The sequence below is a fragment of the Taudactylus pleione genome, unplaced genomic scaffold, assembly GCF_031769625.1.
Source record: "Taudactylus pleione unplaced genomic scaffold, aTauple2 ptg000061l, whole genome shotgun sequence".
NCBI classification, from domain to species: domain Eukaryota; kingdom Metazoa; phylum Chordata; class Amphibia; order Anura; family Myobatrachidae; genus Taudactylus; species Taudactylus pleione.
In genome coordinates this window covers 4,273,234-4,345,322 of record NW_028284463.1, presented here as the reverse complement: position 1 = coordinate 4,345,322, position 72,089 = coordinate 4,273,234, and positions in this window count along the sequence as shown.

The following is a 72,089-nucleotide window of genomic DNA, read 5'->3' as shown; positions in this document are numbered from 1 at the left end:
GCTTGTCTTTCATGATGACAACAATGAGTACACACAACATATTGTAAGCTGGATGCGCTATATTGACGACATCCTAATGAACTGCGATGGCTCACATGAAGAACTTAACAAATTAGTCGAACATCTGAATAATAATATCATCAACCTTAAGCTTACATATAACAGTAGCAGAATGAGTATCGCCTTTTTATATCGTAGGATCTTCAGGGGAACGAACTCCAAAATGTGCTCAGAGATCTACCGAAAAGAGACCTCAACTAACAGCTTACTGCACAACAGCAGCTCACACTTTCCTCCCACTATCAACAATATTGCCAAAGGTGAATTCCTCAGAGTACGACGTAATTGCTAAGACAATGAATCTTTTGAGGCCAAAGGCAAAGAACTCACATCAAGATTACTTGATAGGGGATACAGCAAGAGACTAATTAAAAAAGCCCACAATGATGTGGCCAGAACATCTAGAGAAACCCTGATTTTTGGCAATAAACCTCAGAAACAGAGCAACAATACCATCAGATTTATCTGCAACTTCTGCAATAGCTGGAAAGAGGCTAGAGATGCTTTACAGAATCATTGGCACATTCTGTTATCAGACAGCGACCTAGCTGCCAACCTGGAAGATAAGGTGAGGATGAGTTGGTGGAGAGCACCGAATCTTAAAGACTGTCTGGTCAGGAGCCATTATACCAACAACTCTGCCCATATCTGGGCAGCACAGACGGTGTAATGGTAGCATTACTGCCTCACAGCACTGTGGTTGTTGGTTCGATACCCACTACGGCCCTAACTGTGTGGAGTTTGTATATTCTCCCTGTGCTTGCGTGGGTTTCCCCCGGGTACTCCGGTTTCCTCCCACACTCCAAAAATATACTGGTAGGTTAATTGGCTCCTAACAAAATTACCCATAGTGTGTATGTGTGTGCACATGTAGTAGGGAATATAGAGTGTAAGCTCCACTGGGGCAGGTACTGATGTGAATGGCCAAATATTTTCTGTAAAGCGCTGCGGAATATGTGTGCGCTATATAAATAACTGGTAATAAATAAATAAATAAATAATAAATATCTCCTCTGTTGTGGGTAGCCATCCATGTGGCAATTGCAAAACATGTTCACACATAAAAAATGTTGAAGCCATCACGGATAGGTATGGTCAAACGATTCAAATTCGGGAATTTTTTAACTTTAGAACAATTAATGTGATTTATTGCATTACTTGTCCCTGTGAAATGAAATAAGTAGGCATAACCTCAAGGATGATTAAAATCAGAATCCTCGAACATCTGGGTAATATACGTAATGTAGAATCAGATATCTCTAAAATTAAACAACTCACTAGTGTGGCTAGGCATTTCCACCATAAACACTCAGGACGTATACAAGATCTGAAGATTTTTGTTTGGAACGAATTAAACTTGGTCTGAGAGGGGGTGATCTGAATAAAATTTTGCAACAGAATGAAAGTGAATGGATCTTCCATTTGGGTACTCTGATACCAGGAGACCAAAATGAAAATATCAACTACAGTGTCTTTCTTACAAAATAATAATTTTTCTCATTTATTTTATCATTTTATTCATTTTTTTTTCTTTTCACTGTGTTTCTGTTCACTCAATCCACCATAGTTGTACATCACTTTTATGATTATCATTTGCTTTCATGTCTCATCTCCATATACATTCCTTCACATTTGAACATCAGACTTAATAATAAAATAATTTTTTACACTTCACTTTCTTCACACACACCCTAATCATTTCATCCATTAGCACTCACCCAAACATATACACTTTGGTTACCACTCCTCTATTAATCTCATTTTTCACATTTTTGCACACACCTCTATATTAGGTTCCATTATTATTATTTTTATATCTTTTTTCTTTTCTTTTCACTCTTTTTATTCATATTTATTTTATTTTATTTATTCTTGCACCTTACTGTTTCTACATTTACCAGATTCTGTCCCTCAGTTCTTTGACTGTAACCAACACCCCCGGGGGATTTATTATTTTGAACTTACTAGGTCTTTGTTAGGCCTGACATTGCTCACCTCTATATTCTTATATAATAATCTTTCACCTTACAATTAGTTCTTATTCACCTTCCCTATCTTATTTTCATTACTATTCATTTTTCCATATGGACATGTGTCAATGTATGCGTATTTTCAGGTGTACATATCTGTATGTGTATGAACACATGCACGTATATATGCATATGCACATCTATTCTACATCCTCAAATGGTTTATATTCATGTTCACTCTATTTTCGTATTCTCTTCTAAGTCTATCAGTCAATGATGATTAGCCTTTGTCTAATTTGTTTTAATTAGCTGCTGCTGCAGTTATTCTCTCATCAAGCTCATTCGTTTATACTCTAGTCTATTTATTATTTATTTTCATTATTTTATTTTATTTATATACCTATCCAGTCTTCTTGTCATTGCTATATTTATTTATATATACATATATATTTATTTATGCAAGTTTGCCAATTCGTCTATTTGTAGCATATGCACAGGAATCACTGCATGTAAAGATAACGATGACTCACTCCTGTGTTTACATACTGTATGCTAAATTTTTCAGTCAGAACATGTGTCCGATCACATGGGCAGAGAGTGATTGGCTAACTCACAGCCTGTACATATAGGCTGTATTCACAGTCACTCTCCAACTGTGCTTACTGATTGGGCATTAGCTCTTTATCTATCAGCAGGCAGAAGTACTATCCGGTGATCTGGTGACCAAGCCTTCCCGGTGAAACACACGTCCTTCTCACAGTGCTCACAGTAGCAGGACCACACACGCACCCTACAGCAGCTTTACGGAATACATTCTTCTTCCAGGTACTTTCTGTTGCTCCTATAGAGCTCTCTCATCTGAGTCCCTTAGCGCTTGACTCTCCCTGCAATGCCATTTGGTATCAGGGAAGACACGCAGCTACTTTCTCAGACAGTAGAAGTGCTGTCTGTTGTTTCATCTGGTTTATGCATGATTGTCACTCTCTCATTCCCTATCTGATCTAGATGGGGGACAGCAGAAGTTATATCATGTTTAATTATTCCAGACCTTACTTTTTTCTAGGGATTTGCAGGCTTGGTTCTACTCGGTTCCGTTCGGTTCTTTTTACCGAATCTTATTGGCTATCCAAAACTCGTGACAGCTGAAACCCAATAAGATCCGGTAAAAAGAACCGAACGGAACCGAGTAGAACCGAGCCTGCACATCCCTACTTTTTTCACACTTATTATTAATTCTTTCTCTTGGGTATTTGGTACCTGTTCACATATATTTGGCAGGATTGCCATTTCCTGTTACACATGAAAGAAGATTTAGATTCAATATATTCACTAACAGCCAAGTTATCTACTGGGTTATTATTTGATTTCACTTAACCTCTTTTCCTCATTTAGGTGACTTAGACTCATCCCTGTATGCTGATTTATTAGTTCATTAACACTAAATGATTTCATATGTATTTAACACCTTTAAACTGGAACAAAGGTGTCTGCTTATGGTTTTTTCCGTACAGTTGCTCAGTTATTACATTACATGTGTACTATGATTCTGCTAGATATGGCTGAACAGACGGTACATTTCCAAAAGTATTGAACTTTTATAAATATATTCTATATCTTGAGGTGGTGTGTTTAATCTCTCTGTCTAGTATCAATTATGTACTAGAGATTTGAGGTCCTTCTCATATATTTTGCCTATATCCTTGTTCCAGTTATATGTATCTGGCTGCTACCTTTTTAATACATATTATCAGTGATTATCAGTGATTATAAATATACACGTATAGGTCTATGTGATTATTATACTTTTGCTACGTATTATCAGTGATTATAAATATACACATATAGGTCTATGTACCTGTGAGTGAATACATCGCTGATCATATATATATTTCTCTCTTTATCTCTCGTATATACCCTCATATGCAATAATTTTGTCAAGTATTACCTTTCATGCATTGCAATTTATGGTATAAGAGAGTTTCATTTTAGGTAAAAATAAACGTTAAGTTTTAATATCTCCCATCTCTTTTATGTCATATTATTTTCTGTCTCAAGAGTGCCCCGCCCTAGACTTTTTTGTCTTTTTTGGAACTACGTCTATGCCCTCTTGCTTAGTAATTTTTCCAAATTCCTGTTTGACCCCCCTAAAGATGCTCTGACATGGGCGTTCACTATGGGTACCCCCAAATAGGTCTGCTAAAGGTATTTGGGGTTTTAAAATGGTCTCAATAGGCACTATTTTGCATTTTCCAGCAAGTGGTGAAGAATAACATTTTGCAATTTTTTGGGGGAAATAAGTATTCCCATCAAATTTGTGGTACATGAAAATAGGTGCAAGCATTAAAAAGCACCAAAAACGCACCTTCAGCAAGCACCTGCCATCTAAAATACACCTCCTCCATACTTCCAGACCCCCCCAAAGGCTATTTCACTAGTTTTTGAATTTGTACCCCACTTTGGGGTGTCCTTTGTGGGGTTTTTTTTGTGTTTTTTGATGCAGTTAGCATCAGGGGCATGTCCAAAGGGTGCAGGGTTGTTCCCCCAACATTGCACCCCAAAACCCCAATTCTGCAATTTTTTCCGGTGGGTATTCATAGGCAAAACTTTTTCGCCTATTACATTGAATTGCGTTATCGCACCAGCGAAACGACGCTACAATTGAATACGGGAATAAGTTGAAACTGGCAAAAATTATGTCATCGGTGAAAAAGTATAGCCAAATCTGACTTTTTGCTGCTAATTGAATATGGCCCTATGAATAAGCACACAGAGCTAAGGAGATAAGAGACATGGGGGTAAATTTACTAAAGTCAGAGTTTTTAGAAGTGAGTTTTAAAAGTGATGTTGTCCATAGCAACCAATCAGATTCTACTTAACATTTAACTAGCACCTTCAAGAAGCTAATAGCTAGAATCTGATTGGTTGCTATGGGCAACATCTCCACTTCTAAAACTCATTTCTAAAAACTCTCACTTTAATAATCCAAGGAGTTATATAAGCTTGGATTATGCTAAAGATGCACATGAGGAACAAGGGCCCTGGCCATGAGAGGTTCCAATCAATAGATCCACATGGTAGACAGTCAATAGGTTGACAGGGACAAAAGGTTGACAGGAACAATATGTCAACACACATAAGGTCGACATAGATGAAGATTGACAGGTAAAAAAGATTGACATTTTTTTTTACGTAGATCTTGTATCCTACCCCCCTCCCGTGGGAGTTTCGTGTAGAGCAATAAAAAATAAGTTACAACAAAATACATATTGCAGAGCAGGAGATGGGACAAGCTGGGAGCAGGAGGGATCTAACTGTTTCTACACATCATCGGAAAGCTTTTGTTATTGTCTTCCCTCCCAGAGGCTGCAGTTCTATTGATTGCATGGGCTCTATGTTGATGTGTTACAGTCTGTGCTCCTGACAATTGATGTTTCACTCTGGTCTGCGTGTGTACCAGTAGATGTTTACTCTTCACACACCATCCTTCACATGGCCCCTAGGGGAGTGGCCATATTTCCTCCACTCTGACTATGTGTTTTTTTCTGTATTATATGTATTTCTGTATTTTTCTGTATAATATGTAGGATAAATTAGGCTATCCTATTATAGATCTTTAATGTGCATGCAGGCCACACTTGAACATTATACACCCACTCTAAGTATAAAACTTGGACATAAATAGTTAATTATAGCTGCATACCTCCAAACAGGGATTCAGTAATATATCCCAGCATTTGTTCTGAAGACTTGGATTTAACTCCCTACTCCCTACTGTAGTCTGTATAGAATTCTCCCCATCAATTTTATTGTGCAATAGTTTTGTTGCCCAACTACATGTTCCAGGCTCCATAAGACATGTATAGAAATGTTTTGTCAACCTAGAATGCATCTATGGAGTACTTGCTAGCAGGGGCACTTAGAGGTTGAGGGGGCGGGTACAAATTACCCAGGCCCGGGCCTCCTGAGGGGCCCAAAAGTTGCCCAGCGCCACGCTCCCTCCCTCACAGCAGCCCAGTACACAGCGTGTGCTGAGCTGCAATGGGAGACTGCTCATGGCTGCTAAGCAGCAGCCACAGCAGTCTTCTATGCCTGTGTGGGGGAGCGATCACACTGATAGTGCCCCCCTGACTTTGCGCCGGGCTGAGGGGGCTCAGAGCGCCCCCCTGGCCAGCGAAGCGGTGCTGCAAAACTTATTTTTCCCCTCAAGGGGGTATGGCCACACCTCCTGCAATCAGGCCACACCCCCTGTTACTCGGGCCTGCTTGCTAGTTGTGGACTGTACTTTTGTTTACCTAACTATAGTGATCAAGCTTCCAAAGCTGTCAGTGAGCCCTGTACCTTACAATCTGTATTTCTCCCAACTACGGGAGGATTTGGATATCATGAAGTTGTCTGCTACTTTACAGCATTCTTTATCGTTGTCCACATATGACTGTGCTCTGTGTTTTCCAAACTACAGTACTTGGCCCCTAACCCACAACTCTTATTTGTCACTGTAGAATAAAGACCATTTACTTTACATGAGCGTCGCTCTTATCCCTATAACACACATTAAACGACAGCAAAAGGCAAGAAAGGGGCATAACCAAAATCACTCAGCATTTCCCCACCAAGAGAATGTAACCCCCTTTTACCCTCTAAAGGGAATCTCAGTTATCAATTACCTTGATGTCTAAAATGTATCCACTCTTGACCTCCCATTAAGTGGTGTTCCTTTTTTATATCAGTGTCTCCACCTAAGTATTGGTATGAGATAATGAGTCTGCATGATAAAGCCCATTTATCACCGAAATATTTCTCTTAATGTAACTCTATGATAATTAGGAGACAGTAAAATTGCATATACACCCACTTACACTTAAACTTAGACTTACACATCGGCTCCTGCCAGAACGCCTCTCAGTCACACCACGCGGATTGTCACTAAAGCTAACACTTTTATAAACATTCATACAATTAAGTTCTGGATATAGTTCACAAATGTAATTCCTAAACTCTCTATAGAATCCTCTTACAGTACATGTGGCTATTCACTACACAGTTCATTTATAACCTCTTTCTAGCCTTACAATTAATACTATAACAATACAGGTTATATTACCTCTAAATAAACACAATACATGGTTTTAAGTAGCTTTAAAGCACTCTAAATTATACTAAAGTATAAATATTTAGTCTTTTATCTGGCTAATAATCTTTTGCTGGTGCACATGTTGAGGCCTTTAATAGATCTCCGATATAACTATTGCTGGGCTGTAATTTTATCTCATGTTTTTTTTATCTCAACATCTCAAATTGGCTACTTCTGTAATGATGTGTTATCTTACAAAGTTGACTTGACTGGTGCTGTAAGATTATCACCGCTCCTGCTATGATTCTCAGCACCTTCACTGGCTCTATTCTCCTGTACCCAGCTTTGGGGTATGTTTAATATAATGCTGGATTTTAGAAGTGGAAATGTTGCCCATAGCAACCAAGCAGATTCTCCATAACATTTAACTAGCATGTTCAAGAAGGTAATAGCTAGAAACTGATTGGTTGCTATGGGTAACATCTCCACTTAATAACTCTCACTTTAGTAAATATACCCCACAGATCTTGTTAACAGCTATAGACCAGGTATCAGTGAGGTGAGTGCTGGAAGGGAAAACCATAGCCTGACCTGGGGAAATATTCCAGGGAAAATTAATTGCCTAGTGGCTCAAAGTTTTTCTCTTTTTTACAAAAACATTGTTAAAAAGTACATTTGGTGCATGTTAATCTTGTAGGAAAGACAAGCAGTTGCAGGATTCTGTGTTTATTTTTAACTTTGTATTGTTCAAAAATACATACCCAATGCTTTGATCATGCTGGGAAAAATCATGGATGTCACTCCAGAACACCAGAGACAGCTGCAGGACTTGGGGAATCAGATGAACAAATGATTACTCTGGTTTTTGATTGAACTATCTCTACTAATGGCTAGGAACCCAACACCACCCAGGCATCAAGTGGAAGACCCAGTTTTAGGACTGGTGCAAGGTTTATAGGTGTCCTAGGCCACACTTCAAATTACCAACCCCTAATTTCCACAAAGCCACAAATAGATATTTAAAAGTCAACGTCTATTACAACTGGGTGAGTTATTTTTCATATGCACATACTGTATGTACAAATATAAAATATACTTTTTTGCAGAACGAGATCACCCAGTATGCCCATTTATCTTCAACCCAATCAACCCCATTTACCTATTTACCCCCATTTAGATCCATTATCTTCCCCCATTCAGAACCCATTAATGTTTTCTTCCCTAAGGGCCTCATTTAATAATTACACTTATTACCAGCTGCATATTTTTTTTAGTATAACAATGATACTAGAGTATATTCCACTGGTATTCAACATTACTTACCCCTCTGGTCCAGCAATGTCCCTATCTCGGTGGTATCCTCCACGATATTGGCATGGTCACTGTAATGGGTTGCTGGGTCATGCACATTCATGACACACAGGGCCTCATTCAGAGGTGGTTGGAGGATGCAAGCGATTGCTCAGAAACTGGGCGGCCACTTGCATCCTGACCGCCGCCTCTGTTGCGGTCGTTAACCCACAGCCTAACACCCACAGCTCTAATGACCGCTCGGGTGATGGTCATGATGGTCAGAGACCATCGCGACCATCGGGGCTTACGATGAGACACTAGGGTAGGGTCTCACTTGTCATTAGCCCCGGAGAGCTTCTGGCTCTGTCAGAGCCGGAAGCTCTCCACTGACATCACTAGTGATGTCAGTGGGGCCTCCCCCAAATGGCAGGTATTCCCATGGGAATGCCTCCATTTGGGCTGCCACCCCCTCAGCCCACCTTCCAAATGGGGCGAGCTATCAATCAACATCGACAGCTCGCCCCCTTTGAAAAGAGACCCGCTACGACCGGCACTGTAGGTCGTAGTGGGTCTCACGCATGCGCACGTGGGAGCCGGCTCCCTCGTGCGCATGGGCACTGGCAAAACATCGAGGCGGCCGTGCGGTTGTAGACCGTATGGCCGCCTCTGAATAAGGTCCTCAGTCTGCACATATCCATTACACTTTCACCATGCAGGGATTTGGCAATGCATGGAAAGGCTTTGCTTTGGTCCCCTATGCTGGCAATTAGGACGTATCACTCTCACCATCTATAGGTGGCATACCTGATACACTGTGGGGCAGATGTACTAAGATCTGGAAATGATATCTACCATCCTACAATCTTCATACTGGCTGAACTTTCTGCAATCAATCTAGTCAAAATGTATGCCATTTCTTAAATGTATGCAATAGTCATTACCTGTTTTTGAGATGTTTTCAGTGAGGCATAGTTTATGATGGCATATTGGACTGTTGTTTGTATGAATGACCATCATCTGCAGATAAATCTGTCAGGTGTGTACCCACCTTAACTCTACAATGTATGGTTGATTCAAACACATACAAGAATCATTCCTAATGATGTATGATTCACAATCCAATGCTGTGCATAGCTTAACTAGGAATGTCCTGTCTTTGGGGAACAAGATACTATCTCACATAAAAGAAACACATGGTAGCACATCCATGACTAGCACACCTCACAGGGCATCTCCTGATACCACACCACCCAGGCATAGTGCAAGCACCAGAGGCACTTACTTGCATCGCAGCCTATAATTCCATTCTTCTACTTAGCCCCCTAAAAGGTGATGACAAAAAAAATGAGTTTTCAACTGCAAAAAACATGTTATACCACTGTTACAAATATTTTTTATTCAAAAACAGATACTTTGACCATGTTCTTTGTGTGATGATCCTGATTCAGCAGAGGATGCAGGAGATATTGCAGCTGCTTTCATGGTAGCAGCTGTGATAACTCTAATATGGCAATACAGCAGGAAGTGTCATGTCTCCAGCATGCATTACTGATCTGAGTTGCATTCTAGAATGCAAGATCGGATCATCTGTGAGACCAAGGGAGATCCTGGCCTCATCACTTCCCCACAATTGCAGAGACATGCCTCCATTTTGGGGAATGGAGGCCATTGACATCCCCTCCCCACCCCAAAATGGCAGCAAACTGTCAACAACTGACGAACTGTGAACAACAAAGCAGACCCATACTGTACATGCGTAGTACAGGTCTGGTGCATGTGCAGATACCTGGACAGGGGGGATCTGCATCCAAAAACTAGCTGTGTCCTCTGCTGAATCAGGTCCTATGTACCTTGTGCAGCCTCATTTATAAAAAATATTCAACATTTTTTTTTGTATTTCATAAATACGTGATGTTAGTTTAACTGAGTACATACTTATTACATAATGCTAATCATTTGTATACATTTTATTTACATTTGTTTTGGGTACGCAGGATATGTAACTGTAGAAACAGGCTAAATTTAGAATGAAACAGGGGAAATACTTGGATACCGGTATTTCTCATGTATCATTAACAGCCCTAATACTATAACGGTTGTTAATGAGACATTAGTAAAGTAATGTAGTGACTACTGAACTCTCAGGCTTGCTGCATACAACCACTGCTCCTGATCTCTGTGACAGTATGCTCCAGGACCCTTTCTCCTGTTTACTGCCTAAGATCTAATTTTTCCACTCACCTTTTGTTACCTGTTATGGAGGAGCACCCGCTGTGGGCTGACCTCCTGGATGTAGCCCTGCGTTCCTTTTGGGCTGTGACACCACTCAACTTGGACTCTCCTGACATCTGGATTATTTGTTTATCTGGGATCCCTTCACACTATCACCAACTGCTGCCCTTCTCCACTATCTGATATCCTGCTCTAGACAGAAACTTGTTCTGGACACCTTACCTCCGGATCCGCCATCCTCATCACCTACACTTATGAAACTTGGAACTTGATGAACCACCATCTTCTTTATCTTTAAATAAGGAGGACTTTCTTACTCTGAAATCACTTATCTGAGACTTGAAGCAATCTCTGGAATCAAAATTGGATTAGGCCTTATCTACCTTTAAGGCAGACATCACCTCCTTTGCTATCTGTTGGTCTGAGCTAAAGTTCCATTAGGACTTTTTTCATAGAATCCAACATGATACAAATAGTGATCTGTACCAACTCCATAATGCTTTGGAAGACTCAGAAATAAAAATGAGGATTTGGAGAACAGAGAATGTCACAACATCTGCATAAAGAACTTTCCAGAACCAGTCACGTCAGATCATGTGGAGAATTCCAATAGGGTCTTTCTCAGCAATGGACCTGAATTTTAGCACAGACCAAGTTCCTGTTGAAAGAGCATACAGGGACCTAGACTGTAAACCCCAAAACAATGAGTCTCCATGTAAAGTTATCATACACCTGCTCAATTTCAAGGACAAAGAATGTATAATAAACTCAGTCTGTGGCCACCCTTAATATCTTTTGACAACTTTAAGCTGCAAATCTTCCAAGACCTCTCCCAAGTTACCATTCCTAAAAGGCGCAAACTAAAAGTCTGCACAAAATCCCTTTATGGATTATGTTAAAGATGGGCTTTAAGCTCATCGTGGACCTTGCTTGTAAAAACATTTTTAAATCAAGGATCCTTGTAAAGCTTTGGACTTGCTCTCCAATCTTCAAGAATTGGGGGCATCAGTGAGAATAGTGGACCATACCCAAAATCCCTGAATGTTGCTTGTACTAATCCTACATTTGTCAAGATTATTCTGACAATCCACTCATCATTTGTTGATATGCTGTATTGTGCTCTCTAGCCAACTCTACCCTGGACCATGCAGCTTTCCGCCCCTTCCCCCTCACATTACTAGACTTTAAGAGACCATTTTTGACATTGTTGGAGTTTCTCAATACTTAATTCTACTGTTCCCCACTGTAGTTTATTAATAACTTTTATTACCTGCTTTTGGGGTGTTTCAATCTCTCAGGAATTATTGTTTTTTTATAGTTGCACCTGTTGCTTTGTTTAATCTCATAATTCTCATTGATGTTGCCTGCATTGCACCCATAATCCTAGAACCCTCTTTCTTATTTTAACTTGTTACTCATTAATGTTTACTTTTTTCATATTGACACCTTGTTAATACATCCCCTATGTAGTTCTGTGGGCCCCCTACTACTCATATCACCATTAGCCTGTATCACCTTTAGGCCTGTCTACTTCCTGTAATGCTTGTGTATGTGCATCGGTTCTCCATTCACTCCACCTATTGTGCATGATGTGGGTTGGGCCCCACTCTCAATGTTCTGTGTTAACTCCCCCTCTCCCACTTTTTAAAAATGGTATTTATTTTTCTACTTCTCCCTCTCATTGTTTTTCACAATTGATTACATTGTATTATAAGATAGTTTACAATAATTTTTATGTATGTAAGGGTTGGGGTCTTGATATGCTATAGCTGCAGCTAGAAGTTTTCTGCTTTGGCAGTAGACAATACCACTATTGAATGACCATCTGGTCTACCACCATCTTAGGTCTGTTCCCACCCCTACCTGTCTGATTTAATTAACGTGTGTATCTTTTTGTTCAATATCAGTATAAGTTATATGTTATATTTTCCATTTTTTTATCTTCTGGATCTTTACTTATTTATGTATTAACAGTTTCATATATAACACAACATATTTACTTGCTTTTATTGTAACATTTTGTCATTGTAGCTGTTTATCTTGATATACTGTATGTTCACCCTTTTATACTCTAACCAATCTAGTTTTGTTTCCTTTGTATTGTCTAATCCATGTAACTTATTTGCCACTACAACAACCCTCCTTATTTGCTTTTATGAGATAATTTTCTCATTTTTCTTTACAATGTCTTAGGTAAGGGGTACTCACCCTTCCTCATTTCTGACATATACCTTTCACACACATCTCACATCCCTGAAGAAAACACCGTTCTGTGCTTTCACCTCTGTGGATCTTATAGTCCTATTATCTAGATACCACTGCCCACATTTTAAGAGTACACTGCGTATATATCCATACATTCCTGCAATCACTGTTAATACCCCTCCTTTCTGTCTCTGCCTCATTGTTTCCTATCCCCCTTCCTGTGTTTCTTGCATACTGTATTATGAGCTGTGTTGACATTTTATTAGCATTTCACTAACGAGAATGCTAACACTCATGCCAGTTAAAATTGTTACCCTCAATGCTAAAGGGCTGCACAAATTATGTTGTGACCTTGTCTTCTTTCAGGAAACATACTTGAAAGACACAAACCACTCTTACTTAATATCAAAGCTCTTTCATTAATGCCTTTTAGGTTTCCAGCCATGCCAAGCACAGTGACGTTGCAATTCTGATACAAAGTTACCTGCCATTTAGGGTCTATTCATGGTCTAGGCAATCGGTTGCAGGTTTCTTATTCTAACAGCCAATCTGAGTTATGTTGAATTTACTTTGGCCAATGTTTATGCCCCTAACAAGGTTCAAAAGTCTTTTTTCAGAACATTTATTATTTCTTTAAACAACATGTGCAAAGGTATGCTTTCTTCAGGTGGAGATTTCAACACAGTCTTAGATCAAATGCTGGAAAGATCACAATAGTTCATCTTTGATGGCCAATTCCAAAGAGCTTAAATCGACATCTTCAGGAGCTTAGGCTTTTTGATATGTGATGTGCTCTCCACTTGACCTCATTTGATTGTACTGTTTATTTTTTTCTACATGCTGTTAGAGTTCACTTACAGTTGTGTAAGACCTCTAGGGCCAGGGAGAGGATCTTCTGCCAATAACAGCCACCCTCTGTTCCCTTAGTGATAGATGTTCACACCAGTACTTACTGTAGGTGGCTAGCAGTAGAGGCTTTCACAACTGATGAGAGACTGCAGGACTGTTGGCTTGAGACAAGGAAAAGCTGAGAAGTGGCAGCCCTGCCACTGCAAGAACTAGCTGGAGTGAGGCTGCAAGCAGATAATAACTTGTATTGGAATGATGGAAAAAGTACACTAGCAGCAGCAAGTGGAAATTATCTCAGGCATGTCTAGGGACTATGTTGTGATTAGATTGCGAGGCATGAAGTGGCTAAACACCAGGCGAATAGTCACTAGCTATGGAGCAGGAGCGACTGGGACTGTGGTACTGCAGGGTATCAGACTATGGCTCAACTGAAAATTAATTCTATTGCAGCTGAACCACAGGCTGTGGAGCAGCTGAATCATAGTCTGGAGTGACCAAGCCACAGACTGCAGGATGACTGGACCAAGTACAATAATACAGCTATGCTGTGGCTTGAGTGACTGGTCCACGAAAATTGCACTCCAAGGTGTGGCTATGCCATCAGCTGAGGTATGACAGGTATGCAGTCACTGATTTGGCTAAAACCGCAGGTTGGAGTAACTGGTCCATGGATGGTGATGTGGCCTAGGCTGGTGACTGAGGATGGGAAGGCCGCAGCTGCAGGTGGAATCACAGCAGATTGCACCAAGGTGACATCATGCTAGAAAAACTGGTTCAGGAAACAGGTAACAATAAATTAGATCACAGAAGCTGTAGAACAAGGTGAGACGGGATTAAACTCAGGATTTTGAGCACTGGGAAAAACACATACTCTGGATGTCAGGAAATGTCACCTGTAGAAAGTGTAGGGCTTGTTGTAACTAAAAAGAAGCAGAGACCAATGAGAGCAACAACAGAATATACAGAAAAAAGAAAGTCTTCTTTCAGGTGCAAACATAATTTTTAATTCATCTACAATAAATATATGTAACATAATTTAAATGTTTAATTTAAAACATATTTTTTAATTCATCTACAATAAATATATGTAACAAAGAATAAAGCAGTAAAATATTAAATAGAAACAGAGTGTTTCAGGACTATAAACAAACATATATGGTGTAGACTAGACAATAGAAAGAGTGACAATAAAAAAAGTGTATGTCCCGCTGTGTGATTGATATAGGAATAATAGAGTGATTCTTATTAGATAATATTAGAGACTGCAACTGAAATTCTATGTATTTCTCAGTGATTGTAACATTGTAATTATATATCAACTAAAGTGAATTCTCCAATGTAGTTGTCTGTATTGGCTGTAGCCAAAATATTATGGAAGGAATGATTATATTATTTCTAACCAGTGTAGTTCTATTATACTCAGATCCACTACAAAATCTATAATGTGGATTAGCACAATATACTATAATATTATAAATAATGTTGTGGAGCACGGGAAATAATGGTTTAAATGAAACTTATTCTGATAAGGAGTTTGGAATTATAATCAGTATGAGTATGCTGCTTGCATTATCTCACAAGATACTCCTATAAGTTCATCCTGACACTACACAGTTGTTACATGTAGTATTTAGTTCTAAATTTCATACATTGATCATATGCTGCAGTGAGCTATTCAGAAATAATTATACTTAGTCAGACACTGTCCCTGTCTCAGCGTTTCACAACATGGGTGTGCTGCAATCACGTATTATCCCTATCATGTGGGTCAATATTATGGAAATATCAAGCAGCTATATATATATTCAGTACTGATATTATACTTCTTCATACCACAATGTTCTCAAAATGTAATTAGCAAACGGCCAGTAGTGTGCTTTACATGCACCATAGAATAGATTACATCGGAGTTTTAATCAGTGTGAGTATGCTGCTAGCGTTATCTCATAAGGTGCTCCTATAAGTGCGTCCTAACAATGCACAGTTATTATGTATAGTACATAGTTCTAAATTTCATATATTGGTCATATGCTGCAGTGAGTTATTATATTCAGGATTAGTTTCGCTTAGTGAGATGTTGTCCCTGTCTCAGTGTTTCACATCATGAGAACACTTCACGTGTAGGACATTCATAACATATTGCCACGCTCGTGCATAAATTTATCAAGTTTTTACAATAGTTTCCAGAGTAGGCACCACATAATGTTGCAATAATCGGTTACAAAAAAACCCCAAAACATTAGGTCACACAGCTGGACCTGCCACCAATGCGCGTTTCACTGAGAATAGCTTTTTGCAAGGCTAACCAGATTGTCCTGTTTAGTATCCTAATATACCTTGTTATATCCAATCTGAATCCATGATTTTAGTCACATGTTATTCACAATTAAGTTCATTATACTCCTGCTTATCAATGCAGGTTTCCATTTATGGGAGTACTATAGGTGCAGGGAATTTGAAAGACACCAATCATAGGTGTTGTCACAAAGTGTATCATATATGGTACTATCTAAGTGCCAAACTATAATTAATTTGATAACTGGTATTTATATTTTATGCTTCCCTTTAAAAATATACCTGATAAATATAGATATTTAATCTTAAACTATTTAAAAAAATACTTACTATATATCATTATATATATACATAAAAAATTATACATGCAAAAAATATACATAATACAATAGTGTATTAACCAAAACAGATAAATCCTATACACACAAATAATAAATATACATCAATTAGATAAAGAAAATAAATATAATATTATATAATTGTTATGTGATTTAACTAAGATAATGTATACCCATAATTAAAAAATTATATAAACCTTTAATATCCAGTTGTTAAAAAGAAAAATAACATAATTAAATAACATAAGAAAATACTATTAAATCAGATTATATACACTAAATTAATTTACTGTAAATGATTATATAAATTATCATCACAATAAATGTGTTATATAGTGGTAAAATGTGCAAAATAAAATTGAAAATAATAAGTGAAAAAAGATAAATATATGAGTGAAAAATAACAAAGTGGTGTGAAGTGCCTAAATAAATAGTTGATAATCAATATGTGGCTAAAAGAATAAAAAATAATAAATAAATAGTGAAGCAGTGTGCGGTTATCCTGTGAAACAAAAAAATGTTTAATATATAAATCTAAATGTGCTACCTTAATATGTGTTCATAAAAATAATATTGACCTGTAAATACTCAAATAAGTGGGTGTAACTTAAAATAAGATATTGCACATGTTAACTATATGTGTCCAATATATTCTATCCTCTTCAACATAGGTATAGACAATGTTAAAACAGAGATTGTAAACATACATACATATCATTAAAGAAATGCTACCCTAAAATATATACATCTACAATTAATAATATTAACCTATAAAACACCAATATTCATAAGTGTAAATTCATATAATTTATTGCATATATTGGCTGTTTATATCCAATATACTGTATCATTTCCAACATCAACATAAATAACGTTGGAAAAAATTATTTATTTATATTATAGGTATGTGAAATTAATAAGATTAAATATATATGATGTTACCCATATGATATAATTATATCATACTTTTATTTTTTTTATTATGGGGGCATGATGATATTCTGACCTCTAAAGAAAAGATAAGATTGACACCTATTATCAGAAAAAGGTAAATTGATGAATACTTATAAAAAGGCCAAGTAGCTATTCTCCTCATTCATTGCTCTTGGGGAGGTGGAGTCCATATTAAAAATCATTTTGGTCTCCCATTTGAGGAGCTCACAATCCGTATCTCCTCCTCTGATCCCCAGATTAATTTGTTACATGCCATATACGGTTAATCCTTTCGGATTACCTCCATGATATCTGAGAAATTGTTTAGCTACAGGAGTAAGTGTTCTAAACTTATCTACATCCTGTTTGGCATTCCTGATAGTTCCTACATGTTCCAATACACAAGCTTAAAGTGGTCTTGTGGTTTTTCCTACATAACCTTTTCCACAGGGACACTCTAAGTGATATATTATTTATTTATTATTTATTTATTAACAGTTTCTTATATAGCGCAGCATATTCCATTGCGCTTTACAATTGTAAACATTAATAGAACAAAACTGTGTAATAGCAGACAGATATATAGGTAGGAAGGCCCTGCTCGCAAGTTAAAATCCATAGTCAAATAGGCATTGATACAGAAGGATAGGTGCTATGTATTGCATTTTGGTCCAGCCAGAATGCACAGTTTCTTGGTGGGCTGCATGATCCATTTACACCGGAATGTCGGCCAAATGTCATGAGGATGTAAGAGAAAGACAATGTTTGAGGTTGTGTGTGGACTGTGAAAGGGGATGTAATTACATATGGAGGCTATGAAGGTTATGTGGGTGGTTCTGGGATCTGATAAGCTTGCCTGAAGAGGTGAGTTTTCAGGGATCGCTTGAAGGATTGGAGACTAGAGGAAAGTCATATTGTGCATGGTAAGGCATTCCATAGAGTGGGTGCAGCCCGAAGAAAGTCCTGTAACCGTGAATGGGAGAAAGTAATGTGTGGGGATGAAAGACGCAGATCTTGTGCTGAGCAGAGAGGTCAGGTAGGGAGATATTTTGAAATGAGTGAAGAGATGTATGTTGGTGTGGTTTGGTTAATAGCCTTATGTGCAAGCAAGAGTATTTTGTATTGAATACGATAGAAAACCGGCAACCAATGGAGGGACTGACAGAGCGGGGCAGCAGACTATGAACGTTTGGCAAGGAAGATAAGCCTTGCAGCTGCATTGATAATTTATTGTAATGGAGATAGCCTGTTTTTGGGAAGACCAGTAAGGAGGCTATTGCAATAGTCAATATGGGAAATAATAAGTGCATGGATTAGAGTTTTTGCAGTGCCTTGTGTGAGATATGGGCAAATTTTGAATATGTTTTTTAGATGTATGTAACATGATTTTGAGACATGATGTGGGGAACAAAGTACAGTTCAGAGTCAAGGATGACACCAAGGCAGTGAGCTTGTGGGGCTGGGTGGACTGTCGAGTTATCATCAGTGATAGAGAGATCAGGTTGGTAACTGTTATTGGCTGGTGGAAATATAATTAATTCTGTTTTAGAAATATAAAGTTTCAGGTGGCAAGATAACATCCAAGATGAAATTGCAGAAAGACATTCAGTGACACGGACCAGTACAGATGGTTATAAATCTGGGGAAGATAGGTACATTTGAGTATCATCTGCATACAGATGGTACTGAAATCCAAAAGAGCTGATTAGTTTGCCAAGAGAGGAGGTATAGATTGAGAATAACAGAGGCCCTAAGACAGAGCCTTGCAGTACTCCAACTGATAGAGGTAGTGAAGAGGAGGCAGAATCAGAAAGACAAACCGTAAAAGAGTGATCAGATAGGTAGGAAGAGAACCAAGAAAGAGCTGTGTCCTTAAGACCTAGGGATTGCAGTGTTTGTATGAGAAGAGAGTGGTCAACAGTGTCAAAAGCAGCAGAGAGATCTAGAAAAATTAGGAGTGAGTAATGGCCTTTAGCTTTGGCAGTGACCAGATCATTTACTACCTTAGTCAGTGCTGTCTCTGTGGAGTGTTGGGAACGGAAGCCAGACTGAAGTGGGTCCAATAAGTTATGTGAGTTAAGAAAGTGTGAGAGGCGGGTGAAGACAAGTCTCTCAAGTAGCTTGGAGGGGCATGGGAGCTGGGAGATAGGATGGTAATTTCAGAGTGTATTGGGATCAGAGTTTTGCTTTTTCAGAATAGGAGTAATCACTGCATGCTTGAACAATGATGGAAAGTTGCCAGTAGAGAGAGAGATTACAGATTTTAGTTAGGGTTGGGATAAGCACAGGAGACAGAGCTTTACTGACTTGTGAGGGTAAAGGATCTAGAGTAGAAGTAATAGAGTAGGAGGATGAGAAGAGGGAAGAAACTTAATACCAATGGTCATGCAATCTATGTATTCTGTTTTGGTCCACCTTTTGTTGTACCTATCATAGAATAACTCTTTTGGTGTCATGTATTGACATGCCTTGCAATGCTTACATGGGTAAGATCCTTTCTTGTTATATAAAGGTTTCTTCATTTTATTTGAAAAATTACTATGTACCAGATGGTCCCTTAAGTTGTGTGATCTTCTCCAGCTTAATTGTATCCTCTTTGGTAGACATTTGGCTAGATCCCTATCTGTAAATAGAATCTGCCAATGTCTCTGTACGATTTGGTTGATTTCCTTCTATTGTTTATTGTATGTACTGACAAATCTAATAGATTATTCCATCTGATGTTTGACCTTTGGTACAAGGAGGGATTCTCTAGGGTAGTCTCTAGTTTCATGAATGGCTCTCTTTATCATCCTACCACTGTAGCCTAGTTGTTTTAATCTATCACTGATTTGTGTATTCCTATGTTTATAAGTGGCTTCTTCAGAGCAATTGCATTTGGCCCGAAACAGTTCACCTTTAGGAATAGCTCTGATTGTTGCCAGTAGGTGAGCACTCTGACTATGCAGTACACTGTTTGTAGCTGTATTTTTGTGATAGATATCAGTAGAAATGACACACTCTTCTCCTACACTGATAGTAAGATCTAAAAAATTGATTTTAACTTGATTCATTTCCATAGTGAGCTTGAGGTTCAGATCATTGGTGTTCAAAATTCCTATAAATTCCTATCATAAATCTTGCTGGCCAACCCAAAGTATAAATACATTGTCTATGTATCTTAGATATAATAAGATGTGTTTTGGTATATTGATCATGGGACTCTTTAAATGCAATTTCCTTCTCCCACCACCCCAGGTAGAGGTTGGCATACATCGTAGCACAAGCTGGCCCATTGCCATCCCTCTAACCTGGAGGTAGAACTGCTCGTTACAGATAAAGTAGTTCTTTTTTAACACAAAATCCAGTAGTGTTATTAAGAATTCATTGAACTCACTGTGAATCCCCATATCTAAGAAGTACTTGGCTGCTCTTATGCCATTGTCATGTCCAATGCTAGTATATAAACTTTTGATATCACAGGATATTAACCATGTTCCTGGATTAACTACTAGGTTCTGTAATTTAATTAATACATCCTTTGTATCTTTGGTATAATATGGCAATGTTAAAACATGTTTGCAGAGATGTTGGTCAATGCATATGCTCACATTCTCTGTTAAACTGTTCATACCATATGGGGTATATGGTATAATTTGTGAATTACTTACTAGTGCAGCAATCTTTCTTTTCCTTTTTTTAACCAATGAGAGCAATCCTTTCAGAGAGCCTTCCTAATGAATGAATGGTTTGCAGCTGTGAGCTGCACACAGACAAAGAAAGAAATGCAGCTATTAGCTGCACACACTCAGTTAGAATTCTGCTGCCTGCAAAAGTCAGAACTGGAATCAAGGCATGATGCAGCATCCCAGTCGCCTAAAAAAGTCAGGACCTGCCACCAAGCTGATCCGCTGCCACAGATTATATCACATGCAACCTACTTGAAGATAGATATTCAAGTGCAATGTTCTCTTGCAACAACTACTACTGTCACAATCTATATCACTTCTACGGTAGCTTCTATTTTCAAATTTCTTGAAGGGCCCCTTGGCAGATCCTCTTGGTAGTTCAAAGAATCCCTCCTAAACAGCCCCCATTTTCAGAATACTGTGAAAGAAGGTATTGCTGATATTTTTCCAGATTACCTCTAAAATAACGTCTGCTCTCCTTTAATTTAGGAGAACAGTAAAGTCATTATAAGAAGCATCACCATTAATATACAATAAAGAAAATCATAACAAAATAGACTACTTGATGGACAAGGTTGAACTCATTGATAGAACACATAAGGAAAACAGCTTTTTGGTAAATTATCGTAAGTTAGTCACAACTAGAAAAGAGCTTACCCATCTCCTTGCTGAAAAAATGAGGAAATTCTTTGCTGAATTTTATTAAAAGGATAATAAAGTTGACTCCATTTTGGCAAATATGCCTAAGAACCAGACAGTGTCCCAAGTCATGCAATCAAATACAGGCTCCTTTGAGATTTCCCAATATGACACAGTTAAAGTGAATGCTATATTTCACATCTACTATGAATCTCTACATAACATTTACAAACTAGTCCTACAAGGAGATGACCCTCTCCCACCATCAGACAATATATATCTTTGAGTTGGATTACATGAATTGACTCTACTGCTGCAACCGCATTGAGCCGAGACGTCACATAGGCAGATATTGAAGATGCAATTAATTCCCAAAAACCTAATGCTCTGGACCCTGATGGCTACTCCATTGACTTCTGTAAAACATTTTCTCACCTTTAGTTCCCCATTTGCCATTCTTAAGTAATCATATCCTTGATAGAGATACTTTTAATCATGAGATGACTAAATTTAAACTAATAGTGATTCCAAAACATAGTAACGGTCTCTCAATGTGTTCTACTTATCATCCTATATCTCTTTGCTTTTAAGCATTAGAAGTTTTCTTATGTTTCTGTGTAATTATGAGTTCCAGTTATGTTTTGTATTATTATTATTATTATTATTATTATTATTATTATTATTATTATTATTATTATTATTATTATTATTATTATTATTATTATTATTATTATTATTAATATGCTTTACTTATATGGCACCACAAGGGTTCTGCAGTGCCTTACAAAGTACATAAATAAATGAGCAAACAAACAGCAACAAAACAGTGCAGTACAAGGCAAAACAGTGCAGTACAAGGACATAGTTTATAAATATCACAGCAAAAGTGATCATAACACTCAAATAAACAGCAGGGTACCAGCAGCCAAGTGTTAGGTGCCATTGTCGGGAGTTAGGAGTAGACAATTGTATTAATAAGAGAAAGAGAAGCACATGAGGGAAGAGGAGGGTGGTGAACTGTCAATAGTGTGACTAAAGCATTGTTAAATATTATTTCTGAGCTCATACAACCTCCTCAGAGCCACTTTTACATCAGAGTTCTGTAGACTGTATATGATAGGGTTTAGTATAGGTGTAACGGTTGTATAGAATGCAGTGAACACAAAATCCATAATTTCAGAGTACATTGGTAACAGATAAGCTAATAGACATGATACATAGTACAAAGTGATGATGGAAAGGTGGGATGAGCAGGTGGAGAAGGCTTTTCTTCTCCCATCGCTGGACTTAATATGCAATACAATTAAGAAAATGTTTATATATGACACCAAAGTACATAAAAATGGGCAAAGTCCATATAAAAATATTTCTAAAGTAATTGCTATATAAAGCAGCCCTGAGCTTGTGCAGGAGGTCATAGTAAGAGATTTGACATCACAGAAAAACTGGTGGATTGTATTAGAATGACAGGAGGACACATATAAAACTGAGACTGTAAATAGTAATGAATTAGAATGTGCAGTGACCCATATTCCCATAGTAATCAGGGTACAGTTTCTCCTACTCATGATGCGATTATAGTGTAAGGGGAGACATATAGCAACATATCGGTCATAGGCCATGAAAAATAACAGAATATCCTCTGCAGAGGCCACTGCTAAAAAAAAATAAAACTGTGTGAAGCATTGTGCAAAAGATATAATATTATTTCCTGTTAGTAATACATCAAGAAACTTAGGGACAGTGACTGTTGGATATAATATGTCTACAATGGACAAATTGCAGATAAATAGAAACATTGGTTTATGTAACTGTGGTTCCAGGGATATTACTGTGATTATAGAAGAATTCACCAGAACTCCAAAAAAATGTATTAAGAAAAATAGACAGGATATTAGCATCTTATACCCCATGTTATCAGTATATGTCAGAATGCAAAAATATTCCACTGATGTCCGATTCTTCATTGTAATTTTCTTTGATATTCTTGGAAAAAAATGTTGGAAGTTTACATTTATTTGCACGTTGCTTGTTCTCTCTTTCCTGTTTTGACCGGTATTTACATTATATATCTAAAATTGTATAAACTATACTAGTGGTTATTTTATACAATGGATTTTTCAACAAAATAACATACTGTAACTATAACACACATTCTATGTGCCCTTATATTAAGGCTGAATACAAAAAAAACAGAAATCTCCATGAGAATTCTGAAGGCAGGGGCAGGGTGTTTAAAGTGCTACACCTCACAAAGATATTGGAGGTACCGGGGCTGAAATTTAGCACGGGCAGGCAGAACTGTTGTTCAATGCTGCATGCCAAGTTTCAGGCCAAAAAAAATGAGGATTTTAGAGTAATCTAAAGCTCCAACTGTCACTTTTTTCTGACACTCTGAGTTAGGACCACTTTTCTGCTGTTCTCTGTCGGGGATTTTTGGGAAGGCATTACTCAGGGTAGGGGGAGAATTTAGACTTGGGGTTTGTTTTATTAGATAGCTATTGTTCCAGAATAGGGCCTTTTGGGGTTCAGGTATTTGAGGAAATTACAGTTTTTAAACTATTACCTAACAAATCCACCATTATACAGATAGAAAATTTAAATTCCTTGCACAGTCTCAGTAGGAGCCTCCAGTGGGTGTACTCACTGTGGCTTCACTTGGCTACACCAAGATGGCTGCCTTTTGTGGGCAGTAGCGGGGGCCGAGACCTGGAGGAAGAAAGTGGTCAGTAACTGTGGCCGGGACATGGGGGGGAAGCAGCAGGGGTGTAGCAAGGGTGGTTCCAGTGGAGCATGAGCTCCGGGCACCAAAATGGACAGAGGGCGCCATCCTGAGTTACAGAATTCATGGGGCACTGCGCAGTATGACAGCCACCTGTTAGTTTTATCTCGGTTTGTTTGCTCTATATCCTAAATAAGTTATGGATCTGAGATCCCTTTCTACATTTCATGCTTCCTCAAGCTGCCCAGATTGTCTCCCCTCTGACCCTCCCTCCTCTGTGATCATCTTATCACCTCCCCTTTCCTGTCAGATTGATTACATTTACTTCTTGCCTCTTTAATTCCCTCCCCTCTCTACTCTGTGATCGGCTCTTTGCCCCTGTCCACTCCTTTTTTTTTGCTTCTGTCACTACCCCTCTTTGATCGACATTGTCCCTCCCCTCCTCTTTCTTATTGGCTTCTGTCACCGCCCCTCTCCTATCCTTTTCTTATTGGCTTCTGTGACCACCCCTCTCCTCTCCTTTTCTTATTGGCTTCTGTCACCACTGCTCTCCTCTCCTTTTTTTTTTTGGCTTCTGTCACTGGCCCTATCTGAATGGCTTTGTCCCTCTCTTCTACTTTTCTTATTGGCTTCTGTCACTGTCCCTCTCTGATTGGCTTTGCCCTTCCCTTTTCCTGTCATATTGGTCTCTGACACCTCCCCTCTCTTATCAGCACTTTCCTCTCCCCTCTCCTCTTTGATTCCCTCCCACCTTCTCTTCTCATTAATTAATAAATTAATTCATTCATTGTGCTTCAATGGACTTAATAGTTACACATCTGAGGTAAAATCCTAAACTTAAATTATAAGGTATGAGTTTAAAAAGAATCACTGCTTTGTTATTTAATGTAATGAGATTTCCCCAGGCATGACCACACAGTGTTATTTGAAACGTCTTTTAAAAAAATTAGGAGACCTGAAATAATAATAATCGTGGAAGACAGAACATGATTAGTAGTACTCACATTAATATAGGTGCAATGTAAATTTGCAAATTGGGAGCATAGCTAAGTAGGGAGCATCCTATAGATGTTCCCACTACTGCCGTAATTGCAGTAATAAGCTGTGAACCCTGTGGCATTACACTCTATCATTGTGGCATTGTTTTCTATCAGTTTAAGTTAAATTATCAGAAAATATAATAATAAAATATCCTCTATTGACCAATAACAATGACTCAGTGCCAAAGGAGCTACCCCTTAATGTCAGATAACCTAAGCATTCTATTCCTCCAATGGGTCTCCATACCCCAGCATGATACTGTCACTGTTTGCTGCTTATCTCTTCACTTCAGTATTCCCCTACAGGCTGGCTATATCCCACTGGCACAGTTCAGTACAGAGTGGGGGCATTATGACATGCACTTTCTCCGGGCGCCATGGTTCCATGCTACTCCTCTGGGTTGGCCATGCAAAAGAGCTTGAAGGCTGCCGTCCTCCAGGTGAAGATGCCGTGGAAGTCCAGGGGGAACCAGCAGCCATGTAAAAGAGCTTAAAGGCTGCCACCTCCCCAGGTGAAGGTACGGACAAATAAAATATTTAAAAAAGAAACTGTCTCTTTGTTTTAGTTTAATATTTATTTTGCAGGGGTACTATAGGTACCAGCATGCCCTTAATGCCCCATCTGCTGTTACTTGTGATTCTCCAAGTATCAGCGTGTGGGGATGCCAGCTGGGATCTGTATTACTAATACAAAAGACAATATTTAGATTTTCATATACACCACACTTTACACAATCATCCTGGGACCCACCGCCAAGGGGTACAGGGGATAGCCGCGGGCTATCAGCTTGGGACATGGGTGCCCTGAGAAGGGGGACACCTTTATTGGGGGGGTCCCAGCTCCCCAGGTATCCCTGGCCTGGGCTGACTAGTGGTCAGGGGTGATGCTTTGGCTGGAGGGCCCAGTGAAATGGTTCCCTTGGCTGTGGCATCACCCCCCTTACAGAAAGGGCTGGTTCTGGTAAATACAGGAGGACCCTACACAATTTTTACCCCTGTATTTCTAGAACCAGGACAGGCTCAGAGCCCAGTGCTGGTTGCAATAAATATGGGGGACCCTATGTAATTTTGACCCCATATTTTGGCAACCAGGACTTGTCTGAAATCCTGGTGCTGGTTGTGCTTCATATGGGTTACCCCTATGTCGTTTGTCCCATGTATTTAGCACAACCAGTACTGGGGCTCCAAAGCCAACAACTGGGTGGTGTTTTGGAGGTGGGACCATTCCATTTTTTTTTCTTACACAGGTTTCATTTTAAACAGAAGCACAGATGGGTCTTATTGATCATGTCCATGCTTCTGTGTTTATTTATACACAGATACAGGTATCACGGATAGTTCAGATCCAAGCCTGCATCAGTCTGCTGCTTCCTGCCCTGGGTCCTGCCACCTGCCCCACCATCACTGCTAACGCTCATGGGTCCCTGCCGCAGCTAACACCACAGCTTACATCTGCTTCCTTTGTCCAAGCCCACCGCCACTATCGTCCATACTGACCTGCCATCTTGTTGCACCCAAGTGAAGCCACAGTGAGGACACCTGATGGAGGCTCCTACTGAGGCTGCACCTCAGGTTGAAACTTTGTATCTCTATAATGGTCGATTCATGAAGTTATAGTTTAAAAACTGTAACTTTCTCAATCACCTAAACCCAAAAAGCACCTACCCTGAAACAACAGCTACCTAATAAAACAAACTCAAAGTGTAAATTTGCCCCATACCCTGAGTTATGCCTTCCCCAAAATCCCCCATAGATAACAGCAGAAAAGTGGTCCTAATTGAGTGTCAGAAAATACTGACTGTTGGAAATTTTAATTGCTCCCAAGTCCTCATTTTTTATGTATTTGCTCTGAAATTTGGCATGCAGCACCGAACGACAGTTCTACAGCCCAGGCCAAATTTCAACTCCATACCTCCATTAGCTTTTGAGGTGTAGCCCCTTAAACACCATGATTCTTTGGGATTTCACTATGGGAAAATTAGGTTTTTTTCTAGATGACCGCTACGTCACTCCTCCACTGTATTTTGGCAACCAAGACAGGCTCTGAATAGCCTGGTGCTGGTTGTGCATAATACATGGAACCCCTACATCATTTGTTCCATGTGTTTAGCACAACCAGCACTGGGGCTGCAAAGCCCAATGCTGGTTGTGCTGTGGAGGTACGTTATTTTTATTTTTTCATTACACATTAATTTTTTCAAACAATACATGGATGGATCTCACTGATACGTCCATGCATCTGTGTCTTATTGATTTGATTTTCTCAGGTGCATGCCCTGCACTAGTGCATCCCTGTCACCCGATGATGCTTCTGTGCATGCCTGTTGCTGCCATTGCACCGCATCCCCACTTATACCACCAAGGTTGCTGAGAGGGGGGAGGGGCCCAGCAGGGACCTGTGTCTGGCACTGCTCCTCCTCCCTCTTATGTCACAGAGCCCATCACATGCTGCTGTGTGCTGTGCTGTGCTGTACTGGGAGACTGCTCGTGACTGCTAAAGCAGCAGCTGGAGAAGGCTCCTATGCCTATGTGGGGAGAGCCCCCCATTGGCTGTGCACAAGGCTGAGGGGCACACAGTGCCCCCCAGTGTGCTGAGGGGCACACAGCACCCGACTCCCCAGTGCTACAAAAATGTTTTTTTTTGTAAGGGTGCGTGGCCACTCCTCCCACAATTTTGCCATGCCCCCTGTCACCTGGGCCCGGCACAGCTGTTGGCAGCCCTGTCTTCCACTGCCCAATACACACCTACAGCCTGCACCCACTGCCGCCTCTCCCTCTGCACCCTTAAAACACCTCCTGTGTGCTGTCTGCTCCTCCACGCATGTTAGTGTACCTATTTGTCGTCCTTCTGCCCTGCAGGTGGCCTGGTTTACTTTTCGAAACCCGGATGGTTAATAAATTATAAAATAGCAATGAAATTCCATAGACAAAAAACCTTCCAGTTTCATATGTCACATTAAGGCTTAGACATTATCTGAAATTTCACAAAACCTACTGAATTTCTGCCACTCAAACTAAAAATAGCATTGAAATTACGATCATTTGTCCCCCCCTAAAAGACTTACCAGACGCGAGCTTGCCAGCCTTTCCTGGTTCTTAATTTATAGGGAAAAAAATGTGTAGGGTTCCACTGTAAACCAGTAATAGGCAGCAGGGTCAGAGCTGATTTTAAATATATGGAGAAAAAAATTGTCGTAAGGTACCCCATATATGTATGTATATATATATATATATATAATATATATATATATATATATATAAATATTTAAAACCAGCTCTGGACCCTTTCTAATGGGGGACTAATGCCATAGCCAGGGGTGCCCTCTCTCCGGGACCCCAGCTGCAGCATCAGCCCTGAATGTTAGTCAGCCCAGGCCAGGGATCCCTGGGGAGTTGGGGACCACCCCAATAAAGGGGTCACCCTCTACAGGAAACCCCTGGCCTAGGCTGATAGCCCGGGGCTATCCTCACCACCCCTGGGTGGTGGGTGGCGGGTGGCGGGTTGATATTGTTAGGTGTAGTTAGGTGCCCCGCATGCTGGTACTTGTGTTTCTCCAAGTAAGAGCATGCAGGGGAGGCTTGCTGGGACATGTAGTTCCACTGTAAAGACAATGAGGAAATATCTAATTTTTACACTACACCTAACAATATCAACCGGCCACCCACCACCCAGGGGTGGCAGGGATAGCCCCAGGCTATCAGCCTAGGCCAGTAGTGCCCTTTATTGGGGGCATTCCTAACTCCCCAAGGATCCCTAGCCTGGGCTGACTAATGGTCAGGGCTGATTCTTCGGCTTGGGGACCTGATGAAATGGCACCCCTGGCTGTGGGTGTAGTGTACAAATTAGATTTTTCATAATTGTCTTTACAGTTGAACTACAGGTCCCAGGAAGCCTCCCGCACATGCTAGTACTTGGAGAACCACAAGTACCAGCATACGGGGCATTAAGGGCACACTGTTGCCTGTAGTTCACTTGTAAAAAAATGGTTAATAAAACACACAAAACATTGTGAAAATAAAGCTTTATTGCATCCATAAACACACTTACACATACTCACCTGTTTCCAGATGTTCATGTCCCCTTGTCAACATAAAGTATCCCATCGAATTACCTGTAAAAAAAGATCCAATACTCACCTTTATGTTCCTCGATGTTCTCCGCAGAAATCCAATACGTGCTCCGGATACAGTGTAACAACATATTTCTGCATGCTGTTACACTGCGCTAATGTCTACTCATGGGAGCGAGTTCACTACAGCACCGGGCCACCGGCCAATCAGCAGAGGCTAACATTAGCGGCCGTTCATTGGCTGGGACCCACGTGGAGGAGCCGCTCATTGGCTAAGCCCACATGGGTCCCAGCCAATGAGCGGCCGCTAATGTTATCCACCACTGATTGGCCGGCGGCCTAGGACTGGAGTCAGCTCGTTCCCACGAGCAGACATTAACACAGTGTAACACCATGCAGAAGCATGTTGTTACACTGTATCCAAAGCACGTATTATATTTCTGCAGAGAACATCGAGGGACATAAAGGTGAGTATTGGATCTTATTTTATAGGTAATTTGGTGGGATACTTTATGTTGACAAGTGGACGTGAACATCTGGAAACAGGTGAGTATGTGCAAGTGTGTTTATGGATGGAATAAAGCTTTATTTTCATGGTGTATTGTGTGTTTTATTAACCATTTCTTTACAGGTGAACTACAGGTATCAGTGGGCCCTTAATGCCCCGCATGCTGGTACTTGTGTTTCTCCAAGTAAGAGCATGCAGGGGAGGCTTGCTGGGACATGTAGTTCCACTGTAAAGACAATGAGGAAATATCTAATTTTTACACTACACCTAACAATATCAACCGGCCACCCACCACCCAGGGGTGGCAGGGATAGCCCCAGGCTATCAGCCTAGGCCAGTAGTGCCCTTTATTGGGGGCATTCCTAACTCCCCAAGGATCCCTAGCCTGGGCTGACTAATGGTCAGGGCTGATTCTTCGGCTTGGGGACCTGATGAAATGGCACCCCTGGCTGTGGCATCAGTCCCCCGTTAGAAAGGGTCCAGAGCTGGTTTTAAATGTACGGGGTACCTCACATCATTTTTTTTCTCCGTATACTTAAAACCAGCTCTGTCCCAGCTGCTTGTTGCTGGTTCGTAATTTACAGTGGAACCCTACACGTTTTTTTCCCTGTAAATTAAGAACCAGGACAGGCTGGCAAGCTCGGGGATGGTTAGTGTTTTGGGGGGGACCTCACGTCATTTTTTTTTAAAACATTTATCTATTTTTTACAAGTTTTAACACACAAGCAGCAAGCACATATCTCACTGATATGTGCTGGCTGCTAGCTTGGGAGAGATTTGCAGAGAGAAAACACTGCAATTTCGGGTGAGTAATCTCCTGCAACACAAGTTATCGGGAGAGATATCTCATTCTGCTTCACCATCGGCAAACTCGTTTAGCCTCAAATTGCCTATTGGTAAATTTACAAAAAAAAAGAGATTAAATCACCCGAAGTTTGGTGAGTACCAGTGAGATAAATCACTTTGAAAATCGGGACCATCTTGAATCTTAGTAAATTTACACCTAAGTGTTAAAAGGAATAAACTGATCTTTTTCTACATAATTCAGTAAGTCACAATAAAATATAATACATAGAAATCAGTACTTTACCACACACGTTATATATGTATTTATTGATTGATTTACATAAAAGACAATAACTATTTTGAATACTAAGTTCTTCTAGAAAACCTACAAATATATTTTTTATATATTTTATTACCTTTGTTATATATTACACATAAGATTTCCAACCAGGAATTTTTCAGCAATTCATAAACCATTCCAGTAATATAATGTGATGTCGGACGTGTGCAATTTAATTACTTTCTTACCTTGTCATCCCTGTAATAACACATAGCGTCCTCTAATGTAACATCATACAGGACTAAGTGGTAACTGATTACACTATTTATACCCTGGAAATCTCTGCATAATGTTCACACGTTTAAAAACATAACCTATGGGGAAAATGATAATGTTAGGAATTGCATCATCCTTACTGAGCTCTAGGGCTTCTTTCTAAAGTTTCATGAAGTATTTGTTAAATATCATGAGACAGTAAAAAGTTTTACAGCAATCAAAGAATTGTTTATAGTTATATTATTATATTTTAAAACTGCCACATAATGCATCACCGTGCAAGGCCTATACAAAGTAACATTGCAACTTGACATGTCATTAGTACAGTAACTGTAGGTTGATATGGCTTAAGAACAACACAGAACAATAAATCATCCAACTAACTTTTGGATATATGGCAAGTGTTTACCTTGTCATCACTGCAATAACACAGTGTCCTCTAATGTAACATCATACAGGACTGAGAGAGAACTGATTAGACTATTTATACCCTGGTAATCTCTGCATAATGTTCATAGATTCAAAAACATCACCTATGGGGAAAATTATAATGTTAGAAATTGCATCATCCTTACTGAGCTCTTGGGTTTGTATATAAAGTTATATGAAGTATTTGTTAAATGTCATGAGATAGTAAAAACTTTAATTGCAATCAAGGTATTGTTTATAGTTATATTATTATATTTTAAAACTGCCACATAATGTGGCACCGTGCAAAGACTATACCAAGTAACATTGCAACTTGACATGTCATTAGTACAGTAACTGTAGGATGACATAGCTTAAGAACAACACAGAACAATAAATCATCCAACTAAACTTTGGATAAATGGCGAGTGTTGTATAATTCATTGTATATTACAGGTGTGAGGTAAGTGACAGGAAGGGGAAGGCAGTTTAGCACTCAATGAGCCTGTACCCAACTAAGAGTAAGCACAGAGCTAAGGAGATAAGAGACAAGGGGGTACATAAACTAAAGTGAGAGTTTTTAGTAGTGAGTTTTAAAGTGATGTTGCCCATAGCAACCAATCAGTTTCTACTTAACAATTAACTAGCACCTTCTAGAAGGTAATAGCTTGAATCTCATTGGTTGCTAAGGGCAACATCACTTTTAAAACTCACTTCTAAAAACTCTCACTTTAGTAAATTTACCCCAAGGCGTTATGTGAGCATGGATCATGCTAGGAATGCACATGATGAACAATGGCTCTGGCCATGAGAGGTTCCAATCGTTAGATCTACTTTAAAAGGCAGCCGATGTCTATACAGACACATGGTAGACAGTAAATAGGTTGACAGGGTCAAAGGGTTGATAGGAACAAAATGTCAACACACATGAGGTTGACATGGATGAAGATTGACAGGTACAAAAAGGTCAACATCTTTTTCATGCAGCTCTTATGTACCACCCCCCCTTGTGAGAGCTTTGTGTAGAGCAATAATATATAAGTTACAACAAAATATATAATACAGAGCAGGAGATGGCACATGCTGGGAGCAGGAGGGATCTCACTGTCTCTACCCATCTTCTGAAACCCTACATCTGCTTACTCATGAATTTTTCTAACTGTCTTGCCTCCCGGAGGCTGCAAATCTATTGATTGCATGGGCTCCAGGTTGATGTGTTACAGTCTGTGGTCCTGACAATTGATGGTTCACTCTGGACTGGGTGAGTAACAGTAGCTGTTTACTCTTCACACACCATCCTTCACATGGACCCTAGGAGAGTGGCCATATTTTCTCAACTCTGATGTGTTTTTTTCTGTATTATATGTAGGATAAATTAGGCTATCCTGTTATAGATCTTTAATGTGCATGCAGGCTACAGTTGAACAGCATATACCCACTCTAACTATAGACCTGGGACATAAATAGTTAATTATAGCTGCATACCTCCATACAGGGATTCAGTGATATAGACCAGCATTTGTTCTGAAGACTTGGATTTACCTCGCTACTGTAGTCTCTGTAGAATTCTCTCCATTCATTTTATTGTGAATTAGTTTTCTTGCACAACTATATGTTCCAGGCTCCATGAGACATGTATAGAAATGTTTTGTCAACCTAGAATGCATCTTTAGAGTAGTTGCTAGTTGTTGATTGTACTTTTGTTTACCTAACTGAAGTCATCAAGCTTCCAAAGCTCTCAGTGAGCATTGTCCCTTACAATCTGTTTTTCTCCCAACTACGAGTGGATTTGGATATCATGAACTTGTCTGCTACTTTACAGCATGCTTTATTGTTGTCCACATATGACTGTGCTCTGGGTGTTATAAACTTCTTGGCCCCTAACCCACAGCTCTTATTTGTCACTGTAGATTAAAGACCATTTACTTTGCACAAGCATCACTCTTATTACTATAACACACGTTAAATGACAGCAAAAGGCAAGAAAGGGGCACAACAAAATCACTCAGCATTTCCCCACCAATAGAAAAAAAAAAACCCTCTTTTACCCTCTAAGGGGATTCTCAGTTACCAATTACCTTGATGTCTAAAATGTATCCACTCTTAACCTCCCATTAAGTGGTGTTCCTTTTTTATATCAGTGTCTCCACCTAAGTATTGGTATGAGATAATGAGTCTGCATGGTAAAGCCCATTTATCACCGAAATATTTCTCTTAATGTAACTCTATGATAATTAGGAGACAGTAAAATTGCATATACACCCACTTACACTTAAACTTAGACTTACACATCGGCTCCTGCCAGAATGCCTCTCAGTCACACCACGCGGATTGTCACTAAAGCTAACACTTTTATAAACATTCATACAATTAAGTTCTGGATATAGTTCACAAATGTAATTCCTAAACTCTCTATAGAATCCTCTTACAGTACATGTGGCTATTCACTACACAGTTCATTTATAACCTCTTTCTAGCCTTACAATTAATACTATAACAATACAGGTTATATTACCTCTAAATAAACACAATACATGGTTTTAAGTAGCTTTAAAACACTCTAAATTATACTACAGTATAAATATTTAGTCTTTTATCTGACTAGTTATCTTTTGGAGGTGCACATGTTGAGTCCTTTAATAGATCTCCGGTATAACTATTGCTGGGTTTGTAATTTTATCTCATGTATTTAATTTTAACATCTCAAATTGGCTACTTCTGTAATGATGTGTTATCTTACAAGCTTAACTTTTACTTGGATATCTCTACACAAGGTGTCCAATTAGCAATTAGTATATTTCAGACGTTTAACACTCGGTTTACAAATTGATTTATAATATGGGCAATGCAGTTTTATAGTACTATGATTTCTGGATGTGCTATGACCATTACTAAACTGGGTGAAAGGCTGAGGTATTAAGCTCTGCTTATTGACTGCTGCTCAATGTCCCCACTGATACAGTCCTTTGACTTAATTCAACTGAAGATTTGTGCCTGTCTGCTGATTATTTTGCAATTGGAGTTATGGCAGTGTGGAATGTCTATAAGATGTGAAGGCTCCACTTATATTCCTCTTGGCTGTTTTCAGTATTCATTGCTTAGCTACCTCAATCACTCCACATCAGACAACTCCTCTGGGTATCCTCTGGGTATTAGTAGCATCAGGGTTACTGCTGCTGTAAGACTATCACTGCTCCTGCTATGATTCTCAGCACCTTCACTTGCTCAACACTCCTGTACCCAGCTCTGGGGACTCAGGGTTCAGCCTAGGATCGGCTATCTCTTACCTCCATGCCAACTTTCCCTGACTTCCTTGGGGTCAGACATCTGGTGCAGTGGTGGGCGAGATGCTGAGTATTCTGCCTTAGGCGCTTTCTGTGGACTTCCATGGTCGGCTGAGTGTGTTGGGGATCGGAGTTCCCATCATGGGCGGCACCATGACAGTTCTTCTCATGTGACAGTTCTCCTAACCAATGGTAGCATGATCTAAGTCAGCTGATGCTCTGCTCCAATAATCTGCTACCCCTGGGTACAAATTCGCCCCCAGAAGTTCAGGAAGTTGCCTGATCAACAGTTGTCACTCCTAGTTGAGTCTGTTCCAGGTTCCCTTAGATTCCAAGCCTAGTTCCTGCCTGTGTGCCCAAGTTCCAGTGCTTTCCAGAGTTCCAGATTCTCCTTTCAGCACCAGTGTGATTAACATCTCTACCTGTGCATGCTGTTTCAGTGATTTCCAGCTACAAGGTTTTCTCACTTTAGTAAATACACCCCACAGCTCTTGTTACAGCTATAGACCAGGTATCAGTGAGGGGTGAGCGCTGGAAGGGGAAACCATAGCCTGATCTTGGGAAATATTCCAGGAAAAATCAATTGCCTAGCTGCTCAAAGTTTAAGGGCCCCATTTAATAATTACACTTATTACCTTCTGCATATTTTGTTTAGTATAACAGCGATACTAGTGTATATTCCACTGGTATTCAACATTACTTACCTCTCTGGTCCAGCTTTGTCCCTTTCTCTGTGGTATCTTCCATGACATGGTCACAATAATGGGCTGCTGGGTCATGCATATGACACACAGTCTGCACATGTGCATTACACTTTCACCAGGTGGGGATTTGGCAATGCATGGAAAGGCTTTGCTTTGGTCCCCAATGCTGGCAATAGGGATGTATCATTCTCACCATCTATAGATGGCATAAGTGATACACTGTGGGGCAGATGTACAAAGCTCTGGAAGTGATAGCTACCATCCTGCAATCTTCATACTCTCTGAACCTTATGCAATCAATCTAATCAAAATGTATGTAATTTCTCTAAAATTGATGCAATAGTCATTACCTGTTTTTGAGATGTTTTCAGTTGAGCATAGTTTATGATGGCATATTGAACTGTTGTTTACAAACTTAGTGCAATTTAACACCTTAGATCCACGGGACATTTGTCTCAGATGTAGCCTGTGTTAATCAGCCACAGTGCATCTTAATAGTCATATCAAGGAGAAATGTGCTCAATTTGACCTGTGGTTTAAACAAAATATCCAAACTAAACAGTTAAAAACAGTTGAAAAAAAATTGAACATCTGAGAGCAGGTCATTTCTATATAAAACTTTATATTTGTTTATGTACTATTCTAAAAATGTCTCCTTTTATTCAAAATCTCCATGTACCAAATATTGTTTTTTCTTATATCACTCCATGGTATCTTCTCTAAGGCTATTACATCCTTCACTCTCCCTGCATCTCACCCCTCTGTACACATTGCAGCCTCAATAATCTAGTCCAGGGGTTCCCAACCACGGTCCTCAAGGCACACTAACAATCCAGGTTTTAAGGATAGCCATACTTGAGCACAGGCAGTTTAATCAGTACCTCAGATATTTTGCTTAAACCATCTGTACTTTAGCATGGATATCACCAAAACCAGGACTGTTAGTGTGCCTTGAGGACCAAGGTTGGGAATCACTGATCTAGTCCCTTCTTGTGAACACACATGAGCTTTTTACTTATCAATATACAATGACAATAACACCCTCAACCTGTCGCCGTAAAAAACTTTCATACACCTTCCACAAGTATATTTATATCTTGCTGCTTCTACTTCTATTAGCTAGTGACATATCACCAAATCTAGGCCCCACCTGCATGCCCCACTCACAATGGATTATAAATACAGCAAACCTCAGACACATCACATGCCTCCCATCACCCTCCAAGCCATCAAAATGTGCCTTATGAAATGCACGCTCTGTCTGCATCAATGAACATCCATCCATGACCTCTTTATTTCAAATAACCTCAACTTTCTGGTAATAAAAGAAAAATGGGTCACAAAATCCACCACTTCCTCCTCTGCAGCACTCTTATAAGGTGGCCTACATTTCATCCACACCTCCAGGCCTGGAAAATAGTAAAGGAGTAGTGTAGTAATATTACTGTCCCAATCTTTCACATACACAGTTCTCCCACAGGTACCATCACTCACATTTGCATCATTTGAAGTACATTCTATGAGGACCTTCTCCCCTTTCTCTCTGAGCATTGCTGCAATCTGTCACCCACCTAGGCCACCCGACAATGTTCTGCCTTTCTCCCTCACTTCCTATCCTCTGACATCTCCACCATCATCATTGGTGATTTCATGGGTGATTTCAAAATCCCTATTGACAGTCCACAATCTCCTCATCCCTCCAAACTTCTGTTTCTAACCTTCTCTCTCAGCCTCTCCTAATGGACTTACTCCTCTACTCATCAGGAGGGCCACTGCCTTGATCTTGTATTAACCAGACTATGCTCAGTTTCTGATTTCACTAACACTCCCTGCCCTCTCTCAGATCACAACCTTGACCGGCACACTCTCCTCCATATGTCAACCACAATGTCTTATAAATCTACCAAGCCATCTCAAACCTGCAAAAATATTAATGCTATTTAATTTTCAACATCTGTCCACCTCTGCAATAACTACTCTTACCAATTTATTTGTTTACTTCTCCTGAGACTGCTGTATCACACCTGAACCAGACCCTAGAAAGAGCCCTTGATGAAGTGGCTACAGCTACCCATCACTCTCCACTTAGACTTTGATGCCAACCATGGCATTCTAAATTAAATAGACACCTATAAAAATTCCCACATAAAGTAGAACATGAATGGCATAAATCTCGTACTCCAAGTGACTTTCTAACATATAAAACTATCTACCACTCTTATTGTAATGCTCTGGATACTGCAAAACAAACAAATGTCCAATCTCTCATCTCTGCCCAAGCTTCTAACCCCAAGTGTCTTTTTACTTTTAAATCACTTCTTACCCCTCCCTTACCCAACCCACCTGCAACTTTTAGTGTACATGATCATGCTTCCTATTTCAAGGACAATATTGATAATATCCATAATGAAATGGTATGCTCTTCCTCAGCCAGTGACCTGCTAAATTTCCTACCTGAATCCTCTTGCACATTCTCTTCATTTGATACCACTAATGAAGATGAATTATCTACACTCTTCATATCCTCCTACTCTACTTCCTCTCCCTGTTCAACCATGCGGTGATTATGGCCACTTTGAAAAACAAAATTCAGACCCTAACTCTTCCTCAAATTACTGTCCCGTCTCCCAGCTACCATGCCTCTCCAAGTTACCTGAGAGACTTGCCTACACTCACCTCACACACATTCTAACTTGCACAACATATTGGACCAACTTCAGTAAGGCTTTCACTCCCAAAACTCCACAGAGACAGAACTGACTAAGGTAGTGAATGATCTGGTCACTACTAAGTCTATGGGCCATTATTATCATTCACCTAGAGCTCTCTGCTGCCTATGACACTGTTGACCACTCTCTTCTAATACAAACACTACAATCACTAAGTCTTCAGGATGCAGCTCTTTCTTGGTTCTCATCCTACATTTCTAACAGCTAATTTTTCATTTCTGATTCTGTCTCCACTTTGCTACTTCTATCAGTTGGAGTACTGCAAGGCTCAGTCTTAAGTCCTCTGCTTTTGTCAATCTATAACACCTCTCTTGGCAAACTATTCAGCTCTTTTGATCTTCAGTATCATCTGAACATGAAATATACTCAAATCTACCTATCCTCACCAGTTTTGCCACAATCTGTGCTGGTCCATGTCACTGATTGTCTTTCTGCCATTTCATCTTGGATGGCATCTTGTCACCTTATAATTATTTCTGTTTTAGATATATTAAGTTTATTTCCACCTGCCAATAGTAGTTACCAACCTGATCTCTCTATCACTGTTGACAACTCTACAATCAACCCAACCCCACAAGCCCGCTGCCTAAGTGTCATCCTTGACTCTGCCTGTCCTTTGTTCCCCACATTCAATCTGTGTCAAATCATGCTACATATATCTAAAAAACATATCCAAAATTTGACCATATCTTACAAGAGACACTGCAAAAATTCTAATCCATGCACTTATTATTTCCCATATTGACTTTTGAAATAGTCTTTTTACTGGTCTTTCCAAAAACAGACTATTGCCACTACAATTCATTTTCAGTGCAGCTGCAAGGCTGATCTTCCTCACCAAAAATTCATTGTCTGCTGATCCACTTTGTCAGTCCCTCCATTGGTTACCGGTCTTCTTCCATACTCAATATAAAATATTTTTACTTAGACAAAAATCTATTAACCAAATAACACCAATATACATCTATTTGCTTATCTAAAATATCTCCCTACCCAAGATCTCCACTCTGAACAAGATCAGAGATTCTCATCCACATGCAATACTTGTTCCTATGCTTGGTGACAGGACTTTTTTTGGGCTGCACCCACTCTGTGGAATGCCCTTCCATGCACAAAAAGACTTTCCGCTAGTCTTTAAACATTTAAGAATTCCCTGAAAACTCACCGCTTTAGACAAGCATATAAGATTTCAGAACCACCCACATAACATCCATAGCTTCCCTACCTGATTACATCCCCTCTCACAGTCCACACATAACCTCAAATATTTTATCTTTCTCCCCTTTCACATCCACCTAACTCTAGGCAAACTTTCCTGTGGATCATGCACCCAACCAAGAACCTCTGCAATCTGGCTGGACCAATTTGCAATATGTAGCACCTATCCTTGTGTATCAACATCTATTTCCCTATTGATTGTAAGCTTGTTATATTATTGTTGTTTTCAATTGTAAAGTACAACAAAACATGCTGTGCTATATAAGAAACTGTAAAAAAAATAATAAATATATGTGACAGTTAGGAGCTGTGTAGCTGGCAGTTTATCTTGTTCCAATGTAACACTTTCTGCAGCTTAGTACATCTGCCCCATAGTGATAAAGAGTGGTAAACTAGGATTACTGCTGTTTGTTAAATACTGAAAAAAGGACATAACCCCTTTAGTGAGTACCTAATTGTTAAATGGGGTCCTAAGAATCCATTTATCAATTCACCCTCACCGCACATCCAATCTTTAAATAAAAGAACCACCAGAAACTGGACTGTGTATAATAATCAGCATTGTGTCCACTTAAAAAATAATAATTAGATAATACATAATATTGTTGAGCATAAAGCTCTCCCACCCTTCACATACTGCTCTTTGCAGTTCTCCATGTTTGCCTCACATAAGCTCCCAGATGACCAATGTTGTTTGTGATCTACAATTATAGTGGTCTGCGACAGGGGCTGGAGCTTTGAAAATGTTAATTAACTGCTGCCGGTACTTGTTTTCATCCAGGCTGCCTCTGATGATCTGTAGCTAGAGCTGAGGATGCTGTAGCACTGTGTTTTCTGTGGTATACAGTGGCAGAGGTTGGAACTGTGCATGTGTGTACAGCCTCTGTTTGCCTTTATCTGTACCACTGGTAATGATCTGGATGAATTGTATGCCAAGGACAAACTTCAAGTAGTCTGCTATGTAGTACTGGCTGACCACAGTGGCCAGGGGTGTCCAAGTTGCAGTGCCCACATCTTGTTGATTCAAGGCAAAGTGCTGGCATGCTGATTCACTAGCAGTGCATGAGCCTCAGTGGACTGCTCCCTCAGTTCCGTGTGCTCTTAGGAAGCTGCCTAAAGCTTTCTAATGGAAGTGCTAGCCCTGCCTAGTTTCCACTCATGCAGAATATCTGGCAGCAACCTTCATGCTAGGTATGGCTGCATTTAAAGAGAGGCACATTAGATTAATGGCTTCACAAATTAGACATTTGTCCCAATTGAACAAACACATACTGTATGCCAGTGACGTGTGGTGAGGTAAATGGCTGAGGAGGTACTGGCTAGTATCAGAGCCAAATTTACAGATACAAACTGTATATGAACCCGAAGGTTCATGTGGGCATTATACAAAGGTGCAGCAGTATATAGTGCTGGAAATTTGATGTGTTTTGATCAGGGATGTGTGAAAAAGGTAGACAGGGGAGGCAGTGCCTCACCTGTCATACTCATTTTACTCCAGAGTTTTGACTATAAAAATGATTAGAATAATATACAGAAGATATCTATAATATTTTCCTTATAAATTTTATAGTCAAAACTTTGGAGTATACCTAAGTATGAAATGAAAGACTCTGCCTCGCCTGCCCACACATCACTGGTGTACACAGATATAATCACACATTATCTGGACTATCTAAAGGAGTTAATTGCCACTGTGAAAGTGTAGATAACATTTATCTAACTCTACAAAGTATTTTTGATTCAAACACACACATACAGGAATCATTCCTCTTGATGTATGATTCACAAACAAGTTATGTGCATAGCTTAACTAGTAATGTCCTGTCTTTGAGGAACAAGACACTATGGTAGCACATCCATAACTAGCACACCTCACAGAGCATCTCCTGCTACCACACCACCCAGGCATAGTGCAAGCACCGGAGGAGCTTACTTGCATCACAGCCCATAATTCCATTCTTCTACTTAACCTCCTAAAAGGAGAAAACATGTAATACCACTGTTACAAAAATAAAGTTTTGAAAAATAGATACTTTCACCATGTTCTTTGCATGATGATCCTGATTCAGCAGAGGATGCAGGAGCTATCGCAGCTACTTTCATGGTAGCAGCTGTGATAGCTCTAATATGGCAATGCAGCAGGAAGCGTCAAGTCTCCAGCATGCATTACTGATCTGAGTTGCATTCTAGAATGCAAGATCGGATTATCTGTGAGACCAAGGGAGATTTTGGCTTCATCACTTCCCCACAATGGCAGCAACATGCCTCCATTTTGGGGAACGAAGGCCATTATCATCCCCTCCCCACCCCAAAATGGCTGCAAACTGTCAACAACTGCCAAACTGTGAACAACAAAGCAGACCCATACTGTACGTGCGTAGTACAGGTCTGGTGCATGTGAAGATACCTTGACAGGGGGGATCTGCATCCAAAAACTAGCTGTGTCCTCTGCTGAATCAGGTCCTATGTACCTTGTGCAGCCAAGTTTATTTGTGGGAGTTGTTCATTTATAAAAAATATTCAACATTTTTTTCAGTATTTCATAAATAGGTGATATTAGTTTAACTGGTTACATACTTATTACATACTGCTAATCATTTGTATACATTTTATTTCCATTTCTTTGGGTCCGCAGGATATATCACTATAGAAACAGGCTAAATTAAGAATGAAACGGGGCAGTACATGGATAATGGTATTTCTTATGTCTCATTAACAACCCTAATACTATTACGGTTGTTGATGAGACATTAGTATAGTAATGTATTGACCACTGAACTCTCAGGCTTGCTGCACACAACCACTGCTCCTGATCTCAGTGACAGTATGCTCCAGGACCCTTCCTCCTGTTTGCTGCCTAAGATCTCATTCTCCCACTCACCTTTTGTTACCTGTTATGGAGGAGCACCCGCTGTGGGCTGACCAGCTGGATGTGGCCCTACGTACCTTTTGGGCTGTGACACCACTCAGCTAGGACTCTCCTGACATCTGGCTTATTTGTTTATCTGGGCTCCCTGCACACTATCACAAACTGCTGCACTCCTACTCCACTGGCTGCTCTCCTGCTCTAGACAGAAACTTGTTCTTGACACCTTCCCTCGGAATCCTCCATACTCACTCAGCTGGCGCCACCATTAGGCAGCTACCAATGGGCACCGACCACTGGAAGGTACCGCTCGCCACCCATAATGACAGGCAGTTGGATTGTACAGTGCATGCGCTGGCTGAATGAGAAAGTTAAACACACTGCTCTCTCTAGTTGACAGTTTTGAAATGCACGGCAGGAGAGGGGAGAGCAGGGGAGGGAGGGGGGTGAAGCATAACACAGAATGGACACTACAATCTCGTCTCTGCAACTCTTCTGCCTGTGATGTACACTGTATGGCAGTAGAGAGGGGGAGAGCATGGGAGGGAGGAGGCTGAGGATAACACAGACCGGATACTGCTCTCATCCCCTTGTACAGGCACAGCTCTGCTCTTCTGCCTGTATTGTACACTCGGCCATGACATGAGAGGGGGAGGGGGGGCGGACATAGCTTAAAGAATTTCTGGGGTTTATTCATGTCTTCTGTACTGTTCCTCCTCTCTGCCTGCAACTACAGGCTAATCACAAGTGCTGCACTGAAGGAGCTTCTGTACTAAGATAGCGAAGATATCACAAAGCTGAGTACCTTATACTTTTTTACAATTTGACATTGGTAAATTTGAGCAGATTGAATTTCCCATAACAAGTATTGGAAATGCCATCTGCTGACTTAAAAAATGTGAATTGTCCTCCAAACACTATTTGATAGATTATAGTGAAACTAAAATAATGTGAAAAGGGTGTTAAAATATTAAAGCCCTTAAGTGTGAAGTCCACGCTGCGACCATGACACTTGTAAAGCCATCTGCAACCACCGCTCTGTCAGTGACAAAGACACTGTGCAGTGTTCAGTGAGGCTGCCCTAGCCTACTGTGTCCGTGCCAGTGCTGACGTCATGTGCCGCCTGCAGCGCTCAAGCCATTGAATCCATCGCCCACACCCTAAGCTGCCTCTGTACTTCCCCCTTTGCTCGAAGAGAAGAGGATGGAAGTTTGGACCATGAGCTGGCTGCATTGGAATATAATTTAAAAAGTATGTAATATTATAATATATATATTAACAGCACTGTGTATATGTGTCAGTAAGTGTAATGGCTAATGGTGCTGTAGACAGTTTATATTATACTGTCTGCATCACCATTACACTTACTGTACTGACATACAGCACAATTTTTTTATTTTTTTTTGGAGTGGCGCAAAAGCCTGAAGTTCTGCCTAGGGAACCGGGCAACCTAGCACTGGCCCTGCATACTCACCACCTGCACTTATGGAACTTGGAACTTGATGAACCCCCATCTTCTTTGCTTTTAAATAAGGAGGACTTTCTTACTCTGAAATCACTTATCTGAGACTTGAAGCAATCTCTGGAATCAAAATTGGATTAGGCCTTATCTACCTATAAGGCAGACATCACCACCTTTGCTATCTGTTGTTCTGAGCTAAAGTTCCGTTAGGACTCTTTTCATAGAATACAAAGAGATACAAATAGGGATCTTTACCAACTCCATAATGCTTTGGAGGACTCATAAATAAAAATGAGGATTTGGAGAACAGATAATGCCACAACATCTGCATAAAGAACCTTCCAGAATCAGACACATTAGATCATTTGGAGCATTCCCACTGGGTTGTTTCCCAGCAATGGCCCTGAATTTCAGCACAGACCAAGTTCTTCTTGAAAGAGCACACAGGGACCTAGACTGTAAACCCCAAAACAATGAGTCTCCGTGTAATGTTATCATACACCTGCTCAATGTCAAGGACAAAGAATGTATAATAAACTCAGTCTGTGGTCACCCTTAATATCTTTATGACAACTTTAAGCTGCAAATCTTCCAAGACCTCTCCCAAGTTACCATTGCTAAAAGGCAAGAACTAAAAGACTGCACAAAATCTCTTTATGATAAAGGATTATGTTAAAAATGGGCTTTAAGATCATTGTGGACCTTGCTTGTAAAAACATTTTTGAATCAAGGATCCTTGTAAAGTTTGGACTTGCTCTCCAATCTTCGAGCATTTGGGGCCTCAGTGAGAAGAGTGGACCATACCCAAAATCTCTTAATGTTGCTTGTACTAATCCTACATTTGTCAATATCATTCTGACAATCCACTCACCATTTGTTGACATGCTGTAATGTGCTCTCTAGCCAACTCTACCATCCACCATACTGGACCATGGCAGCTTTACGCCCCTTCCCCCATTACTAGACTTTCAGAGACCAGTTTTGACATTGTTGGAAATTCTCAAAGCTTGATTCTACTGTTCCCCACTGTAGTTAAAGGTTTATTAATAACTATTTTTTTCTGATATGGGGGTGTTTCAATCTTTCAGGTATGATTGTTTTTTATAGTTGCACCTTTTGCTTTGTCTAACCTCATACTTCTCATCGATTTTACCTGTATGCCACCCTTAATCCTAGAACCCTCTTTCTTGTTTTAACTTGTTACTCATTAATGTTTACTTTTCTCACATTGACACCTTGTTAATACGTCCCCTATGTAGTTCTGTGGGGCACCATACTTCTCATTTCACCATTAGACCTGTATCACCTTTAGGCCTGTCTACTTCCTGTAATGCTTGTGTATGTTATCCATTCACTCTACCTATTGTGCATTATGTGGGTTGGGCCCCACTCTCAATGCTCTGTGTCAACTCCCCCTCCCCCACTTTTTTAAAATGGTATTTATTTTTTCTACTTCTCCCTCTCATTCTTATTACTGAATTCACTACATTGTTTTATAAGATAGTATACACTAATTTTTATGTATGTAAGGGTTGGTGTCTTGATATGCTGTAGCTGCAGCTAGGAGTTTTCTGCTTTGGCACTGGACAATACCACGATTGAATGACCATCTGGTCTACCACTATCTTAGGTCTGTTCCCACCCCTACCTGTCTGATTTAATTAATGTGTGTATCTTTTTGTTCAATATCATTATAAGTTATACAATATATTTTCCATTTTTTTATCTTGTGGATCTTTACTTACTTATTTATTAACAGTTTCTTATATAGCACAACATATTTACTTGCTTTCATTGTAACCTTTTACCATTGTAGCTGTTTATCTTGATATACTGTATGTTCACCCTTTTATGGTCTTACCAATCTAGTTTTGTTTCCTTTGTATTGTCTAATGCATGTAACTTCTTTACCACTACTACAACCCTCCTTTTTTGCTTTTATGAGATAATTTTCACTTTTATCTTTACAAGGTAAGGGGAACTCACTCTCCCTCATTTCTGACATACACCTTTCACACACTTCCCTGGCCCATTAGTGGGGCTTTGTCAATACCGCCATAATTCACTGAAATAAGCCCCTTTCAGTGCTTTCACCTCTGAGGATCTTGTAGTCCTATCATTGTTACCCTCAATCCTAAAGGTCTGCAAAAATTATGTTGTGACATTGTTTTCATTCAGTAAACATACTTGAAAGACACAAACCAATCTTACTTAATATCAAAGCTCTTTCATTAATGCTTTTTAAGTTTCCAGCCAAACCAAGCACAGTGATGTTGCAATTCTGATACAAAGTTACCTGCCATTTGAGGTATACTCATGTTCTAGGGATTTGTTTGCAGGTTTCTTATTCTAACAGCCAATCTGGGTTATGTTGAATTTACTTTGGCCAATGTTTATGTCCCTAATAAGGTTCAAAAATATTTTTTCAGAATATTTATTGTTTCTTTACATGACATTAGCAAAGGTATGCTTTCATCAAGTGGAGATTTCAACACAGTCTTAGAACAAATGCTGCATAGATCACAACATTCTAATGGTTGATTGTGGATGGCTAATTTTTAATAGATATCTTCAGGAGCTAAGGCTTTTTGATATGTGTTGTGCTCTCCACCTGACCTCATGTGATTTACTGTTTATTTGTTTCTACATGCTGTTACAGTTCACTTACAGTTGTGTAAGACGTCTAGAGCCAGGGACAGGATCTTCTACCAATAACAGTCACTTGCTGATCCTATAGTGATAGATGTTCACAACAGTACATAGGTGGCTAGCAGTAGAGGATTACATAAGTGATGAGAGACCGCAGGACTGCTGGCTGGAGACAAGGTAAAGCTGAGAAGAACTAACTGGAGTGAGGCTGCAGGCAGATAGTAACTTGCACAGGAATCATTAAAAAGATACACTAGCAGCGGCAAGTGGAGATGGTTTCAGGTGCATCTAAGGACTATGGTGTGACTTGGTCACAAGGCATGAAGCAGCTATACACTGGATGAATATTTGCTAGCTATGGAGCATGAGTAACCATGACTGTGGTAATTCAGGGTATCAAACTATGGCATGACTGACAATGAATTCCGGTGTGGCTCAACGGCAGGCTGTGGAGTGGCTGGATCATGGTCTAGAGTGACCAGGCTGCAGGATGACTGGGCTGAGTAGTATGATGCAGCTGTGCCACAGCTTGAGTGACTGGTCCATGTATGGTGATGTGGCCTGTGCCATGGACTGTGGAACAACAGGAGTATGCACAATAATGTGGCTGGGCCACTGGCTGAATTAGCAGGCAAAGGTTCAAGGTGCAACTATGTCACCAGCTGACATTTGACAGGTAGGTGGTAGCTAATGTGTCTAAGACCGCAGGCAGGAGTCCATGAATGGTGATGTGGCCTATGCCATGGACTGAGGATGGGAAAGCAGCAGCTGCATGTGGAATCACAGCAGATAACACCAGTGAAACTTCAGGCTAGGAAAGCTGGTTCAGGAAACAAATTAGAATGCAGGAGCTACAGAACAATATGATACCTGCTAAAATTCAGGCTTCTAAGCACAGGGAAGTACACATACTCTGGATGTCAGGCAATATCATTGACAGGAAGTGTAGGGCTGGCTGTAACTTAACAGAAGCAGGGACCAATGAGAGCAATCCCTACAGAGAGCATCCTTAACAATTTAGTGGTTTGCAGCTGTGAGCTCCATTTGGTGATTCAACTAGTCCCTCCTAAACATCCCCAGTTTCAGAATACTGTGAAAGAAGGCAGTGCTGAAATTTTTCCAGTACCTCTAAGATAACGCCTGCTTCCTTTAATTTAGAAGAATCATAAATTTGTTACAAGAAGCATCATCATTATTATACAATAAAGAAAATCATAACAAAATTGACAACTTGATGACCAAGGTTGAATTCATTGATAGAACACATAAATCAAACCGCACTTTGGTAAATTATCATAAGTTAGTCACAACTAGAAATGAGCTTAACTATCTACTTGCTGAAAAAATTAGGAAACTTTGCTTAATTTTATTAAAAAAATAATAAAGTTGACTCCATCTTGGAAAACATGCTTAAGAACAAGAGAGTGTCCCAAGTCAAATAATCAAATACAGACTCCTGTGAGATTTCCCAATTTGACCCAATCAAAATTAATGCTATATTTCATGTCTATTATGAATCTCTATATAACATTTACAAACCAGCCCCACAATGTGATGGCCCTCTCCCACCCATTAGACAATATGTATCCTTGAGTTGGATTCCATGAGTTGACTCTACTACAGCAACGGCACTGAGCGAGCCATCACAATTAGTTCTCAAAAACCTTCTAATGCTCCGGACCCTGATGGCTACTCCATGGTCTTCTATAAAACATTTGCTCACCTTTTAGTTCCCCATTTGTAATCCTTAAGTAATCATATCCTTGATAGAGATACTTTTAATCATGAGATGACTAAATTGAAACTAATAGTGATTCCTAAACATAGTAAGGGTCCCTCAATGTGTTCTAATTATCATCAAATATATCTCCATAACATGGACTTAAAACTTTTCACTAAAGTACTGGCCAACAGACTTAACCTGTTGTTTCCAAGCCTTTGTTCACCCTGATCAAGTGGGTTTTGTCCCATCCATTAAAGAAATCAACAACGCTCGATGCACAGTCAATATTATACACTGTGGGCCTGATTCAGAGATGTAAATCATCTGTGGGTTCATGCACAGTTTCTCATAGCCGCTGCCTGATTAACAGTCAGCAGCGGGGGCTTTCCTGGCCAGAGTTCCCAGAAACAGGGGTGTGTTGCCCCCATTTTCCAGAAAGGATGAGGCCAGGGTCTGCGTTGATGTATGCAGATTTTCTAGCCTCACCAGCTGCCAGGAACCTGCCTGGGAGAGTAAGTCTTAGCTTACACAACCGGGCCAAAAAAGCAACCATCATGACTGATGGTCCTGATGGTCACAATAGTGAACCGAGGCAGCATCTATGGAGGCTGCACTTGGATCTCTCAGATGCAGCAAGGATGTGTCTTTTTCACATAGACACATTTTGCTGCATTTACATTTAGTTGCATTGTATTGCACAGCCACTTCTTTGCAGCTGTGCAATACTGTCCATCTCTGAATCAGACCCTGTGTTTCAATAAACAAAAAACTCCTTCCTTATTGCTTGTCCTGGATGCAGAGAAGGTCTATGAAAGGGTCTACTGGCCATTTATGTTCTTAGCCCTTAAACAATTTGACTTTGGTGGGAAATTTCTATTAGCCATTGGTGCATTGTATATCAACCTTTTTTTAAAAAGCTTCATATATGTAAAGGCAAACAGATCAAAGGTCTGATTGCATGCTGGATTTGATCATTTCATCAGCCATTTACATTCATACTCTTCCACTGTCAGTAGCCATCTTGTCCACAGCAACACACTGATCACCATTTGTCTGTTTGGGATAGGAGAAGCCACAGTGGTGAGTGGAAACTGAACACTGCACAGTGGCTGGCCACCCTTTCATGTGTTGCATATGGGATCATTCAAATAAGATAGAGCTACTGTGTTTTGACCTACTGGTAATTTACATTACTTACCTGTTTAAGTATCCTTGACTGTGATTTTTACTTCTGCACAGGTACCATATGTGGGATTAATATCTTCAGCCAATTAATAGTCTCTGGCAACTAAGTGACTTTCTCTCATTTAAAAGTCTGAAAATGTGCTAATTGCATTTTATACTCTAAGACCAGTGGTTCCACAAATAATTTCATTATTTGTGGAATATCTGTGCATATTTGGTTATGGAATGGTATTTATTAATAACAGCTTTTCAGTATATTTTTATATGTGTTTCTTATTTATAGCAGTGTGCGTTATTCTTTTAAAAAAAGGTTTGCTACCTTATGAATTACTGTTGATATGATATTAATAAGTTATCAATATTAAAATATTTTTTTCAATTAACATTTTGACTATATATTTTTAGCATGTCTTATATATCATTCCACCAGTCAATTTATGTAGATTAGCAAAGTTTCCTACTTTTTTATGTTGTTTGTCACAATTCATTTAAGTGTTAAAATTTTACCTGGAAACTAACTGCTATAAAATATTATTATTATTTTTTTCTGTTACACACACTTAAAAAAAATCTGTATTTTTTAATTAGTGCCATAAAATCTCTCTCCTCTTTTGAGGTGCTTTTACAGCTAACATAAACCAAACTCCTCATTTTACAATACACACCATACTATCACTTCTCACTATAATCTAGTAATCCATAATACTACAATGCTACATTACAGTAAACCAAACCTTCGGTCTTCCCTTAACTGACACCTTTACACTGTAACCATGTTGTCTTGTGCTTTGCTCAGCTTCATCTCTTTTTCCATTCTCCTACTGACTGTTATTGACAAATATAATAACTAGGCACTCAGAAAAAATCTATATATAGTATATTAGAGGTGAGCAGTTCAGTTTTTGTGAATACCCAAACTTAGAGGATTTCAGTGTATCTGAGTCCCAGATAATTGAAATTGTTTCAGAGATATCTCATTTGTTTAAAATTGCAAAAAAGTTCCTTCTCTCATGATCAGGGCCAATTCACAAAGAGAGTAAAGGGAGAGGGTGTGTTATTGTTTGCAGTGTTATTTGCTCATCTTCATGTCTTTCCCTATTCTATTACTGTAGCTGTAGCTGATAAAAATAACAACTAGCCAATCATCAAAAATTATATATATATATATATATTTTAGAGCTGAGCGAGGACCGAACACATCCCTACTTAAGGGATCTGATGGTATTCAAGTGCCAGCTCGGATCTTCTGACCGACTTTATATCCCAGAAAGAAGAAGGAAAATTTTTGTTTTCCCATAGTCGTATCTCACATGTTTTGGATTGCATAAAGTGTGGGACTGTGGGCTGTGTATATAAAAAAACATTTATAAACACCATTATGACTCCCTTAGGATGCAAGAGATAAGCGCAGAAGGAGTTGTAGATGCAGTTTATATGGGGAGGATGACTGCAGGCATCTTGGTTTCTGTATGTGTTTGTTTATAAGAAACACATTACATACACACACTGCAAACAAAGAGGCTTTCTGTGTTTGGTTTAGCAAAAAATAAAATACATTCTTGATTGTTAAAGTGAACCTACATATTTTCAATATTACAAGATTATCTGTCCAAAAATACTCAAGAAGACCTCTTTTCATATTATAAAAAAAAATTGCCGAAAATAATATTTTTTTCTGTTGTCCAAAAAATCTGCAGTTTTTGAAATTCAATAAAAAAAAAAAATATATATATATATACAGATATATATATTTTTTTAATTTTTATTTGCTTCATTATATAATATTTTTTATTCACTCATTGGGTGTTACTAATAGCCACACTATTTACCACAATGATTGGCCGGTTCTAATAATATATACTCTTTTTTATGTGCAATATGCCAGCATTCCACTAGATAGCGCTTGTACAAGCCTAGCTAGTTTCTTACTATGCATTCCATTGTGATGGAATGCATTCTATCATTGCCTTTGATTGGGATTGTTGCCGGACACATGACTTCCGGTTTGAGTATGCGTTCCACGGAGGTGGAACGCATGTCACATCCAGTGGTCGACTTTTCCGATGGTACAATGGTTATTTTCGCCTCTGTGAATAGTGCTTGCCCTATAATGTTGTTTCTACTCTGGTAAGGGCAAAGGTGTTTGCATCTCTATCTGTATATATTAATGGCAGTATTGCAATTCTTTTGATTGGTTACCCTGCAGGCTGTGCGGCTGGGGGTTGTACCCTCAGCTAATTATTGAGGGTATTTAGTCTGGCTAATGGTGATGGTGTACATTCTGGACTTGGTTGTCTTGCAATTGGGTATTGCTGCTATATGGTTGCTGAGTCTTGATAGAGATCCTGGACTGGGATCAAAACGTCGACTGGACTGAACCTTTGCATTTTGCTGTTATGGGTATTTAAAATTTCTCTTTGCATATAAACAGAATCTTTTTTACACTTGGTGAGTGACGATTATTTTTGCTATATATATATATATATATATATATATATACCTGTGTATATACAGTATATATATATATATATATATATATATTTATTTAAAGAAGTGTTTTTTGAGATACAGTATATATTACAGTTCTGTGTTCTTGCAAAGGAGACTTGTTTTGTTCCTGGCATTTAAAAAAATTGCTAGTGTTTTGTAAAAAAATGTTTTTAAAAATTGCCATGTGTGTTTTTCTGTAGCAGGTATTGTGTGTGGTGGTATCACTCATCATCTGAGCTCCAAAACAATTCCTGCAAATGAGACCAGTCTGCTCCTGTGCATAAAAAATTCCAGTGGTTTGTAAAGGAATTTTTATAAATTTACATAGTATGTTTTTTGGTGGTAGCTACTGTGTTCGGTGGTATTTTCCCATTATTTGCACTCCAAAACAATTCTCGCAAAGGGAACCTGTTTTGTATCTGGTGCAGAAAAAAGCCACTGTTTTGTAAAGAAAATGAAAAAAAATTGCAGTTAATTTTTCAGTGGCAGCTACTGGGGTGGAGAAGACTAACAGGTCCAGGGTGCTTGCATATAAACTCTGACAGAGATTAGGCAATACAATAGAAACTAGTTGGCATAATCCTATTTGTCCTTTTTATTGGTTCTTCTGTCATAGGTTAGTTGGTATAATGGTATTTCAGCCCTCCAACGGCTCTTTGTGTGTGTTTTAACTAATCAATAGACACTACATACAAAGTACATTCTGACACATAACTCTCTATAATCCATAATCTGCAGAAGCATGCTGCTATCTCCTCGCTGACGGAACCAGAATCTGCAAACAAAATGTGGTTTAGAATAGCACCAAACATGATGTGGCTACTACATACTAAACCTTAGATATCAAATACATGCATTTTATAACATTATACAATAATGAATAAACCTTCTAATATTAGCCTTTATACTAAGGAACCTTTTTGGAAATTTGTGCATGTGTTAGTGTAAGAGAATAGTTGCTAATATGCGTGGTGCATTCATGTGTAGAGTGCTTATGATAAAGTTTATGTGTGTGTGTTTATGCATGTAAGTCTATTTGTGTGTCTTATGCAATTCAGGGTATTTATGATGGATTTAAAATATATATATATATATATATATATATATATATATCTATATCCCACGCGAACATATTTTAAAACTACAGTGCAAGGTGTTACAAGCAGTGAGGTTCACTTTCAAACAGGGTGGAGACCCCAGCTGACTGCTGGTGCCATCTCGTCTGATAGTTAAATCAAAGGTTTTCCTCTGCCTATTTAGAATACATTTGTCAGTACTTCTTAAGCAAACCTCTTACCATTGTTTCATTCAGACAAATTCAATTGTGCATATCAGTGTCTGGTTTATTTTTCAGTTGCCACAGCCATACTTGTCTGTATGCGAGGCTTCTCAATTTATATGTAAAATACTGACAGTATCCTGGTGTATATATTTCTTAATTAATTTTCTCAGACCTGTATACACAAGCTTTATCTCATTACTAACTAAACCCGGCATGAATATTGTGTTTGTCAGTGTGAGAGTGTTGTATATTATTCGCTATTTAGTGTTGTGCGAATGTGTTTGTGAAGTACACCGTGGTACGTGTTTTGCCGGTCTGGTCAGATTATATGTTTTAGTACTGTAAATGTATGTATTTATATAATGAGGACTCTGAACATTGTTCTATTGCGTGGGAATCACACAACGCTAAATAATAGCATCGCTGTATCTGCTTATAATGTGTGAGATTCGCTAAAATGGCACTGGGCGGCCATTCGCTAAATGGCGTCTTGTTGCCATTCGCAAAATGGCATCGTGCAGATTTTAATTTTAACAGATTCTGTCTCAGCCAAATATCCAGCTTCGACAGTCCACCCTTTGATAGCAAACAACATGCTATCACACTCTGATTTTACAATTTAATTAAGCTTACATTATGACTTATTATTTAATGTTATATTATGGGATGGCACAAGGTGGTTTGTTAAACCATCAATAATGTGTCTCTTGGAGGGGGACTTAAAATTACCCTTATACGCACACTGCAGATGCACCTATCCTATAAAGGAAGTCTTGAAGGGGAATAGAGACTTACATTATTTAAGATGTTTAAAAATAACATTTCATAATCCATTTCATGCATGTCTAAATCTATACATCATCTGATGGCACACTCTAGTTCAGGGTTGTAATGCAGTCCTACATTTACCTCAGTATTCATATTGTTACTTCTAACCACCATCATAATCTTATTCCTTCAATTTACCTTATCTTTACATTTTCCACATTTCAACACAGTAGGAACACACCTGACACATATGCCAATTACTAAGATGACAACCAAAATAAGGATAAGGAGTTTACCTATGCTAGCAACCATTTCCTGGACCCACTCTTCTAGACCCGAGAACCATTTCACTGGGTTCAACTAAGAAACCCATTCCTGTACCTTTTCCTCTACTTCAGCCACTGAAGCATTATGGTTCTTCTGAAATTCCCTTTTTAACTACAGCATTTCATCCATCTTCCAGTCTATCACCTCCTTGGGGTCACTAGTATTATTCATGATGTATGTGCAACACTTTACACCAAATTTGGTGGCCAAAGTTACACAATACCCTCCTGTGACAGCTGTTAAATAATTTAATACTAATCTGTGTTTCACCAGTTCTTTCTTATAGGCCTGTAAGTCCTTACCTGTGTACCTAAAAGTGTCAACATACATTTCGGTGATATTATCTATTAATTTAGCAAGATCTTGAATATATCTGAAATGTATAGTACCCCGAGTGATCCTGGTATTTTTATGAATACCAAGCATTTCAAAATGTATAAGGGTCATAACCTCTGGACTTACTCTTCCCAGATAACACAAACCTTCAGAACTCGGAGAGAGCCACTTATACGCTTTTCTACCACATATAAAATATACATCATCGGGGAGAACATAAGGAATAGTAAACATCATTAATCCACACATTTCCCTAGCCAGTGATCCTATCTCAAGTTCTCCTATTTGACTCATACAAGTTTCTGGTTGTAATACCTTGGCACAATACCCTTCTGGTACCCTACCAACTATTTCTTTGGTGGAACTTAGGCCCTGATTCAGACCCACTCGCGAGCGGCTGTCCGCTCGCAAGTGGGTCGATGTTCTGCACTGAGCATGCGCACGATGGAGGGAGCTCCGTCGTGCGCAAGCGCCAGACGCGACGAGCGAAGGACTTTCCTTCGCTCATTGTGTCTGATCAAAGGGGGCGTGCTGTCGATGTTGATTGACAGCACGCCCCCTTTGGTGGGCGTGCCGGGGGCGTGCCTCCCAGACGGGGGCGTTCCTAAGGGAACGCCTCCCGTCAGAAGCCGGCCCACTGACATCACTAGTGATGTCAGTGGGAGTGATTTTGGCTCTGATAGAGCCAAAATCACTCCGGGCCTTGCGGTTGAAAACCTCAACCGCAGGCTCCGGCACGCAGTTTCGATGGTCGTGATGGTCAAGACCATCGTGGCCATCAAACTGCACGCTCGTATAGGCTGTGGGTGGTGACCCACAGCTATACGAGCATCCAGGAGGACGCTCCATAGTTATGGGGGCCGGCCCTCATTCAGAGCGTGCGCTCTGCTCAGAGCGTACGGCTCTGATGAGGGCCTTAGTGTATATTTATACTGGAAGTATCTTCCACCTAGTTTAATTGTGTGTAAAAGTTCAAAAGTTATAGGTTCACTATCAGCTCTTAGGGAGAAGGTCATCGTCTGGTTATTCCCCGTCACCTCCCAACTTCCTGGTTTATTGAAGTTGGTGATGTTGAAACATAAAAGTGATCTATCTTCTTGGTACTGGTGGAGTTTAAAATGGGGTGGTTTGCACATCCAGTACATCCCCTCTTTGCAGTTCTAAGACATTTAATGGGAATGGCACTAACCCAACATTATGCTGTCCCTGAGGCACATGAGAACACACCCAACAGTCAGTCTGGTTTAAAACTTTGCCCATCATAGTATGATAATCCTCTAAAGGATACCCACCCCAATACTGGTTACATTTAGGTTGGCACTGCTGGATGCAATTCTCATCAACTAAGGACCCACAAAACACACAAATACAATAATCCTCAGACGATAGACCTTCACACTGTCTCCGAGTTTCCAACATAGCAGATCTCTTAACAATTACTGTACTGGGTTTGGTCAAGTACCACCCTTGTGACTGTATTGCTCCTTCTTCCAACTCCACTCCATTGATATCACCATCAGCTCCCCTCTCCGTTCTCTGTCCTCCGTCACAGAAATGAGACTTCCCAAGACAAACTAAAATGAGAAAAACCCAGGAAGAAAGACCTCCCATAATAACAGCCCACCACTACATTGCTGTAAAAGTGGTCTGTATATTTCTCTAGCTCAGGTGTTCCACTGCAGTCACCAACTTTCCCGGATCAGGCTTGCAATTGAACGGTCCATGTTATCTGCCTCGATTTTGCCTTGATTCTCCTCCTGGTGATTAATCTTTCTGCAGTGGCTGAAATGGTCCCAGGTATCTCTCTCAGCTACTTTCACAGATGTTGTACTTGTCAGCAGCACCGGATACGTTCTTTCCCACCAGTCAGTCAAACAACCTGAGAGCAAGAAATTATGGATCATTACATATTCTCCAGGTTCAACATCATAACAGTTTGTCTCAGGCATATCAGGTGACAATATTTACAATTTCTGCTGTTGTTGTTTCAATAGCTTACTCATTTTATAAGATCCCTCACAGTAACCTCATTATTAATCATTATGTGGACTTACAATCAAATGAGGCTGCTTACCGAACAGTATCTCAAAGGGGGACAGATTAAGAGACGGCCTGGGGGTGGTCCTGATGCTATTATTACCCATCAACTTACACATGTTCTGGAAGACATCACCTGTGAAATGAGTACCCCTATCACTTTCAATAATTCTAGGGATACCATGGGCCAAATGTAAAAGGGTGAGAGTTTAGAAAAGTGAGAGTTTCTGACACTTTTTAAACTTTGCCAATGTAATAGAGTCCAAAAACAAAGTAATAGAGCAAACTTGCATGTTTTTTTAGACTTAAAAAACTCTCCCAATTTAAAATCTCATTCAGATGTTTTCCCATTTTGAAGATAAAACTCAACCAATGTGAGAGTTTACTGCTAAACTCTCACATTTTCTAAACTCTCACACTATTACATTTGGCACCATATCTGCATACAAACTCCTGTACAGACTTGTTGTCAGTGAATACAGCAGTATTATTGGCAGCTGGATATACCTCTTATCCAATTAGAAAACACATCTGCACAAACTAATTACATACTTAAGATTCCTGCAGGGTGGTAATTGGATGAAATCAATTTGTATTACCTGAAAAGGTCCATCTGTTGGAGGGATGTGTGATGACTCAGATGGTATTGTTTTCCCAATGTTTTTCCTCAAGCAGGTCAGAGTCAGACCGTGAGCTGCCTCAGCCAAGCTTGGGTAATATGCCTTGGGAGTCACTGGTTCATCTCTCCAGAGTCCAGAGGATTCTGGATCACATCCCTTTGATATTCAGACTGCCTATTCCTGAATGGAACACAACTTTTGCATCTCAATTAATTTCTGCATATCACCAGTTTGAAAAACAATCCTTTGATCAACTGTCAGATTTATTCTTAAACCTGCTGCCCCATTTTGCAGCTTTGTCTGCCCTTTTATTGGAACAACTGTTAACATTAATGTTGTAGCCCCTGGGTTTAGACAATGTCCCAAGTATTTGAACCAGGTCTGGCATGGCCGTAGTTTGTCCTTTGCAAACTTGTGCCCTGTTTATGAGAAATGAAGCACAACAGTTTAGTACCATTAAACATGACAAACAAAATCAAACCACAACAATAAATCATCTACATATCAGATCCATTACTTTAAAAAAACATGCCCTGTATAGTTTCACTGCAGATATACTGCAGGGGTTAGTGTGCTTCAGTACTTAATCTCAATGTTTACTGTAAACAAGGACACTTGATTTTACCAACATGTACAATGACTTACACAACACTTATTACATTTCCTTAGAGGTGCAATGTCCTAGAGGTGGCTTAAAACACATTTTTTTATTTACATTTTTTGCAGGACATACTCTTTAGTGCTATTAATATTCCGCCTCCTGCCACGCTCTCCACTACTCTCACCGGTTTCAACTGCTGCCCCTGCTGGATGCAGATTAACAGCTTGGGCAATGGCTGAATTTATGGTGGATTCATCATCATCTATAATAAAATTTTCCTGTAGGTGACTTAAATCAGGGTATAAGTTACTTATTATGATTTTTTTTAATGATTTTTGAGATTGACTGTACCTTTACCCCCATCCGTATAGGGCAGTGGTGGTGTGCATGAACCACTGACATTACCTTCCACAACGCTACCTTAAACACGTGTTCCCCTCGTGCTGCCACAACTTTAAACAGTCATTATATTCTACTCTTTTCTTCAGAGACTTCACTAAACATATACTGTCTCTGAGATTGTTCAGAACCTCCTTATCAAAGCTGACAATTCTGGGAAACGGTATCACACTCAATCTCGTCAAATTAACCCATAAATCGCAATATGCAGTTGCATTCGTACCATACTTAGTATGCATTATATGCCATGCTGAACCAATCAGTGCTTCTAAGAGCAGCACATCATCTAACATCTCTACCGCTTGCTTGGCTCCCATCTTGGGAAAATAACACTAAACTTTTCAATAGAGATTTAAATCAGTGAAAGAATGTCAAGGCTACTTTCACTTACCTGTGGACGATATTAACAGGATGCACCCACACACCTATGGAAGAATAACCAGGCTGATTCCACGCACCTAAGCCATTTTTGAGTACTTTGCACTGCTAGAATTTAAGTATTCCTATAACACTTACCCTTTTCAGTGATTTCATCCACCACTACTCAGTTCACAATCACAATATGCCACAACTGTGTGGTTCAATCACAATGGCCAAAAACCCTAACTGATCACTGGATGCTGCAATCACACTGAGAGCCGATACCTAACACAAAACAACTACACCTGCTGTGTGTATAGACTTTGGTATCTACTACTGAGCCACTAGGCCGACACCAGCCGCCTAGCCCCTAAGGGTCCGACAATACCCCTAGCTAGGGAACATGTTACCCCTACCAACACACATTCACTGTTACACACCCTTTTCCTGCACAGAAAAATAACAATTTTCCCAGATATGGCAGTACTGACTAAGATATTTACAACAATGCTATCACTCTATCAATATCACAATGCAATCTCAACGGTTTTGTTTAACCACACGGCAGCAATACAGGAAATACGCATATGCTATTGTGCGACTAGTCACTTACACAATAATGCGACCACTACACAAAACGTATTATTACCTTTACGCTATTATGAAACTTCCCCTTTTAACATGAAATTCTATCAATGAAGGAAAACAAACTTTTTCCTTCCCTGTCCCTGGATTCTAATCAGAGCTCCTTGAACTCACACAATAACTGATAGCGGTCTCTCAGCAACAAAGTGGTAGCAGGTATTCAATGGCACAGTGCATTCTTTCATATATATGGGGCCTCCACCCTTTTGCTGAGAGATCGATAACAGTGTGTTACCATGTGAATGGTTGCATGATTTCACTATGAGCCCCCATCTTGTTGATTCCTACCTATCTATACACTCTAAACGTCTCTATTTAGCATTATAAGTCGCACAAGAAATAATTGCTCTCCAGACATTGATTGTGGCTCCAAAGCACAAAAAGATATTATTCACCAAAAAGCAGATAGTTACAGGCTGTGATCTAAATACAATTAGAGCAAAAGATTATACATAAACAAGGTAAAGTCAATACATTATGCAGGCGCTCTGGATCCAGATTTCTGGCATCAAAGGTGAAGCCTCCAAAAAAACAGAAAGAATATGATGACTAACTAACAGGTCCAGGGTGCTTGCATATAAACCTTACAGAGATTAGGCAATACAATAGAAAAGATTTGGCATAATCCTATTGGTCCTTATTCTTGGTTCTTCTGTCATAAGTCAGTTGGTAAAATGGTAGTTCAGCCCTCCATATGCTCTTTGTGTGTGTTTAAACTAATCAATAGACACTACATACAAAGTACATTCTGACACATAAGTCTCTATAATCCATAACCTTCAGATGCATGCTGCGATCTCCTCGCAGACAGAACCAGAGATTTGCAAACAAAATGTGGTTTAGAATAGCACCAAACACAATGTGGCTACTATATACTAAACCTTAGATATCAAATACATGCGTTTTATAACATTATACAATAACAAATAAACCTTCTAATATTAGCCTTTATACTAAGGAACCTTTTAGGTAATTTGTGTAAGTGTAAGAGAATAGTTGCTAATATGCGTGGTGCGTTCATGAGTAGTGTGCTTATGATAAAGTCTATGTGTGTGTGTTTATTCATGTAAGTCTATGTTTGTGTGTTATGCAAATCAGGTTATTTATGATGGATTTAATATATATATATATATATATATATATATCTATATCCCACGCGAACATATTTTAAAACTACAGTGCAAGGTGTTACAAGCAGTGAGGTTCAATTTCAAACAGGGTGGAGACCCCAGCTGACAGCTGGTGCCATCTCGTCTGATAGCTAAATCAAAGGTTTTCCTCTGCCTATTTAGAATACATTTGTCAGTACTTCTTAAGCAAACCTCTTACCATTGTTTCATTCAGACAAATTCAATTGTGCATATCAGTGTCTGATTTATATTTAAATTGCCACAGCCATACTTGTCTGTATGCGGGGCTTCTCAATTTATATGTAAAACACTCACAGTATCCTGGTGTATATATTTTTTAATTACTTTACTCAGGCCTGTATAAAGAAGCTGTTTCTCATTACTAACTAAACCCGGCATGAATATTGTGTTTGTCAGAGTGAGAGTGTTGCATATTATTCGCTATTTAGTGTTGTGCAAATATGTTTGTGAAGTACACCGTGGTACGTGTTTTGCAGGGTTGGTTTTAGTAAATGTATGTATTTATATAATGAGGACTGTTAACATTGTTCTATTGCGTGGGAATCGCACAATGCTAAATAATAGCATCGCCGTATGTACTAATGTGTGAGATTTGCTAAAATGGCGCTGGGCGCCCATTCGCAAAATGGCGTCTTGTTGCCATTTGCAAAATGGCGTCGTGTAGATTTTAATTTTAACAGATTCTGTCTCAGCCAATTATCCAGCTTCGACAACATCATCTCTAATTATAAAGGGAAAATTTACTAATGAAAAATGTAAAGTTGCTAATACGCCGTACACCCACATGCAGTGGGAAGGAATGACCCAGACCATGGCCTTTCTTTGTGTGTGGTGGTCCTGCTACTGATGTTTCATATCCTATAATGAAACATTGCAGAATCTGGAGCCAAACACAGTCAGGCATCTTTTTAAAACTTGATTGCAACAACTGCTCACCCTGGGCTCTTTTACTACAATCTGCATTTAAAATGGTTTATTAGTGTGATATTTCTGACTAAATTTGCTTTGTGAATTCAGGCAATATCACAGGGATTTATTAAAAATCCCTTGCAGGGACAGAGCTTGCGATAAAGCCCTGTCCCTTTGAATCCGCACTGCAGCTGTATCAGTTTTTTTTCAGAAAAAATACAGTGACAAGGTTCCGCGCATGCATGTTTTATCAATTTAAAGTATTCCAAAACCAAAAACTGAAACCGATCCAAAACACGTGGACACTCTCTTACCGTATTGTCTTGTTCTCTGCTCATCTTCATCTCCATTCTATTACAAGTTTTGACAAATATAAACAACTAGGCACTAAGTAGACTATATGTATATATATATATATATATACATATATATATATATATATATATATATATATTATTGCTTTTTAGGTTGTGAACTTGTCAAATATGTTCCTATAATTAAATGTGTCCAGTTATGCTTCATGTACTGTATATGGCAAGACAGAGGAGGGTGGACAACTGTTAAATAGTGTGATTAATACATTGTTAAATATTAAGTCTTTGCTCCAATAACCTCTTCAGAGCTATTTTTATACCAGAATTCTGTAGACTGTATATGATAGGGTTTAGTATGGGTATAACTGCTGTATAGAATGTGGTCAACACAAAATCCAGAACATCATAGTATGATGGTAATAGATAAGCTAATAGAGCAGATGCATAGTAAATAGAGATGATGGAGAGGTGGGATGAGCAGGTGGAGAAGGCTTTTCTTCTTCCATCACTGGACTTAATATGTAAGATGATGGAGAAAATGTTTATATATGACACCAAAGTACATAAAGATGGGCACAGTGCATATAACAATATTTCTAAAGTAATTACAATATAAAGTAGCCCTGGGCTTGTGCAGGTGGTCATAGTAAGAGATTTGAGATCACAGAAGAATTGGCGGATAGTATTAGAATGACAGGAGGACATATATAATACTGAGACTATAAATAGTAATGAATTAGAATATGCAGTGACCCATATTCCAATAGTTATCAGGGTACAGTTTCTCCTGCTCATGATGCGGTGATAGTGTAAGGGGAGACATATAGCCACATATCGGTCATAGGCCATGATGAATAACAGAATATCCTCTGTAATGGCCACTGCAAAATAAAAGTAAAACTGTGTGAAGCATTCTGCAAAAGACACAATATTATTTCCTGATAATAACACGTCCAGATACTTAGGGACAGTGACTGTTGGGTATAATATGTCTACAATAGACAAATTGCAGATAAATAGAAACATTGGTTTATGTAACTGTGGTTCCAGGGATATTACTGTGATTATAGAAGAATTCACCAGCACTCCAACCAAATATATTAAGAAAAATAGACTGAAAATTAGTATCTTGTATCCCATGTTATCAGTATATGTCAGAATGTAAAAATATTCCACTGATGTCCGATTCTTCATTGTAATTTTCATTGATTATTTGCACCTTGTTTATTCTCTCATTCCTTCTATTACGAGTTCTTGAGTTAGAAAATTCGTGATTTCTTTCTAAAACTTTTACACATATTTATGAACACTAAAACAATTGAATAAAAAAATCCTCTGTAAATGTTCAGACTTGTGGTGGAATTAGCAGCAATATCTTTTTCAGTATTAAAGTAACATTCTGATTTAAAGTAATTTTTATATACAAGACACTGCATTATATGGTTATAATATTTAATTTATGTTAAAGTAATATGGAATAACAGTTTTTACAGTATTATTCATCTTGTTTCTACAACTGCTGTTAATTCTCACTTTACAGTACAACAGCCTCCATACTGTCATGTCACCAAGCTCATATTATATACTGTATGATATGATTTGTCAGCTGCAAAATTATCAATAATCATACTTTTGATTCCATTATGTTGACAGGTACTGCATGTCAGCAGAGTTCCAACATGTTCACCATGTTGACAGCAGTTATCATCATCGTCCTTAACCCTAACATTAATGTATTGTTTGCAGTATAATATAAAGTATCTGAGAGAGAAAAGTAACATTAGAAGACATCTTGAGCTCTAGTAATGAGAATAAAATGTACATTAGGTTTTTCAATTTATAATGTTAATCATGTTCAATCAATATTTATCTTTAACGTTTGTGTTAAAAATAATATTAGGTTATTCAACTTTGATTTATTGATATTACTATTGACACAATTGATATATTATCATGGATAACTTCTCTTTGTCAGTTCAATATTATGGTTAAGTGTATAAAGGAAGCATATACAGTAACATTAGTATTTATAGTGCTAAACTGATCTTTTTCTGCATAATGTAATAAGTCACAAGGAAATTGTGTTGATTTACAAAATTGTGATGTTCATTTCAATAATAAATAGCAATCAGTAGTAGTACTTTAAAATATATACTATAGATAGCAATCATTACTATACAATACACATTTTATTTATTGATTATTTGATTTACATACAAGACAATAATTGTTATTTTAAATACTAATCTCTTCTAAAACAAACATGTAAAGTTTTGCATTTTCTCACCTATGTTATATATTAATCATAAGATTTTCAACCAGAAATTGCCAGCAAGACATAAACCTTTCTGGCAATATAATGTGATCTCTCATATGTGAAGCTGAATTACTTTCTTACCTTGTCATCACTGCAGTAACACAGAGCATCCACTAATGTAGCCTCCTACAGGACTGAAAGGCAACTCATTAGACTATTTATACTCTATTAATCTCTGAACAATGTTCATACATTCAAAACATCACCTATGGGGAAAATGATAATGTTTGTAATTGCATCATCCTTACTGAGCTCTTGGGTTTTTAAATAATGTTTTATAAATTATTTGTTAGGTAATATTAAATGTGACAATAAAGAGTTTTATTGCAATCACTGTATTGTTATAGTTTTTATTATTTTAATTACTTTTTAAACAGCCACATAGTATATGCTGCACCATACAAGGACTATGCAAAGTAACAGTGAAGTAACATTGAAGCTTGACATATCATAAGCACATATTGTAAGTTGACATAGCTTAGGAACAACACATAACAATAAACCATCAAACTATTACACAGATAAATGGTGAGTGTTGTATAACTCATTGTATACAGACAGGTGTGAGGTGAGTCACAGGAAGGGGAAGGCAATTTAGCCTGTACTTAACTAAGAGTAAGCACACATAAACTAAAAGATAAGAGACAAGGTGCTATGGTCTCTAAGCAAGGATCGTGCTAGGCATGAACATGAGGAAGATGGGCCCTGTTCATGAAAGCTTAGGCCTTAGTGTACAGCAAAAAACACCACATTATAACAAAATCCATAATACAGATCAGGAGACGTGACAAGCTGAGAGAAGGAATGATCCCACTGTCTCTACCTATTTGCTTACCTTTGACTGTTGTTACTGTGTCTCCTCTCCTGGTGTAAAGAATCCAGCCTCCTGATTGTATAGGTTCCAGGTAGATGTGTTAAAGATGGTGGTTCTGACAACTGGTGGTTCTCTCTAAACTTGATAGTACCACTATAGGCTTAATCTTTACACTTCCTACCCTACATGGGAACTGTGGGAATGACCATATAATTTCCTCGCTGATGTTGTGTTTTTTGTGGACTCTGTAGAAAAAAATAGACTATCCTGTTAATATAAATGCAGGCTACAGTTTGACTTCATCTCTCCAATCTGCCTGTATACCTAGGTTATAAACAGATCATTCTAGCTCCATAACACCAGGAATTCAGAGAGATAGCCCAGCATCTGCCCTGAAGGTTTGAATTTACATCTCTACTGTAGTATCAACATAATTCTCCTCACCAATTTGATTTTGCAATAGTTACCCTAAACACCTACATGTTCCAGGCTACATGAGACATGTATAGAAATGTTTTTGTCAATGTAGGACGCTCATCTTTAGAGTACTTGCTAGTTATATATTGTACTTTTGGTTTCCTAACTGAAGTGATAAAGCTTTCAAAGTACTCAGTAAGTCCTTTACAATCTGTTTATGTCATACGTAAAGGAAGACTCTGCTCCCATGAAGTTATCTGCTACTTTACTGCATACTTTATTATTGTCTACATACAGTATGTCTGTGTTTCCTGTGTCCTAAACTACATGGCCCCTAACATACAGCTCCTATTTATCACAGTGTAATATATTACCATTAAAACTCACATAAGTCTGACATAGCTGTTCTGGACAAATGATGACTGCCTTGAAGATAAAGACTCATAAATTCCAGTAGTTTAAGGTTCATTTAGAGACATGGGGATAAAATTAACCAAGTGTTGGCTTACAAAATATATCACTTCTCCACGTGGTTAAACAGGAAATTTATAACAGCAACACAACTATATACAAAGCTACACACACAGATTTCATGTTTTCAGATACATCCTTAAACACGCCGAGAAGTGGTGGCTTTTCCACTGCACTGCTTAGTTACTTTACCCCATGGACTATTACAGTAGAGAAATGGATATTTTCAAATAAAAAATATCAGGACTTTTAAAAATAAAGGGAGACAGCACAACTTGCAAGTGACAAAAGTACAGGAACATTATCTCAAACATTTTCAATACACTGGTTCTAATTGATTACCAATTAATATCCGGTTATAAGGCATCAATGCTCATGATAAGTGCCCCTAGCTAAGAATCTATAGAATCCTCACTTGTTACAATTTATCAGAAGTTGTAATTTCTTATCACAAGGTGGTTTCTGCAAACACTGTACCCTACGGCATTAGCTGCTAAACTGTGTGGAAATCTGCACCTTTCCCTGTGCTCTTTGGACCTAGTGATTGACACCAGTTTGAGGTGTGCACTTGGCTACTGTGGAAAATTCAGGAGCAAACCAAAGCCTTTCTTCCACTTACATCATTTCTCCCTTGCTGGCATGTCCAATTCCAGGGAATACCCAACCTGCTTGTTGAACCTATAGATAAAGTACTGTAAATCATTGAATGCTTTACTTTATATTGAACAATTCCTTGTACATTCAGATGGGCTGGTTCAACATTTATTATTGGTTATTAATTAATTAGTAATTTATATAGCGCGCACATAATCCTCAATGTTTCTACAAAGGATATTTGGCTATTCACTTCAGTCCCAAGTGGAGGTTGCAATCTATGTTCCCTACCCCATATACAAACTATTGTTAATTGTTTAATTTCTTTTTGGAATGTAGAAGAAAAACAGAGCACCTGGAGAAAACCCAAGCAAGCACAGGGAGAGTATAAAAACTCCACACAGTCACAATGGGAATAAAACCCAAGAACTCTGCTAACCACTACAGCAGTAGTTGAGCTTACACATTTTAGGCAACTATGGGTCACATGTATGCATCTCCTCTTGTGCCTTAGTACTGTAGATGTGTAACTGGGCAGCAAAGGGCCTTTGGCATATAATACAAGTATTTAGTGGGTATGTCATACTGTAGGTGTATAGAAGGAATTGATGACTGTTCAGAGCTGAGCATACATAGAGATTATCTGATTTCAGACATATCTCTCAAATCAAATATAGTGCTGTTGCAAATTACTAATGACTGGTACTTTCACAGGTGATTGAATAGTTGTGGTCAACTCTTAATACAACATTTATGTTTGAGCACGGAAAGCGGCCACATTCACATGCAATTGTAAATCAGTCACATAGCTTGCAAGGTCTGCAAATCAGTAAGTTTTGAAGCTACCGATGTGTCCTCTCATATCTTTCTTTTTTTGCTTCAAATGGCAGGATATGCTTAGCATGGCTCCAACATGAGTAGTGATTGGACAAATTACCAGACAGGTGCTTGAAATGATCACTTTGTGTCAAGACTAAACCACTATAGATATTATACTTATTTATATTATTTTTATATTAGTCATTATGCCAGGCATATTTACACCATTTAGTGACAGTGTAACATACGGACAGCCCATAATGAGTACAATAAATTGTCTATAATAAATATTATACAGATGTGTCCACATACATCTATCCTCCGTGCGCTACAAGTCGCACCACACAAAACACAGGACTTGTGACTTGTACCAAGCGTCTTTTCGTGCAACTTTTTACCTTCAAATGTGTCTTATTAGCACATTGATGTGAATAACTAGCACTAGCAGCTTCTGCTGATTAAAATGATATGCAGTTTGCCTATATTCTGTGTACAACTGTGGGTGTATCTGCATGCTAACACTACATTACAGTGTTACAGCAGCTGACACTGTAACATAGTGTTTCGCATGCAGATACACCCGCACTCGTTCGCAAAACATAGGCATGCTGTATATCATTTTAATCAGCAGAAGCTGCTTGTGTTATCTATTTGCGTCACTGTGCGATTAAGACTCATTTAAAGGTAAAAAGTTGCACAAAAGACACTTGGCGCTACCGAGTCACGCCATGGAATACTGCGACTAGAAGTGCTGTTTAACACGCAAAGAGGTTAGATGTATGATGACCCTTCTGTATATAATGTCATCAACTATTCAATCCATTATTACACAGTCAACTGCAGCTCTGCATTCATGACAAAATGCAGTACAGTACTACTGTATGTATAGTCTAACAAATGACAGATTCCATCAGCCAATCAGCAGGCACTACTACAAAAGCTTTGTTGGCTATTTGATGCATGCACAGTGAAGTTCAGGAAAAGTGAAATCTGATGGACGGAAAGTTATATTACACAATCCATTTTTTCCAGTGCTTCAGTAAATTATGTTGTTTCTTAATGTGGCATGATGTGACTTAGAATGCCAAGCATTGGCATGGCAGGGTGTGAATAGCATGGCACACCACATGGCATATAGAGAAAAGATGTAGCAGGACACATCTATAAGTACAATACATGGTTAGAAACCATAGCATAAATACGTAGCACAAGTGCCAAATATTAGTATCTCACCAGAGAACTGGGTAGGAAAAATAACAGGTGTAAAAGCAGGGCAATTTGCTGGAGCTAGCAGGAGTTTACAGTGTAAACCAAAACAAAAAGGACCAGTGTGAGACTTGAAAGGTGCACTCCAGGGCCTATTTACAGTATGTATTCATTTTTAAAATTTTAATTATAGAACATAACTTTTATTGGTGATTAATTAGGATCACATACTATATAATAAAATATAGATAATAAGAATGTATGCAAAAAAGTAAGAACAAGTGTGTTACATTTAAAATCAATTAGTTGATCCGCTGAATCACAGTTGTATTAATGTTGATTACTCTGTTTAGAATTTATTTGATTATGATCCTTAGTTGACACAGTCTGCAAAATCAGATAGTAATTGATACTCTAATGTTCAACTTGGATTTGTTAGTATGTAGTTAGTATGATTCTACAATATTGTAGTGCAGTACTGTTTTCATTGGAACACAAGTCATTCATGTATTATGTAATAAAAGAACTTTTGCAACATTGTAGGTTGTTAGTTACCTTTCATTGGAAGAAATTAAGGGTGGGGATAGGGGGACAGAGAGTGGTGATTATATGCGATATCTTTTAATTGTTGATGAAAAAAATATGTTCTGTCTTTTTTTATTTATTAGTTTTTATTGATGGTTCCCCTAATTGGCAGGGTATCATTTATTCAACCTTGTTATTGGTATATATGCAGAACCCCCGATGCGTGTAGAGCTGTCACTGTCTCCGTCAGCAGCAGCTCTATCAGTACCCATGGATTCAGCTGCAGTATGATTTACACCCCACTCACTAGAGATTTCCCCTTCCTATTATTGCATGTTAGAGAAAGCAGACGGGTCTGATACTGCCTGCTGCTATTTATATGGTCTCCCATGTAACTAGAGATTGTGCGCTGTTACTGCACTTGATGTGTGCAGGCTGTTAGCACCATGATCTAACAGTCAGAGGAATATATAAATACACAAATGTGTCAAACCATGATTTGGCAGCAAATAGATTATATATAAAAATACACAAATATGTCTAACCACCAAGGAGTCTTGAAAAAAGGGTTCTAAAAAAAGGAATGTAGAACCTACATTTATATCAACTATGCAATAACACTTGTGCACTAAGGTCATGTGCGGGTGAGCTTTAAAATTCTTTGGTATTCTTGCTTCTTGTACATACATTTATATCAAAATATCAAATAATATGTTACTCCAGAGGTTATTTTATGAGAAGAAATACATGATCGCACATTGTATTAAATATACATCAAAGTGTGCTGAAAAATAAATTCACTTGTATTCCACATAATGTCACAGCTTTTTTTTTTCACCTATGCTATAGGTCACAAACACATCTATCTTGATATAAAATTGTCATACAGGATATGTAAAGACATCAGTTAAAAAGTGGTTCATATATCACTGTTTGAATGTTTTATAATCAGATCATCAAGAGTTTATCAATCAAAACAATTGAAAATAAGTCATCAATTTACATTAGCACCTGAAACTCCCTGACACATGGATCTAACAGATAATTAAACACATGATTAATTAAGCCCACATATTATGCTCCATTAATAATAGGGCAGTCAAATGCTAGACACATAAATTTAGATAATGTGCCTTATTTTCACAGATAATCAGATATAAAGTGATTAGAACAGTTAACCTGCATATTGTGCTTTATTGATGAAGAGGTGTATCAGAAAGTGTATCAGAAGTTGTATCAGATGTCTAGGTAAAGTACAGTAGGGCACTTAAGATGTCTCCATCCCTTCTGCTGTCAGGCGTCTATCTGAGAGGACACCAGATGATAGAATATCGCCGACAGTGCAGATGGAAAGAATAATGTGAGAGTGAGAGGGTCCCGTGCCAGGCGTTAGGTGGCCTCTGTTACCACTGGCAACAGAGGTGGCCTCTGTTACCACTGGCCTCTGATACCACTGGCAGAGAACAAATTTGCTGCGGGAATGTCACTTGCACTGAAAGAAGATACCTGCTGTATGGTGATAACTTGGAGTTCTCCACAGTGGTGCTGTAAGTATGCTGCCCCATGGAGTCTTGCTGGAGGCTGGTAAGTGGTGCATTTCACCTTGTTAGCTTGTTCACTTACAGCCTGGGATGACATTATCATCAAGCCATCATACAAAGGAGGTAACACTGTGTTCTCGCTGTATGTCTGTTTAATGTCTCGAACCCATATATTTTTAAATATAACTAATAAAGGTTATATTTTAAAATAAATTATCTTTACGATGACATATTCCAATACTTAAAAAAAATAGTGCTCCAGGAAAGGAATTTCTTTTTTAGCTTCTTGCTAAATACTCTGTTTATCAAACCTTCCAAACATGACAAGTGGAGAAGTTTCCCATACCAACCAATTAGCTGCTAATTACCTTTTATCATGTATATGCAATACAATTATAACTAGAAGCTGATTGGTTGTTACTGGAAATTTCTCCACTTTTAATTTTTAGAAGGTTTGATACATGTCCATCAATGAATTCACCAGGAACAGTTATAAGTTTTGCTGGGTGAAGCACATTACCTTTTGCATAGAGATGGAAGGCTTTACCAATCTCAACTTGCTGCACTAACATGTCTTGTGTTTAACTTTGCACAAATTATGTCAGGGGCTCCAGTAGGTATCCTGGAGTTTGGCACTGGCTCTGGTAATAACTAATGCCTTAATTATGTTAGGGACTATAGTAGGTACCCCTGAGTTTGTCAGAGATTCTGGTCAGAGACTGTGGAGTAAATTTACTAAGATTTGAGTCTGATCATTTTTTTTAACTCGATTAGCATTGCTGAAACTTGAGTGATTTGAGGCTCCCGAAACTCACAAATTTACTAAGAAATAAATTTAGATTAGAGTGAATTTTCTGATGATGAAGCAAAATGAGATTTCTCCCCTGAGTAGCAAGTTTAGATGAGATTACTCACTCGAGATTGCAGTGTTTTCTCTCTGCCAAACTCTCCCGAACAAGCAGCCTGCACATACCAGTGAGATATGTGAAGTCTGCTTGCGTGATGCACCTGTGAAAAAAGGATTAAATGTATAAAAAAAAATGATGTAGGGCCCCCCCAAAAGACATAACCAGCTCCGGACAGCTCAGCCAGTCGTGTTTCCTAAAATTAGAGGGGAAAAAACATGTAGGATTCCCCCATAATTTAGGAACCAGCACCTGGCTGCAGAGCCAGAAATGGTTTTAAATATAGGGGAAAAAATGTGTAGAAGTCCACCTATATTTAAAACCAACATCAGACCCAAACCGAACAGGGTGTAATGCCACAGCCAGGAGATCCTATAACCAGTTCTTCCCAGCCAAAGCATTAACACCCAAAGCTGGTCATCCCAAGCCAGGATCTCAGGGGAGATGAGAAACCCACAAGAAGGGGTCTGAAGCCCCGGGCTTAGACTGACACCTGGGGCTCTTCCCCACACCCCTCGGCTGTGGATACACTAACTGTAGAGTGGCCACTGATTGGCTCCAGCTCCTGCCTGACTGACCAGCCCACGTGGGAACTGTCGGGAGCCAGAGCCAATCAGCGGTTGCTCTAGAGTTAGTGGCTGCTGATTGGTAGCCAGCTCCAGTCAGTACACACTGAGCAGTCAGGAGCTGGTTAGTGGTGTATGTTATCACACACATACACCGCTAATGTAAGTGTCTGGACTGGGTTGCGGTTTGTTTTTTGCCAAGACCCGGGTAT